General features: G+C 37.5%; 3 protein-coding genes across 4 annotated transcripts; all 3 read left to right on the top strand.

Moving 5' to 3' along the window:
* Positions 1–27177: 27177 nt before the first annotated feature.
* On the top strand, positions 27178–31225 carry LOC110872935 (WD repeat-containing protein 44). 2 transcript variants are annotated; one of them, XM_022121841.2, is made up of 7 exons: positions 27178–27272; positions 27733–28821; positions 28922–29170; positions 29255–29306; positions 29393–29472; positions 29564–29657; positions 29973–31225. In XM_022121841.2, exons 2-7 carry the CDS (start codon positions 27802–27804, stop codon positions 30434–30436), a joined length of 1959 nt encoding a protein of 652 aa, XP_021977533.1. In that variant the 5' UTR covers positions 27178–27272; positions 27733–27801; the 3' UTR covers positions 30437–31225. The 2 variants fall into 2 exon arrangements, with proteins under 2 accessions (XP_021977533.1, XP_021977532.1); XM_022121840.2 differs by having other exon boundaries at positions 27186–27382.
* Positions 31226–44545: 13320 nt separating this feature from the next.
* LOC110872934 (thylakoid lumenal 17.4 kDa protein, chloroplastic) lies at positions 44546–47556 on the top strand. Its single transcript, XM_022121839.2, has 4 exons — positions 44546–44968; positions 46352–46482; positions 46707–46953; positions 47163–47556. The coding sequence occupies exons 1-4, from the start codon at positions 44845–44847 to the stop codon at positions 47387–47389; spliced, it is 729 nt and encodes a 242-aa protein (XP_021977531.1). The 5' UTR covers positions 44546–44844; the 3' UTR covers positions 47390–47556.
* Positions 47557–47948: 392 nt separating this feature from the next.
* Positions 47949–50056, top strand: LOC110872933 (glucan endo-1,3-beta-glucosidase). The gene is made up of 4 exons (XM_022121837.2): positions 47949–48014; positions 48162–49138; positions 49238–49556; positions 49805–50056. Exons 1-4 carry the CDS (start codon positions 47963–47965, stop codon positions 49825–49827), a joined length of 1371 nt encoding a protein of 456 aa, XP_021977529.1. The 5' UTR covers positions 47949–47962; the 3' UTR covers positions 49828–50056.
* The last annotated feature ends 22033 nt before the right edge of the window (positions 50057–72089 follow it).

The following is a 72089-nucleotide window of genomic DNA, read 5'->3' as shown; positions in this document are numbered from 1 at the left end:
AACCAATCCGGGCCATATTTTCATGACCCAATGCTCTCCACTTTTCAAGAAACAATGGCCCTAGTATTATCTAACTCACTATTGGGCCTGTTTTGATGGCTTATTTCCATAGCCTTTATTTTGAGCCCATGACCTCTTTTGAGCTGATGCAATTTACAAACAAACTCAAACACAACTATACAATTTATTCAAAATAAATTCATTATATTCATCGGTGCACATTCTATGAATTTTATCAATGCGAATCTTGGTCTTGCATTTTCCGAAATCTAATCCTCATTGAACTATTACCCAACCAATCAAAAGCCTGATTAACAATCCAACACAGAATTACTTCTCACCAAAATTTTATAGTAATTCACTCGATCCTGGGATTATAACCCGTGAACTCAATCGGGTCGGGTTGAACCCGCGAACACGATCCGTTTAACACCCCTATAAAAAATCACCTCTTTTAATCAATCATGTGACATGGATCATTTTAATGAAAATACACTCATGGAAAAAGCCACTCATATCATACTCCTGTGGTTGAAGTACATAAGCATTTATCCTAAATTGGAATCTCTCTCTCTCTTTTTTTTTTTTTTTTTTTTTTGTGGAACACGAACTGTAACAGCTATCTTTCGTAAAACTTGTTTAGAAGTTGAATGACATATTTGGTGTAGGCACAATCCATAAACTTGATCCATTAGTAAGTCCTAACTTCGCTTAATAGCCTAACTGCAGTTTCTGTCCGACATCCGATGGCAATGCATTAACAAATAAGGTATAGAATTTAACGATATTACAAGCAGCAGTGAATATTTCTTGCTGTAGCAGATATTAAGTAGATCGCTAATTTTAGTCCTTAGTTTTTATGGCTAAGTCTAGCTAAAAAAACATAACTAAAAAATTTATCTTATTAATCATCTTATTTTAGATGTAGCAGCATATGGCTCATGGTTGGTCTTGCAACCTTATCTTCCTTACAACACCTTAAAGCCACCTTAATCAAAGTTCCTATTACACACATGTCCTTCTTCACATGATCCCTCCCCTACATATATATGTGTATGTGATCTGCTTTTGTATCTCCTGCAGGTCTCTCATCGTGCCATTCAGTTTACAACATATGAGGAGCTTCGTAAAATGATAATTGATTTCAGGCATAAACAAAAAAACTCCTCCGTTGCTAAAAGTTCTAATTTATTGGTATTCCGGTGAATCATTTTTCAAGCTTCAAACCTATTTAAAAGCGTATATTTGGTACCTGATTTTTTCTATAATTTTTCTTGCAGACTACAATTGATTATGCAACTTTGGGTGCTTCTTCTAAACTGGCTGCCATTCTTGCAACATATTCATTCCAATACCCTTTATCGCAACTTCTTCCGTATAACCACATGACACAATTTTCTTAACCGCGCTCTTGAACATCGTGTCCAAGTTAACTAACACAAGCTCTTCCAGCTCGGATTCCGTAAGATCACTCCAATCAGCGTCATGAAACTCGTCATTTGCATCCAACTCAACTCTATTCCGATTAGCCCCAAAGTCCGCACAAGACAACCCTAAATCCAGTTTTACAGAATCCGTATTTTCAAGACCAAAACTACACATATCACACGCGTTATCCTGCCCATGACACTCGAACTTCTCAGCAGAAAACTCATAACTAAAGCATTCCGCCTGTAAAGTCGAAACCATTTTCTGCGAACCGATTGGCGGCGATGAATCAGCTCTAAATTTTCGCTTATTCATACTCCCCTTCTCTTGAACTGTCATAACCGGCGACACATGACTCGTTTTTGCAACAACAGTAGCCATTGTTTCCAACTTCACAACAGAATAACAACCTATTATATAAAAACAATATTAATATCCGTTACACCGATTCAATTACTCAGTAAAAACATTTCTATCAGTTGCATATGAGTGCAATTAACAACTAACAAAACAAACATTTAACAGAAAACACATATATAATCAACTATTAATTCATCATAGAGTTATAACTTATAACTTACAAAGTATGAGCAATATTATTTTTATTATCAAATAATAATCAAATTCCCCTTAAAACACCAAACTTTTACATGCAAGATTAAAATTTGTGTTAGATCCAAAACTGGTAATCTTCGAAATCCAAAATAGTTGGTGAAGTTTACTAACCTCCCACCCTTGGCATTACATGCACTATACACATGAATGTTAAGCAAACTATAAAAGCGAAACAAAATCTAAATACCTGAAGATGTTTAATCAACTCCTGAAACCAAACAGAGTAAGATGCAAGAAACCCCTCGGAACTGCATACTTCAACAGTCACCCCTAATAAAGATATTCCATCCTAAGCTTTATCTGGCTACATCACACATAACCGAAGTAAATTTAAACTCATGGTTCTGAAATCGACTATAAAGTACATCAAAACGATCACACTATTATCTTCCCTTTTTTAAATTAAAATAGAGATCCGGTAACTTAAATTATAGCCAGTGTTGTAAATGTTGAGATTAATCGGCAATAAGTAGTTTACTGATTAAACCTGTTAAAACCCTAGTATGAAATTCACAAACAAACATAAATGTGTTCATTAAACCTGTTAAAACCCTAAAATCATTAAATCCCCAATCGAAAAAAACCCAATTGTAACATCGAAATTGTAATGCACGTAATCCAAACGCGCCTGAATAGAAAGCCTATTAAAAAAAATGTCTGAAAACCCTAAATTCGAAATATAAGAAAATTGATACAGATCAGAAACTTCACAAAAGATTCATATAAGAGCCATAAAAATTGATACAGATCAGAAACTTCACAAAAGATTAAACAATCGTACCTTAAACAATCGTACCATCATCATTAGTCAATATAAGAAAACCCTAATATAAGAGCCATAAAAATTGATACAGATCAGAAACGTCACAAAAGATTCATATGTTTACTAATTATATTCAGTGCAATAGGATACAAAATCGGCCCTTGAATCAAAAACATACTCACAAAAAAACCCTAAATTTTGCTACAGATTAAAGAACAGATAAATATATGTTTACTAATTATATTCAGTGCAATAGGATACAAAATCGGCCCTTGAATCAAAAACATACTCACAAAAAACCCTAAATTTTGATACAGATTAAAGAACAGATAAATATGCATACATATTAAACAATCGTACCTTAAAATAATGCTTCACAATTCGATTGACTGCCAATTCGTTGTGAACAAAAAGATAATGATTGATAAATCGATTAACAACCGAATCGATGTTAAGAAACGACAGAATACGTATGGATTTATACATCTAGGGTTTATATTCATATTTTGGGTGATGATTATGAAGAGATATGGAAATCGGATATATGGTATACTGATTTGAGGAAATCAGAGAGAAAGATGGAAACTTCAATTTTCCTTCTCACAATGAAAGTAGTGAAAATGTAATGCCGCTCGTTTACGCTCATTGCCGCTCAAAAAAATTTTTAGGGATTCAATTACATGACATGTGGCATCTAGTGTTGTAAGAATAAGACAAATGACCAAAGTTTGTTTTGTTTTATTATAATGTATAGATATAGATATAGATATAGATATGATGATAAATAAAAGAGTTATTTAATATTTTATTGTTAAATGTGTAGCTTAAAAAATATCATAAAAAGTAAGTAAACAATTAAATCTATAAACATAAGATTAGTGGCATTAACCGGAGAAGAAACAATGTACTTTATTTAAAAAATAAATAAAATTTTGGTTTATAAAAACACATACGGGTTAATTAAAGAAAAAATAAGAGTTCCTAACTGCTAAAATTGATATATCGTCATCATCATACTCAGTAAATCCCACCAATAGCAAAGCTAAGATAGGGTCTGAGTAGGGTAACATGTAGACAGTCTTACCTCTACTCAGTAGGAACAGAGAGACTGCTTCCGGTGAGACCCTACCTTGACAGAAGCTTCTAAACCAAAGTAAAAGCGTCTGGTTCGATAACTTTAGGAACTAGGTTTAATGGTTTAGTCGACGAATTATGTCTCGAAACCGGCTTTGTAAATTAAATTGTCGGAGCTTAACTTTTCTTTTCTTTTAATATGCAACTATGTGTATGTGTGTAGTATTCATGCATCATGTGATATACGAGCCGAAAAAAGAACTTGTAAAAACCTACTGGAATTGTCAACCCAAACTTCTTTTGTCTATTTGACCCGTCCAACCTATGGATTAATTTTATTATTTGGATGACAAATTAATCTACTCATAAATACTCCTATGAAACAAATTTTTTGAACTGCGGATTTAGAGCTATGATTTAATTGATTTAAGTAAAAACAGGAGGTAAGATTATTGAGGAGAAATAAGATAGGACAAAAGTGGGAGGCAAGGAGGGATTACTTTAAAACAAAGAAACATCTTTGAAAAAATGGACATGCTAAAAAATCATTTGGTCGGAATGGGGGATCACGAGATTTGGGTTAATAGGGGACATACATTTAACCGTGTTTAGCTAGTACAAAACAAGATTATATATAAAAATAATCTGCTTTTTGTTTGTGATTCTATCTTTAGCTAGTACGAAATAAGATTATATATAAAAATAATTTGATTTTAGTTTGTGAGTATATCTTTAATTAGAAAAAAAAGAAAAAAAAGATAAAAAAAGAGCATACGTGTTGGTATGAACCCACAAGTTTGATTGTTTTGTTAAACTCGTATTTTGGGGGTGTAATACATTTGAACCAAAGTTACAATAGTTCGTCGTGTAAACAATTTATTTTATTCCTTATTTTTTAACGGTCAACAAATTTTTTAAATGGGCTACTGATGAAATTCATCACATCGGCATACACTCGCCTCCGAACCGAGGAAAACCCTCACCTAGGGCTGAAGCATGTGAACACTCGCTCAAAGGCACGACAGTGCAGTGAGGTAAAACCCGCTCAATTCAAGGATCGGACTAGCGATCTCCACCTGTTCGTTAGTCTCCGATCATCACCAAATGTCGAAGAAAATAATGAGGAGGGCAGAATCGGACCTGGGTCCCTTAGAACACCAAGTCTCTCCCTTACCACTCCACCACCACCTCATTGGATCTAAACCATGTTTTTGTATTTCTAAAGGATCTTTGTAAATTATTATAACTTATGTTACATTTATTTATAAATTTATATGTATACATAATAATAAATTATAAGTGATTAAAAATTATACGTGGATGTGATAGTTTTACAAATTATTAAACTTCATGCAAAAGTAGTATATAAAATGCTTAGGGTTGATTTAATGCATTGACTATACTCGATCTTAAACTTAACTCATTTATTTATGTAGTGATAAATAACATAACAGTATTATTATATAGGATGTAATCTTGTAGACCATGGTATGAACTAACAACATATAGCCAAAATGACTTACCATGTAAACCATCTCTCCATTTGTCACATTAAGTAAAAACATTAATCACCACCTAAAAACCCGCAAGTGAAAGTGAAAGTAAAAGAAAAAAGAACTTGTTTTGTGGTCATTATGATGTTTGTTTTATAATTTAAACAAATTGATAGTGGTATTTGTTGTGGCATTATGTTGTTAATTATGATTATACACCTTTAACGAAAGAGTGAGATGTTTTTAACTGTGTTTTTAACTTGTTGCACGGATGCTTAAGGAAAAGTGTATAAGCAAACGTGTGTGTGTTAACATATACACACGAACATATAAATGAAAAGAGGGTTAATGTTGAAAAGCCTTTTTTAGAAACTCTTGGAAGAAGTTAAAGAAATTAAATATGTAAAAGGGTAAAAGAGAAAATGCAAAGAAAATTAGTTACACGTTTGGGTTTTCATTTAATACCCGCGCGCGTTGCGGCGCGGGTACTTCGCAAGTATCGAACGGATTAGTCCAAGCGTTATGTGATGTGTTAACCATATGAAAATGCACGTTTTGACGTATCTGATTAAACTTAATGTATCTTATAGTTGCATTAACGTAACGTAAATCGAATTTATATTGTACAATCATAACGTATTATACACGACCCGACTAACTCGAATTTATATCGTCAAGGCAAAAACTCTCGAGGGGGTCAAAGTGGCATTTACAAAGTTCATAAAAAGTTAAGTGGTTAAAAATTGCATTTCGTAAACTTAAGGGCTAAGAAAGAGTAAAGATAAAATTTGATAAAGTTTTGGGTAAAAAGGAAACTATAACAATGTTTGGGGCTGAAAAAGAAACTACCACAAACTTGGGGTGTCAAAAGCAAAGTCTTTGTTAAATAGAGTAGTAGTTTAGGGACTAAATTTGCCATTCTATGAAACTTTGATAGTGAACTGTGTGCACTAATCCTAGCTCTTGATTATCAGTACACAAGTGTAAATCAATGGCTAGGATTTAATTAGGATTTGATGATGAAAATACACTGGTGTAGTTTACGATCTGATGATGTAATCAATGGCCAAGATTTGTTCACTCAGTTTACAAATACACTAGTATTCACTTTAGAACCTCACCCTATACATATATATGTAGGGATGAGTTAAAATGAGAACCACCATGAGTTATGAGAACCGTGAGAACTTTTTGATCCCGCGCGAGTTGGGCAAAAATTTTTTTTGCACAAACATAGATGAAAACATTATAAATACATCTGTAAAAAAAAATTGTCGAGTCATTCGTTTTGACTGATGCAAGTTTTTTTTACGTCCTGATAAAAAAATATTTATCTTCATACAAATTTTACACCGGCGCGTAAAAAAAAACTTGCATAAGTCAAAACTAACGATTCGTCAATTTTTTTTACTTTTTTACAGATGTGTTTATAATGTTTTCATCTACATTTGTGCAAAAAAAAAAAATTGCCCAACTCGCGATGGATCAAAAAGTTCTCACGGTTCTCACAATTCGTGGTGGTTCTCATTTGAACCGATCCCTATATATATGGTGGGAGTTTTGTGTTGTGTTTGGATGAAACACCCTAATGTCAACCATAAAACACACTCAAAACCCAAAAATAACAAAGTGAAGATTACTAAAACGCCATATTTGTGAGTTTTGTGTTGTGTTTTGGATGATAAGAGTTTGATTATCGAATGACTAACATTAGTGTGTTTTATGTTGATTATCATGTTGTGTTTTATATTCATAGTTCTACGATGGTGTATTTGAAATTTTTACGGACTGTTAGGGTTTGGATATTGTGTTTTAGTGATCTTCACTCTGTTATTTGTGGGTTTTGAGTGTGTTTTATGGTTGAAATTGTGGTATTTTATGACTTTGTAGAAAAATGGACTTTATACCGGAACCTGACCCATATATATATATATATATATATATATATATATATATATATATATATATATATATATATATATATATATATATATATATATATATATATATATATATATATATATAATTGCGCTAAAATGAGAACCACCCCGAGTTGTAAGAACCGCGAGAACCACACCATCCGGGTCGCCGTTTACCATGATTTTTTTTTACAACTAGATGTGTGTATTATAAACACATCCGTAAAAAAAAATTTTAAACGCCGTGCCCGAGGGGGTAGTTTTTTACACCACAAGTTTGGTGTAAAAAAAAGAAAAAAGAAAAAAAAACACCAAACTTGTGGTGTAAAAAACTACCCCCTCGGGCGCGGCGTTTAAATTTTTTTTTTTACGGATGTGTTTATAATACACACATCTAGTTGTAAAAAAAAATCGTGGTAAACGGCGACCCGGATGGTGTGGTTCTCGCGGTTCTTACAACTCGGGGTGGTTCTCATTCTAGCGGTATATATATCTATATATATATATATATATATATATATATAAGGTGAGAGTTGACTACAAATGTAACGCCTCGCGTTTTTGTAACTTACTTTATTTAGAAAGACTATTCACATTCCTATTTTTGAAAACTTACACCCGTATCGTATTCGTATACACTTCCAGTTTTGTAATTCACGACTTTTATCATAATATGTTTTATTTAAATTACATGTCGATTAATCATACTTGTAATACCCTTAATTCTTGTACACACTTGATACACATTCCCCATTCCTGTAAACACGTACTAGTTTTACCTACAAACTACCATAATCAAGTGATTTTCACGCTTTATACATACGAATACTTGTTTATATTTCCTCAGCACTCAATCTATATCATCTTTCATATTTTATACTTAGTATCATGTGGGATATATAAGGTATGGCTGAGAATAATCACAAATCAAAGTAGAGGGGCCAATAATGTCGAAGAACTGAAAGTAGCAGGAGACCCCCGGCCGCGCGTCGCAGCTTGTTTGGGTGGTCTCTTCCGCGACCCGCGGAGCTAAATCGATCTGCACCAGCCCCTTAAACAGCTTGTTATTGGTTCGTTTTTACACACTCAACTCCCAACTAAACGACTTTAATGCCCAACTAACTTACATTTAACACTAACCTAACCCTCCACACTATAAATACATGTCCTCCATACAATCTTAATCCTTTACACACTCTCATTTCATTCTCAAACTCTCAAAATTCATCTAAATCTCCTAGTTATGGCAGATTGTATACTTTGCTCAAATTATTGAACTTTGAGCACTTTTTCTCTACTTTTCTTCATGTTTCTTGTACCAATCTACTTAGATAACCTTTAAGGATGTTATCCAAGATTCACCAAGGCGTAATCACGTGATACATCACTTGTACGAGGATCCGAAGTCAGATTTGTTTTCTGATTTATACAAACTTGTTGTAACTTCAATTTCTTCAACTTTTCTTGATCATTTCTTCTTTCACAAGGCTTGGAACACCTCTAGGAATGTTTAACAGGTTTACCATGGTAAACCAAGGTGGAACAACACCATTTTGAGGTCCAAACTTTTTGTTTTGAAGAAACTTGGTTAAACTTTTACGAAACTTAGCTTTTCTTGCTTGAATCTTGTACCTAGCAACCTCCTAAACCCATCAATGGTTGTGGAATGTTAGAGTCGATTCTTACAAGTTTAGAGCTGCAAACAACCTCTAAACTTTCTGATTTGTTAGGGTTCATTACAACCCACAAGTGTTGAAATCACATAAGTTTGCCATAGTTCATATGGTGAGACTTATGTTAGATGCAAGTGTGAACTTTGGATGCTTTGGCATTCCTAACTTGATTCCACACCTCACTTGATGTTTTTGATTGATAATCCAAGTAGCTTTCTAGTATCAAAGTGACATAACCCCGTCTAGCCTCCGACACTTAGTTAACTCTTTCCATGTCGTGGTGGTTCACCCGAGTTATAGATTACTTGGCTACTTGACATATAATAGTTAGTTCTTTTAATTCTTGTTATTCATGACCCTCCGAATCATCCTTGTGATGATTTTGTGTAGTGGTGAATCATACAATGAAGTTAAATTCTCCATGCTTGACTTACATGATAATACACGATATCTATGATTGACTTAGTTTTAGGATAATATTATAACTATATAAATGTATAAATCTATATAAACATGGTTGAATTTGTGATGATAATCGAACCATGATTATTCGTCATAAACATAGGTTATCATATCTACGCATCTAAGACTCTCGTTATTGATTCTAATGGACAATTGGGACCCATGAAACCACACATAACATAGTGTCATAAACAAGTACTTAGAACTAGATAATATTTTTGTATACATACTTTTGATACTTTAAATTCTAAGTCCCAAATCTTACCACTCTCTAAACATCATTCAATCTTACCATTTACCTTTTATTCATAAACAACTCGTCACACACGGATAATCGGTAAGCTTGTGCAATATTGTGAGTATACTCGATGCCCTTTTTACCGTTTTTACACTTTTTGGGTGCATCATGTTTACATATATAAAACACACTCAACATACATACGTTTATGCAATTATACAAACAATCCAATACATGCTTACCAATATGTTATGCTTGATTCGTGTTTTCTGGGTGATTCTTATGTGATGAACTTGTCATTAACTTAGTACGAGCCTCCACTTAACATGTATAGTGCTATATGAGTAACGCACCACCTGTGAACGTGAGGTCATGTTAAGTTTATTCATTCATTATACTTGCGGTAATCAGAGGGTTGACTTGTAAATCGCATGCCAGTTTATACGTTAATCTTGATAACTAGGTTTGCCATGTGGATCATTCATTTTTTTATACTTATATGCTAGTACTCAAACTTGTATACTCGCCAATACTTTTTGTATTGAACTATACTTTTAAACATGTTGCAGGATTATGATGATGACGATGCATGGAATTTAGTAGGATGCCTAGAAAAGCATTTTAAACTTTAATACTTGTCGTATTGTAATTCATTTCTTTCAACTTGTTGTATTTCTATTTCAAATAATGTAATTTGATTCTTTTAGAAATGAAATGAAATTTATCATTAAATACTTGTCACATTAGTGTTATTGCAATCTTGTTTTCGTCTTACTCCGATGTTTCCGCCATCGGTTGGGGTGTGACAACAAAGTTCATTTTTTCTACAAAGTGTAAATGTCACACCCCCAAAATCCACACGCGGAGTACCACCGCTTGGAGGCGTGACATGACCAAGATCAAGCCACCAATCATATTGAACAATATAAGTAAATAGTAAAATCCAATCCATCAATATAAAAGGTGTTCAAAACCAAACTTAGTTTACGTATTTCAGCGGAAGCATAAATGTAACAATCCAACATAAATGTATGTCATGGGACTCAACAGTCCATGTGCCCACAACGATCACGCCTCCCGTGCAAGCTCCATGAGTACCTATGGTCCTGCAAGGCATGTAACAGAGAGTCAACAACTAGTTGAGCAAGTTCACAGAAAGTAAGTTCGTAATAGTAGGCCCATTTCATCACCATGCATTATTAACTAAGTCAATTGTATGTTCATTTAGTGGGGGCTTACCATGTGTGTATGTACTAGACTAGTGGTAACCATAGGTGTTCGTCTTAACCCGAGAACAGGAGTACGTACGAGGTTTACGTAGGTTTTACGTAAGTGCCCTTCTTAACTCGAGGACAGTGGTACGCGGGGGTTTACGTAGGTTTTACATAAGTGCCCTTCACAACCCGAGGCAGTAGTAAGTATAAGTTTACGTAGGTTTTACGTAAGTGTCCTTCGCCACCTGAGGACAGTGGTAAGTACAAGTATACGTAGGTTTTACGTATGGGTCCTTCGCATCCGAGGACGATGGTAAGTAGTCTAGTAATAGTGAAAGTCCAAGTAATTGTTCAATCCCATTCCTTCAATCCCATTCCCTACCCTCTGGGAAATCCCATGCCTTGGTAAGAGTGTGAACTCACATTGGTTTGCTCGGTATGTTAAGTATGTGCTCACAGTTAATCAATCACGTCCTAAAGTACGCACGTGTACATAATCAGTTTGTATTCACGAAGTTCACGCATAAGCACAATCATAGTGGATATCGTATCAAAGATCACCAAGTAGCACATATCACGTATTCAAGTTCATTCAAGTTATGCTTATCATTTAACCTCAGTTAGTTAACCCAGTTAAGTCTTAACAGAAATAAATTAAGTTGTTGTGTTGTTTGACCACTCGACGAAACACCCCTTGTTTCGTCGTATTCACCCTTGGTGAAACACATCTGTTTTGTCGTACTTACTCATGACGAAACGCATCTGTTTCGTCGTAGCTACCCTCGGCGAAACACCCCCTGTTTCGCCGTGTCCGTTTCGTGGTGACCAATGTTGACAACATCTGCGTTTCTTAAAACATCAGTTACGTCGTAATGCAATCAGTTACCCAGAAACCCTAACTATCATACCCAGCCGTTTCATGCTATCATCAAGTATCATCATAAAGAAATCATGTGGTATACAGCAAATCATCGATATTCATTAAATCAATAAACACGGTTCCCATCCCTAACACCCGATCGGCAAGAACATCTAACCCATTCACATACAATCACGGTATCGAGTTCAATAACATCAGTTAATCTATTTCATTGGTTAATCATTCTATTCGGTTTGACAACAACAATCATCCCGCTTAAACATTTATCACATCGCCAAGATCACAATCATCCATCATCAAGCCCTAGTCTATACCAAACAGTTAACAGGAAATCATACTAGTCATGCATTCAAGGATTACTGAAATAACATAGTGATTTTATAAGGAATCAACTCTTAACAAACAACTAACCGAAGGTATAAGGAGTGGACAAAGAACTTGAAAGTCTCCACCGATGTTAGCACTGGTTGCCGTCACTTCAGGGAAGGGCTCTAGGGTTTTCTGGTTGCTAAAGGTGTGAAATAGGGAGTTGGTTCACGTTATAAACACGATTTAACGTACTGGGCCCGTAATGGGCCTCGGCGAATCACTGGGCCGGCGAAACAGCTTGTTTCGTCGAGACAGGTATGGCGAAACACATCTGTTTTGTCGAAAGGGTTTATGGCGAAACACATCCGTTTCGTCGGGTTGGTTCAAGTCTTAAACAACTTATAATTTTCATGTTCATGCAATCAATACTTTACTCATTTTAAACACATAGAATATCAATCAATCATCTCAACTTATAATCCCACGTACAGTTACAGATCAAACACATCAAACAACTAAACAGTTAACGTTCAATAAATGCGAGTAAGGAATCTGGGAAACTCGAGTTGTCACATTATCCCCAACTTGAAAGAAATTTAGTCCCGAAATTTAGCATGCGGTTACTGAGGAAGCTAGGTAAGTTGTATCGTTTACTAGTTTTCCTGGGGTGTCACATCATCCCCCCGTTGATTTGGAATTTCGTCCCGAAATTCTGTAGTAGCTTTAGCCTCAGTAGTAGTTGCATTGTTTACGAACAACCGGGGATACTTGAGTTTCATTTGATCTTCTCATTCCCAGGTGAACTCTGGGCCACGACGGGAGTTCCAACGAACTCGAACAAGAGGTATTCTAGTGTTCTTGAGGACCTTAACATCTCGGTCCGTGATTTCAACAGGTTCCTCGATGAAATGTAACTGTTCGTCGATAGTGAGTTCCTTCAAAGGAACTATGAGGGTCTCATCTGACAGACACTTCTTCTGAGTCGACACGTGGAAAACATTGTGAACTGCACCGAGTTCTGCTAGTAGGTTCAATCTGTAGGCCATTTTGCCTATTCTTTCCATGATTTCGAACGGCCCGACATACCGCGGATTGAGTTTGCCCCGTTTGCCAAAACGAACCACACCCTTCCAGGGTGAGACTTTAAGTAGCACTCGATCCCCAACTTGGAACTCGAGCGGTTTCATGCGCTTATCAGCGTAACTTTTCTGACAGTCACGAGCCGCCGCCATGCGTTGTCGTATCTGTGCAATCCGTTCAGTAGCATCAACTACCATTTCTGGACCTGTGATTTGACTATCCCCCACCTCTGCCCAACAGAGAGGTGACCGGCAATTACGTCCGTACAATGCCTCGAATGGAGCGGCTTGGATGCTGGTGTGGTAACTGTTATTATACGAGAACTCCACTAACGGGAGATGCTTTTCCCAGCTGTTGCCGAAGTCGATAACACATGCCCGAAGCATGTCTTCTAGAGTCTGAATAGTACGCTCAGACTGCCCATCCGTCTGAGGGTGATAAGCTGTGCTCATGTCTAACCGAGAGCCAAAAGCTTTGTGCATTGCCTGCCATAGTTCTGAAGTAAATCGTGCATCACGATCCGAAATAATGGAGGTTGGCACTCCGTGCCTTGAGACAACTTCCTTGAGATATATGTCTGCTAGAGTGGAGAACTTATCCGTTTCCTTGATAGCCAAGAAGTGTGTAGACTTTGTGAGTCGATCCACGATCACCCAAATGGTATCATTCCCACGTTGGGATCTAGGCAGGCCAGTAACAAAATCCATGGAAATTTCTTCCCATTTCCATTGTGGTATCTTTGGTTGCTGGAGTAGGCCTGATGGTTTCTGGTATTCCGATTTGACTCTCGCACAAGTCAAACATTTGTTGACGTAGGTTGCTATGTGGGCTTTCATGCAAGGCCACCAATATGTAGTTCTAAGATCGTGGTACATTTTGTCTGAACCTGGATGTGCCGAGTAGCAAGACTTATGTGCTTCGTCCATTACAAGCTCACGTAAGTTGCCATAAAGTGGGACCCAAATACGCCCCGTTACATAGTAGGCGCCGTCTTCCTTTTGTTCTAACCGTTGCTTTGAGCCGCGTAGGGCTTAAGCCCTGACGTTTTCTGATTTCAATGCTTCTACCTGAGCATCTCGTATCTGAGCAGGAAGACCATACTAAATAGTAAGCTGTAGTGCTCGCACGTGTCTAGGTATACTATCCTTTCGACTGAGGGCATCGGCCACAACATTGGCTTTGCCTGGATGGTACTTGATGGCGCATTCGTAATCATTGAGTAGCTCAACCCATCGACGTTGACGCATGTTCAATTCCTTCTGCTTAAAGATATGCTCGAGACTCCTATGATCGGTGTAGATAGTGCACTTGGTACCGTACAGGTAGTGTCGCCATATCTTGAGCGCGAACACAACAGCTCCCAGCTCTAAGTCATGTGTGGTGTAGTTCCGTTTGTGAACTTTGAGTTGGCGCGAAGCATAAGCAATAACCTTGTCACGCTGCATTAACACACATCCAAGACCCTGGATGGATGCGTCGCAATAAACCACAAAATCGTCTGTGCCCTCTGGCAGTGAGAGAATAGGTGCGCTGCAGAGTCTATCCTTTAAGTATTGAAAAGCTGTTTCTTGGGTATTACCCCAACGATAGGTAACACCTTTCTGTGTTAGTAGTGTAAGCGGCTGTGCAATTTTGGAGAAGTCTTTGATGAACCATCTGTAATAACCCGCCAAACCCAAGAATTGGCGTATTTCCGTTGGTGTACGAGGTGCAGGCCAGTTCCTGATCGAGTCTACCTTGGATGAATCAACATGAATCCCATCCCTGTTTACCACGTGGCCTAGAAAGTGGACTTCACGAAGCCAGAAGTCGCATTTTGAGAACTTGGCATATAGTTGTTCTGTTCGAAGGAGCTTCAGAATGAGTCGTAAATGCTGCTCGTGCTCCTCCTGACTCTTGGAGTAGATTAAAATGTCGTCGATGAAAACTATCACAAACTTGTCTAAATAAGGCTTGCACACTCTGTTCATTAGATCCATGAAAACTGCAGGTGCGTTCGTTAATCCGAAGGGCATGACAAGAAACTCGTAGTGGCCGTAGCGAGTTCTGAATGCGGTTTTGGAGACGTCCTCATCCCGGACTCTCAGCTGATGGTAACCTGACCTTAGATCAATCTTCGAGTAGTAGCTCGACCCTTGCAGCTGGTCGAACAAATCATCAATACGTGGAAGGGGATAGCGGTTCTTCACAGTCACCTTGTTTAGTTCACGGTAATCTATGCACATCCTGAAAGTACCGTCTTTCTTCTTCACAAATAACACTGGAGCTCCCCAAGGCGAAGAGCTAGGACGAATAAAGCCCTTATCCAAGAGCTCTTGTAGTTGTTTGGATAGTTCTTCCAATTCGGTTGGAGCTAAACGATACGGTGCACGAGCTATCGGTGCTGCTCCAGGAGCTAGTTCAATCTGGAATTCGACCTGACGGTGAGGCGGTAGCCCATGTAAATCTTCAGGAAACACCTGAGGAAAATCGCGTACAACTGGGATATCCTCTAATCTCTTCTCTTTCGTTGATGCATCAGTAACAAGTGCCAAAATGGCAGTGTGGCCCTTTCGCAAACATTTCTGAGCCTTCAGGAAGGAGATGATGCCAACCACTACAACACTCTTGTCGCCTTGTACTTCGAGAGGTTCTTTACCAGAACGGGGAATACGAACGATCTTCTCCTTGCATATGATCTCTGCTTGCTATTGGGATAGCCAATCCATCCCAATAACGATGTCGAAACTACCCAAAACTATAGGAATGAGATCGATAAAGAAAGTCTGACCAGCGAGGATAAGATTACAACCCTGAACTATGTGTGTGGCCTCTAGAATTTTACCATTAGCTAACTCTATGACATGCTTAGTGTTCAGAAGTGTGGGTGTGCGCTTGAGCATTTGACTAACTTTCAAAGACATATAACTAGTATCCGCACCCGAATCAAACAAGACAGTAACATAAAAGTCGTCGAGAAGAAACTTACCCATCACTACACTGGGATCATTCATGGCATCACCCTTCCCCAGCACAAATGCACGACCCCTAGCGCCATTGTTCCCATCATTGTTGTTTCCCCCGTTGTTTCCATTGCCTCAGTTATTGTTGTTGTTGTTGTTGTTGTTGTTGTTCTGGTTTCGGTTTAACTGGGGGCAATGTCTTTGAAGTGACCTTCAGCGCCACAATGAAAACATCCCTTGTTGCCCTGTTGCTGATTCTGCAGTGCCTGCTGCTGCTGCTGGTTCTGAGTTACAGGCCGTGGGCTCCTACAATCCTTGGCCTCATGACCCATCTTGAGACACCTCTAACAACGACCCTTGTTGCACTGGCCACTGTGGTGTCTGTTACAATTGTTGCACCTTGGGTGATTTCCTTGATATCTTTTCTGCCCGTGACTACCAGAAAACTGCTGACCGGGGCTCTGGTAGTTGTCAGTCTTCGCTGCTGCACCTGAGACTGAACTGTAGCTGAACCCTTACTGGAATCCCCCTCCCATTTTCTCTTGTTGTCACTGGGAGTAGCAGGAGTGGCAGAAGTGGTAGCGGTAGTAGTAGCGCTGATACGTTTAGGCAGTCTGTTCTGATCCACTGCCTGATCCGTGAGGCGATGAGCAAGACGCTGAATATCCTGGATATTATCAAGGTTAGCCGATGTCACATGGATCTGAATTTCTGGCGCTAGCCCCTTGAGATACAACTCAATGCGCTTGATTGGAGGGTCCACCATAGTTGGACACAAGATGGCCAGCTCGTTTGACCGTTTCGTATAAGCTTCAATTTCCGACCCTGTCATTTTCAGATGAAAGAGCTCCACTTCCAACTTGTGGATGCATCACGTGTGCAGTATTCTCGTTTGATGAGTTCCTTGAAATCATTCCAAGGGGTGGCGTTAGCAGCTGCCAGCCCTAATATCTGAACTTGCGCGTTCCACCAAGTCAGCGCAATTCCTTCTAGAGTACCAGTGGCGTACTTCACCCTGCGAGCCTCAGGGCATTCACACATTTCAAATACCGACTCGAGCTTTTCGAACCAATGGAGGAGTCCAACTACTCCTTCAGTGCCACTGAACGTGCTTGGACGACAGTCCATGAAATTCTTGAAAGTGCAAACAGGTTGCTGAACGTGTTGACCTGTTGTGTATAGGAACAGGACAAGATTAAATACAAAAGTTGTTCTAGGAGTGTAGGATCTAAAGATCCTAGTGTGAGTTACGACTTCAGTGTATACCTCCTGCTTGTGCAGCTGCAAGTGCCGCAGCAACTTGTTCGTTAATGAGAGCCGTCAACTAGGCTTGTGTCATGTTAATGCGTCCAGCCATGATCTTCATAGCAAGGTAACATAAGTAAGAGAGGTTCGCAAATAGTGTGATGACAGAAGAGAGTGAGCACACAAGTATTCTGAAGCAATAGGGGTTATGTGTATCTAAGCATACCATGAGCAAAGTTCTATGTAATCTAACAAGTAGGCAATAATACATAAACCATATTACCTAGGATGTTGAGTCTTGCACGTGGAGCGATGCGTCGTTGTGGATCGTTGAGCACTGTACAGGTTATAGTCTGGTTTTAATAAAAACGTTTTCCCCTTATTAAAACCAAGTTCTCTAAAACCAATGGCTCTGATACCAATCTGTCACACCCCCGAAATCCACACGCAGAGTACCACCGCTTGGAGGCGTGACATGACCAGGATCAAGCCACCAATCATATTGAACAATATAAGTAAATAGTAAAATCCAATCCATCAATATAAAAGGTGTTCAAAACCAAACTTAGTTTACGTATTTCAGCGGAAGCATAAATGTAACAATACAACATAAGTTTTAAGTTCACAAAATGTAAACGTATGTCATGGGACTCAACAGTCCATGTGCCCACAACGATCGCGCCTCCCGTGCAAGCTCCATGAGTACCTATGGTCCTGCAAGGCATGTAACAGAGAGTCAACAACTAGTTGAGCGAGTTCACAGAAAGTAAGTTTGTAATAGTAGGCCCATTTCATCACCATGCGTTATTAACTAAGTCAATTGTATGTTCATTTAGTGGGGGCTTCCCATGTGTGTATGAACTAGACTAGTGGTAACCATAGGTGTTCTTCTTAACCCGAGAACAGGAGTACGTACGAGGTTTACGTAGGTTTTACGTAAGTGCCCTTCTTAACTCGAGGACAGTGGTACGCGGGGGTTTACGTAGGTTTTACGTAAGTGCCCTTCACAACCCGAGGCAGTAGTAAGTATAAGTTTACGTAGGTTTTACGTAAGTGTCCTTCGCCACCTGAGGACAGTGGTAAGCACAAGTATACGTAGGTTTTACGTATGGGTCCTTCGCATCCGAAGACGATGGTAAGTAGTCTAGTAATAGTGAAAGTCCAAGTAATTGTTCAATCTCATTCCCTACCCTCCGGGAAATCCCATGCCTTGGTAAGAGTGTGAACTCACCTTGGTTTGCTCGGTATGCTAAGTATGTGCTCACAGTTAATCAATCACGTCCTAAAGTATGCACGTGTACATAATCAGTTTGTATTCACGAAGTTCACGCATAAGCACAATCATTGTGGATATCGTATCAAAGATCACCAAGTAGCACATATCACGTATTCAAGTTCATTCAAGTTATGCTTATCATTTAACCTCAGTTAGTTAACCCAGTTAAGTCTTAACAGAAATAAATTAAGTTGTTGTGCTGTTTGACCACTCGACAAAACACCCCTTGTTTCGTCGTATTCACCCTTGGCGAAACACATCTGTTTCGTCGTACTTACTCATGACGAAACACATCTGTTTCGTCGTAGCTACCCTCGGCGAAACACCCCCTGTTTCGCCGTGTCCGTTTCGTGGTGACCAATGTTGACGAAACACATCTGTGTTTCGTCGACATCTGCGTTTCGTAAAACATCAGTTACGTCGTAATGCAATCAGTTACCCAGAAACCCTAACTATCATACCCAGCCGTTTCATGCTATCATCAAGCATCATCATACAGAAATCATGCGGTATACAGCAAATCATCGATATTCATTAAATCAATAAACACGGTTCCCATCTCTAACACTCGATCGGCAAGAACATCTAACCCATTCACATACAATCACGTTATCGAGTTTAATAACATCAGTTAATCTATTTCATTGGTTAATCATTCTATTCGGTTTGACAACAACAATCATCCCGCTTAAACATTTATCACATCACCAAGATCACAATCATCCATCATCAAACCCTAGTCTATACCAAACAGTTAACAGGAAATCATACTAGTCATGCATTCAAGGATTACTGAAATAACATAGTGATTTTATAAGGAATCAACTCTTAACAAACAACTAACCGAAGGTATAAGGAGTGGACAAAGAACTTGAAAGTCTCCATCGATGTTAGCACTGGTTGCCGTCACTTCAGGGAAGGGCTCTAGGGTTTTCTGGTTGCTAAAGGTGTGAAATAGGGAGTTGGTTCACGTTATAAGCACGATTTAACGTACTGGGCCCGTAGTGGGCCTCGGCGAATCACTGAGCCGGCGAAACAGCTTGTTTCGTCGAGACAGGTATGGCGAAACACATCCGTTTCGTCGAAAGGGTTTATGGCGAAACACATCCCTTTCGTCGGGTTGGTTCAAGTCTTAAACAACTTATAATTTTCATGTTCATGCAATCAATACTTTACTCATTTTAAACACATAGGATATCAATCAATTATCTCAACTTATAATCCCACGTACAGTTACAGATCAAACACATCAAACAACTAAACAGTTAACGTGCAATAAATGCGAGTAAGGTATCTTGGAAACTCGATTTGTCACATTATCCCCAACTTGAAAGAAATTTCGTCCCGAAATTTAGCCTGAGGTTACTGAGGAAGCTAGGTAAGTTGTATCGTTTACTGGTTTTCCTGGGGTGTCACAGTAAAAAGTCATAAAACACTATAATGTCAATTATAAAACATACTCAAAACTCAAAAATAACAAAGTGAAGATTACTACGCCATGTTTGTGGGTTTTGTGTTGTGTTTTGGATGATAAGGCTTTGATTATCGAATGACTAACATTAGTGTGTTTTATGTTGATTATCATATTGTGTTTTATATTCATAATTCTACGATAGTGTGTTTGAAGTTTATATGAACTGTTAGGGTTTGGATATTGTATTTTAGTGATCTTCACTCTGTTACGATGGTGTGTTTGAAGTTTTTATGAACTGTTAAGGTTTGGATATTGTATTTTAGTGATCTTCACTCTGTTATTTGTGGGTTTTAAGTGTGTTTTATGGCTGAAATTGTGATATTTTATGACTTTGTATACTTTGTAGAAAAAATAGAATTTGTAGCCGAACCTCACCCTACATATATATATATATATATATATATATATATATTACACATGGTATTTGAGAACCACTCTTATTGCGAGAACCACGAGAAACAATATAAATACAACAAAATAAACACATCACGCCACCACCCAAAACCTAAAACACACCCCCACCCCACCACAACCCAAAAAACCTAACCCACACCCCCTCCCCAACAAAAACCTAAAAAAAAACCTACCCCACCCCCCCCCCCAAAACCTAAGAAAACTACCCCCATTCACAAAAACCTAAAAAAAAACCTAATCCCTCACCCCCTAAAAACCTAGACCCCCCTCAAGATAAATGCTAAAAACTAAACCATAAATCTAAACCCACAACTAAATGCTAAAAAAGTTTTTTTTATTAAAAATCGCTAAATTCTGTCACTTAAAAATTTTTTAACAACACTGCCGCTACACATGTGCGGCGGTACTGTTGTTCAATATTTTTTTATTAAAAATCGCTAATTTTCGTCACTAATGAACAATAGTACCATTGCACATGTGCAGCGGTACTGTTGTTCATTTTTTTAGTGACGAAATTTAGCGATTTTAATAAAAAAAATATTTTGTGTGTTTTTAACTCTTTTTAGGTATTTTTAGTTGTATTCACACTGGTTCTAGCTTTTCTCGCAATAAATGGTAGTTCCTAACGGATCCTTATCCTATATATATATATATATGTGTGTGTGTGTGTGTGTGTATATATATGTATATATAAGGAGAGGATCATGAGAAAACTACATATAAATGAGAAAACTAAAAAACTAACTAAAAAAAACCTAAAAAGCATACCAATTTTTTTACAAAAAATCGCTACTCTTTATGTATAAAAAAAAACTTTTTTCGAAAAAAAGAAAAAGAAAAGGTGTACTACACATGTGCATTATATGCTTATAGTTATCTTTTAAGTTTACTTTAGCTTTTAGAGTTAGGTTTTTTTTAGAGTTTAGGATTATGATTAGGTTTTTGGGTAGGGGAGGGGGGTTAGGTTTTTGGAGAGTGCAGGTGGGGGGGGGGGGGATGGGGGTTAGGTTTTTGGGGGGTTTAGTTTAGTATTTAGTTTTAGTTTTTTTGAGGGGTGGTGGGTTTTAGGTTTTTTTGGGGGTGGGGGTAGGGTGAGGTAGGGGGTTTAGGTTTTTAGGGGGTGTAGGTGGTGGTGGGTTAGGTGGTTTACACTTTTTCGTATTAATGCACATGTGCAGTACAACTTTTTTCAAAAAAAAAAAATTATACATAAAATATAGCGATTTTTGTTAAAAAATTCAAAAAAAAAATGGCATGTTTTTTAGGCTTTTTTAGTTAGTTTTTTAGTTTTCTAATTTAAACTAGTTTTATCATGATCCATCTCATATATCTCATATATTGAATGGTAAATTTGGATCATTGACGGACCACTGTAACATTATCATACCACCAGCAGAACCACTCGATCATAAATATATTTCATCACTTTTTTAATATTTCACAATTTAAACGTTTTATCAAAAACCCAAGATCTCTTAATCTTTCACTTATATGATTCTTGTTACATAATTTTAGGAAATGACACTTTTAATATGGTTTAATGCATTAATTGTTGGTTAAAACAAACTACCAAACCAATATCAATGGTGCATCAAGATTTTTTTAATATGGTCATGGGAGTCACAGCCCTTGCCAAACATCTCCCCTTAAGACGGCCAGTGCTCTAAACCTGAACAACAACTTGCAACTCAGCAATTGTGTTCCGAAACTATTATACTATTTTGAAGAGTATTGATAATAGTGTTTCAAACTTTACATGTTTAATGCATTGTTGTGATGTGTTTTGATGCACAAGTCTATAAAATTGCGTCAAACTCATTTAACGATGTCTCTAAACTCTATATGTTAGATGAACTCTTATAATATACCTGAAGAACAAATTCTTTAACAATATATGAACTTCTAGTAACAGTGGATCAAACTTTCCAAGTTTGACTCAATATTGCAGGGCCGGATTTGGGCCTGTGCGGGAGGTGCCACCGCACAGGGCCCAAAACATGTAGAGGCCCAAAATTGTTTAAAATATATAAATATATATACAATAGTGTAGAAAAGTATACACAAAATCACATTGTGGTTCAGTGGATGCAGCAACTTCCTAGTAAATTGGTCATGCTGGGTTCGAATCCCTTGCTCATTATTTTTCTACTTAATTCCTTAGCCTCATTTGCTGCTTCCTTGGCCTCAGCTGCTGCTGATTATTATTATTAAATAAGGGGAAAGGCCCCATTTGTTGCTTCCTTTGAACACACGAATTGTAACTTTGCAATTTTGTAGTTTTTGTTTTTCTTATTTAAATTTAGGTCTCAATAAATATGTAAGCTCTTTCAATTTTTTATTCTCGTTTAATTATTTACACAATAAACTTTACATGTTTTCATGTTTAATCTGTAGGTTTTTTATTTTTTATTTAACCATCTACAATATAAACTTAGAAGAACTCAATATCTAGCTCAGTTTATTTTATTTGTATGAAAAGGTTTGTATTGCCAAATTAGTCTTAGTTATTTTTGCTTGTATGGAGAGTATTGAAACTAATGTTAGGTATATTAATTTATTTGTAACATAAACTATGATTTATTGTTTTTAATCAATGCTAGCATTCACTCTATCAACATGGATAATTATGATACATTAAAATATAGTGAATAATCGGCATGGATTATAAATACTTGATCAAGAGCTTTACTTTCAAAAATGCTAAAAAAAGCCTCACGGTTCACTTAAGTAAGTAATTTTGTTCATTTTGCTACACTACTTTTGTTTTGTTTAGTTTACAACAATTATCGTCGTATTGTGGCCTTTTATATTTGATTGATGAGTGTATATTATAGGAATGGGGCCCAAATATTTTGTCTCGCACGGGGCCCAAAAGTTTTTTATCATTCTCGGAGACGGCCTGCAATATTGTAACGGTTTTTGTTGCACATGCATAAAATAGTATGTCAAGCCCATTACAATGATGCACACTTATAGGTTTAATTCACTTTTGAATAAGTTTTGATGTGCATGTGTATAAGGGTGGAGGGAATGGTTTCAATAAAACCAAGGGTTTTTGCGGCCACATCACCACTTACCAAAATTACCAAATTAGGTGGTATGGTTTTGCTTTACCTACCAAATTTACTCTGTGTCAATTACCGAATCTGATACCATTACCAAATGAGTTTGATTTCCTTTGTAGCCTTCTGTATAGAAGATTAGGTGTTTAGACCTCCTTGCTAATTCAAAAGTCAAATAAGCATGCATGGCACATGCCGCCTAGGACAAAATTGGTTTTATCGAAACCATTCCCTCCGCTCTAAATGTGTAAAACCTATAGGGTCAGCTTATGACCACTTTAAAATATATATCTTTATTCTCATGCCCTCTCGACTATGAAAGTCAATATAACTAAGAGTCGAAAATGAATGTGATATGAATGAACATGCATACTAACCATGATATGGATATGATGGCATGAAAGGATATGAACCACATTAATATAGACTCAAGCATGGAAGGCTAACGGGTCAAAAGGAGGCAAGGAAGCAAGCACGAACACGAACACTCGAGGTACGTGATTCCCGACTTTAACTCCATTTATGTTAATGAATGTATATGTATATATATAAATATATGCAAGATGTATGGGAATCACGGAAGGATGAGTACATAATAATGGAATCAAGGTATGAAATGTATTAACAGATCTACCGTAATATAACTATATTTAAATCCAAATAATGGGAAAAACAGGAAGTCGATGGCCAAAATGGCGTCAACCAGCATTGTGGTAGTTCATATGACAAGTTAATGAGTCAAGGTTTTGGCTTAAAGATCCAGCTAACTCATTCGAGATATTCGAATGAGTCAGAATTTTGGCTTAAAGAGCCAACTGACTCTTTTGAAAGATTCAAATGAGTCAAGGTTTTGGCTTAAAGAGCCAGTTGACTCTATAGAGATAATCAAACGAGTCATCTATATGTATGTAGGTGTGTACGTGTAAAATATGCATGTATGCGTGCGGATAGAATGGTATGTATGCACGTATTTGGATTCAATATATATGTATGGATGTATTGTAAGCAAGGTACGTATGGCTTTAATGGTATGATAGTAGATGAAAACCATGTATGGGTATGGGTAGACACGAATACGTGTTTAGGTTGTATGTGGGGGTGGATGTTTATGGCTAGGTTTTGTAGTTGGAATGCATTAGGATGTAAGAGGTATGTAAAAGTTTGGATTAGATGATATGTATGCATGTTTGGAATTATGAGTATACGAATGAGCGAAACTTGTATGTATGTTTATGTGACCTATGAGTATTCATGACGCTAATCCGGATTGTTTTTGAGAATGAAACGAAGCACAAGTATGTTACAATTGGCTCATTGAATGGTAGACACCAAGATGGAAATGTTTGAATTCCGAAGAAGAACAAAATGGAACGTACATGAGAATAGGACGCGACGTGAACATTTATTATGTATGTTTCGATTATGTATAACGTCACCAAATACTAATGATGTGAATGTATGTGGTGATTGTAGGTCGCACAAGGTTACGGATCATCATCATGAAGTGTGAGCGGTTGAAGATCGAGTCAAAGAACGTGGATTGTACCGGAGTGAGGTCACGTAGTTTAGTAAACCTACGATATGTTTTTATGCCAATCCCCCGGTTTGATTTGTAAAGTCTCTATTCCTTGGTAATCAAAGCCGAAAGATCTATGAATTAGCGCATGCTTAACTTTCTTAATTGAGAGCAAAGAATATATTTATTGTAAAAAAAGTCAGTTTAAAATAGACCTTCAAGTATGTCAGAATGTTTATAACAAAAAGAAATTTTAAGGTTTGTATTTTCCGCTGCGTATTTTAGTTAAAACGTGTTAAAGTCTTACAAGTTGGTATGAGAGCTCTGGTTTAAGAGAAACCAAGTACAAGAAAGTAAGTACTTGGACTCAAACCTCTATATGTACTAATCCATTTTTCATTTATTCGATGAGGAAAAAAAACACTTAAATGATATTATAGAGATATTGAAGGGTTGCAATCAAAGATCACAACATAGTAGTCTCGAAAGGGTATGCAATGATTCTAGTGGAAATATGTATGATGTGTACGAAACTTTATCAATCCTGAAATAGTTTAAACGACGAATATACCATGTTTTTTGTGTCATATGTTTGCTTAGTGCAATTTTATGTCTACATTGAATCCGTTGAAATCGTGACACACAATGCAACTCCAATGACCGTTTTGTTATATTTTTGACGTAATACTTACATTCTTGGAAAAGTATGATCTTGATGCACATTTCACGATTTAAGGTGGTCTAATGATTATAGATAAAAAAAATGTGGTCCTGATGATATACACAAATGATCAAGTGGTTATTTTTATTGATTTCTCCTATCTAAAATAAGAGAGAACAATGTATGTTTAATAAGAGAGTTCAAACCGAGCTAACATTAACTCATATGCAATTCGATAATAACTAGAATTAAGCATCCCCGAGTTGCGGCGGGGGCCTAAACTATGCCAAATAACGCCAATGCCACATTGTTGGTAGCGACTACCAACACTGAAGTTGCGGCGTGTTAATGCGAAGAAATAAGACTGAAACATATAACATATAAAAAATAACTATGTCGATTTAGGACACACGCGTTGCGACGAACTTGTTAAATGGGAAAATAGACGTAAAAACGTTGAACCATATACGCACGTCGCGCCATGTTAACTCGCAAAATAACGTAGAAAAGAATAACTATGTCAATGTAGGATCCACCCATTGCGGCGAACTTACCAAAGGGGATAAATAGACACGTTGCGACATGTCTGTCAAATGTGAAAAATAGACCAAAAACGTTGAACCACACATGGACGTTGCGACGTATTAACTCGCAAAATTTAGAATGAAACGTAAAATGAAAAACTTGGGAAAGATAAAAAAATATGGGGGACCAAAGTTGTAAACAAAAAAGTTTTGGGTAAAATTACAAAAGATGAAAAGTTTTGGGTTAAAAGTAAACAAATTAAAAGTGTTAAAATATAAAAAGATGAAAACTTTTAAGTTAAAAGTGAAAAATTACATTTTTTTTTTTGAAAAACACCCCATGCTTGGGGTACAACAACACAATGTAACAACGTGTTGCTAATTTATATTATGTAAATATAAGTTGAGCTGGCTCCACTCATCATGCCCGATTAGAGTTAGAAGCTTAACTCGTGTTGAACTCGAGCCAACTCGTGACTGTGTGAGTTGTCTCTTTTCTCATATTACTTAGATTCCTCAGATTTTATGAGTTACCGTTCATAAAACCCTTACATAACAAGTTAACAAAGATCCCGAATCATAAAACTATTAAATAACACTATACACACTATCTATATACAAGGAAATAAAAATTTATATCACTCAACGAACAAATTACCTTATAGTGTATTATTTAAACAGACCTAAAAAACTACTCGTATTAATCTTAGAAATTTATACAACCAAGCTAAATCTAACAAAGTCGTTTACGACTAACATACATACACAATCACAAACGAGCTACGAACAACGAGCTATTTACTAATTTCCCATTAAAAAAAAGGAGACATTCCCTAATCTAAAAACAAATAAAAATGGTAAAAAAAAAAGTGAAGAAGTAAAAGGATGGGCTATGGAGAAAGAAAGAAAGGAAGAGATAGCTAGGAAGGTTTAATTGTCCCCTAATAACCAAACCCAAAAAACTGAAAAAGACACAAAAGTAATGGAACAGAGACAATGGAGAAAGACTGGTAACATTTATTTTACACTTCTCGTTTCTCGCTCCATCCCTCATTTCATCTTCATCTTCATCTTCTTCCCCCATTTCATTCCCCAATTTCATCCCCATTTTCATATTCAGGTAATAACATTTTCAATTCATCGAAACCCCAACATCATATCTTCCTTGATTTTAACGTTATTGGTTTCAAATCTTATGTAATCCCTGTCGTCATCTTTTTTACCAATTGGGTTTTCAGTTTTACGTTAGTTTCCATCGTCGACCACCTTCCGTTTATCAATGCGGATGAGCGTTGGATCTGGTGGATCCACAACATCCAGTTTCAATTATTAAATTATTATATCTTTTTCCTTATTATTTTAATCTTAATTCTTTGAATAAATTAGCTGTTGGAATATATATCATTGCCTTTACTGATCTGGGTTGCTGTGATATCTCATAAAAATTTCAACTTTTTAATTATTTGGTAGGTGTGTTGTGCATTGTCTGAGCCTTATAATGCTTCATTCTTTCATGGGTTGAGCTTTGAAGATTAAACAATGATGGCGAGCTTATACGAGGAAGAAGAGTATCGGTTTTTCGATGCTCGGGATAGCATTGGGTCAGTGGATTCAGTTTCTGAAGCAGATGATGATTTGGTGGTTAATGGTTTCCAATATGATGTTTGGTCTGTGGCTCCTAAAAGTGTTCACCAGAGGAAGAATACTTTTCTTAAGTTTATGGGATTAAAGTCTGAAGATCAAGTTGTCGAAAATGAAGACGACGACGATGATGATGATAAGGAGGATGACAGGGTGTCGCGTACGAGTCGTACGAGTGGAGCTGTGTTGAGAAGTGATGTGAAAGAAGAGGATGTTGCTTCAACGAGTTGCTGTAATTCGTGTTCGTTGAGGGTTCGAGATTCGAATGGCGAAGAGGATGGAGGGAAGTTATCAGAAGTGGTACAACCTCCATTGGTGCAGAAGGTTGTAGATAGACATGTTAAGGTTGCTGATACCATGTCTAGAACAGTGAGCAAAGTGAAGGGTCAGCTGTTGGATAGGTTACGGTCAATGGCGTGTAATGCTGTTCAGAAACGGGTTAAGCCTCGTTGTATTGAATCGGCTCAGGCTCACTGGGCGAAGGTTCAAAGGGTTAAAGTTCATCAAAGTAAGAAGCGGTTGAAAGAGCTTTCGGCTGTGTTTATCGGTCAGGATATCCAGGCTCACCAAGGTTCGATTTTGACTATGAAGTTTAGTCTTGACGGGCGTTATTTGGCTAGTGGTGGTGAAGATGCGGTTGTTCGTGTTTGGCAAGTTGTTGAAGATGATAGATCGAATGAAACAGACATCCCAGATGTCGACCCGTCTTGTTTATACTTTACTGTGAATAATCTTGCTGAATTGGCACCATTAATGGCTGAAAAACAGAAGATTAGCATGCTGAAAAGCTTGAAAAAGACTAAAAATTCAGCTTGTGTTATCTTCCCCCCTAAAGTGTTTAGAATATTGGAGAAACCCGTTCACGAGTTCCGTGGACACAAAGGCGACGTCCTTGACCTCTCATGGTCAAAAGATAACGTAAGTAAATTAAATTGTATACTTATCATACAAAATGTACCATAATTCTTCACATTTAGTGGCTGAAATTGATCATGTGTTGCTGTTTTTCTTGGTGCAGTTTCTTCTGTCATCGTCGGTTGATGAAACCGTTCGGCTATGGAAAGTTGGCAACGACTCTTGTCTCAAAACATTCCCGCATAGCAATTACGTGACGTGTGTTCAGTTCCAGCCCGCGAACGAAAATTATTTCATAAGCGGTTCAATTGACGGAAAAGTTAGAATCTGGTCCGTTTCGGGTTGCCAAGTCGTCGACTGGATAGACATAAGAGAAATAGTCACTGCTGTGGCCTACAGTCCAGATGGAAAGGTTTGATTTTTGTTCATCTGTGTTCATCATTTTAATGTTAAACACACACGGGTTATTTAAAAAACCTAACATTCCTTATTTCAGGGTGGCGTAATCGGATCCATGACAGGCTGTTGCAGTTTCTTTAGCATCTCCGGTAACATTCTTGTTCGTCATCACCGTATAACGTTCGTTGGTCAAAGATTGCCTCGTTTCATTCGACTCGTTTCTTTTATGTTTCAGAAAACCGGTTCCAGCTAGAAGCTTCGGTTTCATTAAATAGTAAAAAGAAGTCACCTTGCAAGAGGATAATCGGATTTCAGGTATCTTCTTTGTTTCAAAACTACCCAGATCTTACCATATTTTACAAATCTTTATCTGATTTTGTATTTGCTTTTTTTATGTAAACTGTAGTTTTGTCCACAAGATTCAAGCAAAGTTATGGTCACTTCTGCTGATTCCCATGTCAGAATTCTCCATGGCCCCAATGTGATTGGAAAATTTAGAGGTACAATTAGTGCTGTGAAACTGACAAATCAGAGTACCATACTGTAACCAAAATTTGGAAACATGAGACCCCAAAACCAGACCAAATACAAAACTGGTTTGGTCCCAAACCAGGCTGTAAACCAGACTCAGACTTCCTGTTAATGGTTCAACCTTAATCATTCACCTAAACAGCGTATGGTTCTGGTTTGGTATCATGGTTTTCGGTTTGGTGCCGAGTTTCGTACATGCATAAATAATGTCAGTTCATTGTCTATGAAATCATAACTGTTTTCAACCAACGTCGTTCTAAATTCTTGAAACTCATGAACTCCAGGTCAAAGAAATGCTGGAAACCCGTTTTGCGCATCGTTTACATCAGACGGGAGGCATATAGTGTCGGCTAATGAGGATTCTAACGTATATGTCTGGGACTGTGATAATCAAAACAAGTCTTCCGTTTTTAAACAAAAGACGGTAAGATCTTACGAGTGGTTCTATGCCGGTGCATCAGTAGCGTTACCATGGTCGGGCGGAAGTGCACACACAAACCCGCTGGCACCATGTTACTTTTCTCTAGGTCAAGACTTTTTTCTAGAATCGGGTTCGAAAGGTTCTGCAACTTGGCCTGAAGAAAAGCTTCCATCTTCCGGTCCGTTATGTAAATCGAGATACAAATTCTTTAGATCGTCTAGCCAGAGCTCGTATGACAGTCACAAGTGGGGTATGGTGATTGTTACAGCAGGCTGGGACGGACGGATCAGATCGTTTCTAAACTATGGGCTACCGGCAACCGTCTGAACTCAAAAAAGTGTTTATGGAATGAGCAAACCAGGACCATCAGTTTAATCATTTGGTACAGTGGAAACAGCCAAGCCTGCCGTATTTGATTGGGATCCTCTGAATTACTTATTCAAGAAAAATTACATCTTCGGGCCCGGGTGGATATGGAGTTCTCCTTGCCAATGGGGCCTGTTAAAGATGTCGCGTTTCAGAAGAGTGGGGCCGCCTGCATCCGTTAAAACGAGAAGCTGGTGGTTGTGACTTTTTAAGAGGTGGGTGGTACGGAGGTATCTTGGCAATTGGCAGCAATGAATGATTGAGAACCAAGTGGGGTAACAACCTAAATGATTAAATGGGTAGCATATGACAGATGTGTTTTATGTGGCTATGGCTTTACTTTTGGTCCAAAGAAGCAAAAGATCAGAGGGGCAATGTTGTCTTTTTATTTACTAACAAAGCTGCAAGAGGAGGATGTTTGGCATTCTGTAGTTTAATGCCTCCTTTTTATTGCAACAATGAGGAAGATAATGAAGAGTAGGTGCAATGTACAGAAGTAGTAGTAGTAGATCATCATCAGTTTATATGGTTTTTTATCCAACTGTATTTATAATTTTGGCTCAATTTGATTATTTGGACATCCTCAAAAACCCTAGACTGTGTGTACACATTGTTTGCAGGATTCAAATTATATCCGATTGCAATGTTGTAAAAATTGCTACGCTGGCGGTGGAGGACAGACCAACGAGAATCGGATTAAAATTTTTATATGTGTTTTTTCAAACTTATATACACACATATTGATATGAATATAGTACTTCAAAGTTCACATATTAACATAGGTAGTGTTCGTGTTGCAGAACAGAATTGGAATTTAAATTCCATTCCTATTGTTATTCGTCTTAACAAAAGAATGAATTGAATTGAATCTAAATCATTGATTCATCTCCAGCCTTTTAGATACAAGATAGTTGTCCATTGACAAAGACAAAGGCAAAGCTTAACACCTTGGGAGAGGAAGGCCTTAGGATCAAATTGCACAAAAAGCATGGAATAAAAGAAATTTGTCGTTAAAAAATACATAATTCTATTAATAATAATAATTATACCAAGCAAACACATAATAGGATATCAAGGAATTCTTTAAAATCTAATCCCAAGTCCATTAAATTTCATGAAACCAACACTACCTTAGTTCATATATTAGGTCGGAACTCCAGTTAAGGGACCGGTTTGGTCCGATTAATCCCGATTTTTACTACAACACCGTCTGATTGCTTGATAACAACATGATTCAAACATTCAATAACCAACAGATCAAACAGGTATCCACATATACAAATTTACACATGTATAACATAAACAATAGGAAGGATCAATCCAACTCGAACAATTCAGTCAACAAAAAACATACTTTTACACAAGGAGAGCCTCAACGGAGGTGAAATTGTGTGCTGATGCAGGGAGATTTCATAGAACGAGGGGGTGATCTTTAGCTTCTTCGTTTTCGTTCTCATCGGAGGTGGTAACGTTGACGCATGAGAATCGATCGAGAGATGCGAAGAACGCCGACGCCACGTCGCTGCCCACCCAATTAGCAAGTCCTTCGAGCTTTTCGTAGGATAATTCTTGAATTCTCCATTTTTTATGATCTGCGATCTAGTTCGATTCAATTTGGTTAGGGTTTCTGAGCAACAAGGGAAGATGGTTGGGGTTTTTGTTTGAATCATTCAAGACTCCGTTGGTGGTTATGGAAAGTTTTGAATTAATTGAATCAATGATCAAGGGCATGTTTGGTTAAGCTTTTTGAAATAGCTTATTAGTTTATTGGTTTTTTGGAAAAGTCAGAATGGATACACTCTCATTGTCAAACATCATTTTAGAGCTTATGACTTTTCAATAAGCCAATAAGTTGTTTCAAGAAGCTTAGCTAAACATGCCCAAAATTACTTGGTTATCCTTTTAAATTAATTTAAATTGCTTTTTAAAACAACTTAGAAACAATTTATTACTTTTTGAAAAAGTTAATAAACTACAATGAAATGACTTATTGATTTTTTTCTCTCACGTAAATGTCATATCAAACATCTTTTAACTTTTTAAAAAGTCAATAAGCTAATAATTCACTAAAATAAGCAATCCCAAACACCCCCTGAGTAACAAACCACATAACTGGTTATTTATTATTATAATCAAGATCGAACTTATAGAAGTGTAAGTATTTTTGGCTGTTTTAATATTTACAATCGAAATTGATTCGTTAAGATGCTGATAATTACGGTTTCAAAGTTAAATTGCATTGAAGTATGGAATTGGGTTGGAATTTAAACAATTACAAAAACAATACCTAAGACCACACGGTGTGGACATGGATCAACAACGTTTATATCTTTCCACGCCGCATACACCATACCACACCCGGCGTTGAGTTATGGGCTTGGAGAATTCCACCGGCTTTGAGTTAATAAGTGTGTAAATGTGTCATCTTTTCATTGGGTCGTGGAAGTAGCAGTTTTACCCAACGGCTAATAAAAATAAAAATAAAATCAATTTTTTTCAATCTTTTTATATATAAATACAATCATTATACCTTCTCAAAAAATCTGAACTTTTCATATAACTCTCAACACCGGTGCTCACAAAAATCTCAACTTTTATCTTATTACAATGTCGATTATTCCATGGATCCTAGAAGAGGACATCACGTTATGCGAATCGTGGGTCACGATGGTTAACAGCCAAGGGCCTTTGTTACACACGTCTTCCTTTTGGAAACGAGTTTATTAAGAATTTTGTACACATAGGGGGTGAGGCCATCCGATCCAACTATGCACTTTATTCACGTTTTCAGATAATTCATATTGATTGTATGAGATTTGAAGGGATTCTCAACGACGTGGACAACGAAAATGGTGAGCTAAACGAAGTCGACATCATCCAAGTCGCTCTCGTTGAGTTCCATAACGTGTACGGGCGTAACTTTAATTTTTTAATGTTATGTAATGTCTTTAATTTTTAAGGTATATGATAATTAGTATTAATTGGTTTTTATTTAAATTTAATAGGTTTTATATATTTTTTAAATATAAATTAATAATAAAAAGTGTGTGCCCCGTGTTAACGTCACATTTTCACGCCTTTCCCACACCTCCTTTTTTTCCACCACGCCAAGCGCACGCTGATGTGGCCTCCACATGTTGAATAATGTTTAAGTTTCAAGCCCATCCACACCGTGTGGTCTAAGGGTGGAAGGGGTAGGGTAGTACACAAGCCTTGTTCAATCCTGTACTGTCATGTCATTTCTAACCCTAAGTACCCTAGAGATGGGGTAAAACACCGGCGACGACTACCCACCCGTACCCAACAACTTTTTATTTTATATTTTTAGTTTGATTAAATTCAACAATTAAGTTTAACTAAAATTTATAACTAAAATTTAAATTTCATTAAATAACAATAACAATTTAAATTAAAGAAACAAATAAAATTAAATAAATAAAAAAACATAATTAAAATAAAAATAGAAAAAAACCTAGATATAAAACAAACTACTCCTCGTCTTCCTCGTCGAGGTACAGTAGATCTTGAGCTGCAAGATGGACCACAAGATCATTTCTAAGTCAAAAATGTGCATTTCGATCCATTAACTCGCGAAGAACATCACTGTCAAAAACAGGTAGGACGACAGGATCAGGAATGTGGACCGGTGAGAGCACACTTCCGTCGTCCTTTAAAATCATGTTGTGTGCAGTATCATACATGTATACGTCACACTAATAATATTTTTTACAGTCATAGCACGCATGGGTCTCATAAGTATGCCTCATATTCCCTTTAGCACACCAAAAGCACGCTCCACATCTTTTCTTGTCCTTCTTTCAATTTCTTGAACTTCTTTTCATTCAGATCGAATATGGAAACGTTTTCACAAACGTTGACCGAGTAGGATAGATCTCATCGGTTAGATAGTATCCACGTTTGTATGTATATCCATTCAATTGAAATAGACACTTAGGTGCGGTTCCATTCCGTTGAGCGAGAAATATTGGAGATGTTCGGAGAACATTGACGTCGTTGAGGAACTGGGCAGACCACAATACACATGCCAAAACCATAAATCTTGTGACGCGACTACTTCGACTATGATCGTTGGGTATTGATCACCTCTCATATATTGGGCTTGTAACGGTTTAGGACACATGCTCCAAACAAGATGTGTACAATCGATGCTACCTAATATCCCAGGAATGTGGCGTTTTTCTTCGTGTTTTTTGTACAAAATCGCTACATCGTGGTTTGTCGGCCTATGTAAGAACTTATCACTGTACATTTGGTTCACGGTGTTACAAAACAATTGTAGGCATTCTTGCGAAGTCCTTTTGAACATCTGTAAATACTCGTCACCCTCGTTCGGGTGTATTACCGCTTGCGAGTTGTTTCACGGCAAATGTAAGTTTTTTTATTGCCGTAAAACTCTTTTTCAACCTACCATCATATCCTTCTTGAAACCAAGGATATTGTGCTTCCACATCACCAACAATTTTTAAGAACAACCATTTTGACATACGAAACCGGTAGCGGAATGTATCGTGATCGCACTTTGGTTCATCAATAAAATAATCATTCAAAAGATTTTCATTACCTTTAACGCGATCACATTTTGAGGATTTTTTAGGAATGCTCGACGACTTTGTCATGTCTTCGCTCCGGCTTCCTCAATGATATATTTGAAAAACTTTAAGCTACTATCGTTTGACAAAAAAATCGTCTTCGAAATCATCAAGCGGTAATAATATACCGAGATCATTGTTTGAGAAATTAGCCTTTGAGAATTGAGATTGAAAAGGTGAAGGTTTAAGTAAGAACAGTGTAGGTTTGAATAAAAATGGTATAAGGTTTGTGTAAAATGGTGAATGAGGGGAGGGGTTATTTGTAATGTTTAAAAACAATCATCATCATCATACTCAGTAAATCTCACCAATAGCAAAACTAAGGTAGAGTCTCAGGAGGGTAAGATGTAGACAGTCTTACCTCTACCTCATAGGACTAGAGATGCTGCTTCCAGTGAGACCCTCGGCTCCATATTAGTTTTGCATCAAGCCTTGGACATAAGGCGCATAACTTTTGGCAAAAATGCAGATTAGTGCATGTACCCTCTAGTCTTTCGCCTATCAACGCCATTATATGATGCATGATTAACCGTCCCCCACTTTTAACTTTATTTTCACGAAATTAGTAAAATAACTTATAAATTAGTGCAATTTCACTTTTGCCCCCGAGGGCCCACACATATATACATTATATGTGCACACCGCAAGCGGAGCGTGAATGTTTAAAAACAATAATAATAATTATTATTATTTTAAAAAACAATAATATTTTTTAATAATAATTATTAAAAACAATAATATTTATTTTTTAAAACCTTCAACGATCGAATTGTTGACCATTTAACCTCCAATGGTCCACTTTTATTTCTTCTTTCTTGCCGCAAACTCCCGCAAATCCCAAGTCGCATGCCAACCTTCATGTGTGGCGACGCTGTTAAATAGCTGAATAGATATAAATAATATTTTACCTTGAATAGATATAACTAGGAATATTTAACCTAGTTAAATAGTTGTCGTCTATTAACAAGGATAAGAGAGTTATGATTAGGGGCGTAAACGAGCCGAGCGGCTCGCGAGCTACTGGAGAAAAAGCTCGAAACGAGCCAAGCCTTATCGAGCCCGAGCCGAACTTGAGCCTAAAATAAAGCTCGTTTATTTTTCGAGCCCGAGCTCAAGCCTTGCATGTGAAGTTCGTTAGGCTCGTCAAGCCTTATTGAGCCTTAGTGTAAACGAGCCAAGTCGAGCCGAGCTTATTTAAACTTGTTTACAAGCCAACCTCGAACCTAAAAATAAGCTTATTTAGTAAACGAGCCCGAGCCCGAGCTTCACTTATCGAGCTCGTGAGCCTAAAAAATCTATTATTTATATTATTTTTATTTAATATATTAATTATTAGATAATAAACGAGTCGAGCTAAACTCGAGCTTGAGAAAATACCAACGGACCGAGCTCGAGCTTTGAAAAAAAGCTCGAATCGAGCCGAGCTCGAGCTTGGTCGAGCTCGGGCTCGGCTTGGCTCGTTTGCACCCTTTACTTATTACCAAACTAGATAACAACCAAAACATAAGGGGTAAATTTAACATATGGGAAAGATTGATGAATAAAACAAGAGAAGAGAGAGAGAAGAGTGCAGTGTGTGTGTCGTGAATCATAGAGGGAAAGAGGGAGAAACACTAAAAGGTTAAATTTTGCATGCTAATTTCTCATCATCTAGTAATGACAAACCCAAGGTATGTTGTGAAATCTCATTTGGTGGGTTGATAATGAATGTTCATGTTCATATTCCGATTTTGTTCATGAAGATTTGAATGTGCAGATTTTGATAATGAACATTCATGTTCATCTGTTAAGTTTGAATGTTCATGTTCATGATCAGATTTTGTTCTTGAAGATGTGTTAAGTTTGAATGTTCATGAATTTTTTGAAGATGATGAAAATGAATGTTCATGTTCATGTTCATGTGTTAAGTTTGAATGTTCATGTTCAGATTTCGTTCTTGAAGATTTATTCTTAAAGATGTGTGAAGTTTGAATCTTCATGATTTTTTTTTAAGATGATGATGATAATGAATGTTTATGTTCATATTCAATGTTCTTGTTCATATTAAGATATGTTCAGATTTTGTTTGAGTGTTCATGTTCATATTCTTGAATGTTCTTGAATATTTTGAAAATGTTCATATTCATGAACTTGAATATGGGTTGATATTGTTGTGCAGATTACATAGAAATTAGATTTAGGTTTTATTTATATATTTTAGAATGGTGAGATTAGTAAAATACCCCTTGACTTAACAGTGAAATTAACAGATTCTTAATGGAGGGACTTAAATCGTAGCGCTCTTTTACAAGTAAGGGACGCATCAAGCAAAAATTTCACTTTAGGGACACGAATCGACATCGGCCCCTTTCCTCGGGGACGCAAATTGCAGTTTACTCCAAGAAAAACATTCCAATCCCATATGTTATGGTAGGGATGGAGAATCGATTTATCATCTCCTAATCTCTTGCCCAGTTGCGGCCTAGATTTGGTATTACATATCGGTTTGGTGCAAAGTAACTGCTGTTTTTGCTTTTAACGAATGTGATCTTCTAGAGATTCACAAGGCCATACTTTGGAACAAAACTAAGAAAACACTTATACAAGCCATTTCGTTGACGTGTTGTTGGTGCATTTGAAGAGCCCACAATCATAAGGTTCAACACAACAGGCCGGTTTCCCATCAATAATATTTGAGGAAATTAAGTCCATGACGTTTCTATGTATTAATAGCACTCCAATATATCATCTAGATTGGAACAAGGTATTGTTATAAAATGTAGTTGAAAAACAAATGATGGTAACGAAATGTGATATGTAACTATGAAAGCACGTCTAAACTGGACTATAATCCTTGAAATTAGGCACACCAAGCCATAAGGAAAACTCAGCTGACCGTTATGCGTAATGTTTGGACAGCCTAAAACACGTTGACAAAATTCCTACCCTTTAAATGATATCCAAAGAACCCATTGATAATCTAGATCTCCGGATCAAATAAGCCATCAACCAAAGACATGCAATCCAAGTAGACAATTTAACTCTCGACAAAGGGATACTTGTATCGTTTGGATACATATGCGGACCATGGCCTTATATGACATGAGACAAGGTGCAAGTCTGCAAGACGACTGCAGTGGTGCCAATCGAGAGTATTAAATATTGCACCACATTAGCAAAACTAGGCACATGCGAGCGACATTAACTGGATTGGAGCAACAAGGACATGCCTTGGATGACATATTTATAGACTATAAACACCATTAATGTCAACTATTGTTGCAATATATGTTGTAAGAAACTTGGTGTCGAAGTGGGTGGGTGGGTGGGTGGATAGGGGGTGATTAGGTTGTTTTAAATTTATAATCAATTGTTTTGATTATTTATAGTAGGCAACCGTAGATATATGGCCCCTTTCTACATTTTTGTCTATCCTACAATGGGCATACAATACATTTGATCAACTCAGGTATCGCAGCCGCACAGTATTCACTTAAGCCTTACGACGCCCCTAAAATAGGTTTCATAGAAAACTTATCGAAGTGCACTACAATAGATTTAAGTTTGTATTTATTTGTTTTAGGGGTTATAAACCCATGTATATACCAATAACAAGTAGACATTTGACGCAAACATTAACTCTCTTACTTTGTGTTTTCTACCTACTTGTTATCAAATAGCTAATTTGATGTTAAATCAGGTCACGAAACGTTTCTCATGATAAAAATAACAGTGGCTCCATATTGTCTGAATGTTTCATCATCAAACATTTTATAACATAATAGTTACATGTTAAAATGGTTGGCATTAGAAGAGCATCCCAAAGAGGGGTGTTTTGCGGTGTTTTTTAGGGAAAAGAGTGGGATGGGAGAGAGAGGTAAGGCATGGAGGAGAGAGGAAAGACGGGTGTTCTAGTGTATGAACGGTCTCAAACGAGTTTAGTGAGTGGGGAAGAGAGAACGTTTGAGGCTGTTCATTAGAAGAGATAATGGTTGTGAGAGGAGCAAGTGAGGCAGGAGAGTGGTGTCACATCTACTGGTAATTGGGGTGTTCTTATTGGTATTGTTTACTTTGTATTTGTTACTTTTCTTAGAAACTTATTTTTGGAGTTAGCCAACTAAGTTTAGATTAGAAACTGAAATCAGACTGTAGCTGGAACACGGCTATATAAAGAACTGTTGTGTATGTATGAACATGTATTCATAGAATGAAAATGGATTTAGATTGAGCCATGTAATATACGGGACCTAATGATAGTTATTTGAGTTCAGGTGTGCAAACACGAAATGTTGTATCATTTTATATAAGAATCTTGTTAGCCCAAATCAGTACTGTGTTGAGTTGCGATGACTCATAACAGCTAACAACAATCTGATGATCTTACAAGTAAATTTTGTCTGCAAAATAACAGTGCAATATGCATCCAACCTGGCTTCTACTCTAGGCAACAAAATCATGCAAAGATTCTGAAGTTTATGCCTTATGACCTCTATTACTGGTACTATTACTCATGTCAGTTAAAGGAACTAACGAATGTAGTGTGTGGTGTTCTTGCTGATTTGACTCTGACTACCCACTTCACCAGTCATTGCTGCTGATCAGGTTCAAACTAATCGATATTCATCATCTTAAGGACTAAACAATGTACTGTTTTTACTTTCTATAATCATAGTAACAGAATCGGGTTCAGTGGTGTTTGGATGTGTGCTTTGAAAGTGACTATGTGGTTGAATACAATATCACATAATCGGCTGTAACTTACTAGAACGGGTTTGGAGAACGAGCAATGCTAACTTTTTGTGATTATTTTCCTAATCATCACCTATTTGACACCGGTCAGTAATGCATGCACCTATTTAGAGGATGATAACTAGTTCCAAAACTCAAAATAAAACACCCTCTTGGCCTCTTAGACATTTAACACATACTCAACTTGCAGAGGTTGCCTCCTTTGTCCACAGACCCTGACCGATGTGCACGTGCATTTGTTGGATAAAACAAACCTTAAAGGGAAGTCTTTAGCAGCTGCAGTTATGTCTGATGCAAAATTTGATGGTACTGATATGTTTGAGGCTGTTATGTCCTAAGCATATGCCATTAAAGCTAGCATCGGATATAACTAACGCCTTTCACCCCTTTTCTTCCAGATAACAACAAAACCACAAAAGCTTATTCATTTGTCAACCTTTTTTGTGACTATGAGAACCCGTTAGGGAAAACTCATAGCTTCACCAATACCCTGTTAACCAGTAGAACAGGATTCCCGAAACCTAATCTAGAGGGGAATCAAACGCTTCCATCTTAGCTCATTACGTAAATCTAGATACAAATTCTTAGGTCGAGTGTAGTGGGGCGCCATGTAGGGTTTTTTTGGGCTATAGCGCCCCATAGCGCCGGCACACGACGACAGGCGGCGTTATGGGGCCAAATCTTGGATGCAGCGCTATGTCCATAACGGCGTGAAGGATTTGCAAATTTTTACCCCCACTCACACACATATATATACATACATATGTATGTATAATTGAAGGGGTTATTAATTAATTGAATAATGATGAGGTAGGGGCTTTATGAGTTATGACTACGGGCTCTAGTGATATAACGCCCCATAACGCCCACAAAGGGGCTTTATGACTACACATGGCCTTAAAATCTTATAACCAACGCTCGTATAATCATCACAGCAGGCTGGGATGGACGGATCCGATCATTTCTAAACTATGTGCTACCGTCTGAAATCAATAAAATGTTCATGCAATATACATAACAGGACCATCAGTTTGATCATGTACATAAGTAGTTATAACTTTGGCTCAATTTCATTATTTAAACATCCTTAAAAACCCTAGACTGTGTGTAAGTAAGTAAGATCAAATTGAAATAGTTTAACAACACAAACAACAAATTCACATACGCATAAGATGAACAAAATTCACAAACAATAACATGACAGCAACTCGAAACATTCAATCAACAAAAGCCAGAAACACATACTTTATGTTTTTCAAGCGAAATGAGATGAATTACACGGGGAGAGCATCAACGGAGGTGGTAGTGTGTGCGGAACTATCTGATGCAGGGAGATTTGATAAAATGAGGGGGTGATCTTTAGCTTCTTCTTCGTTTTCGTTCTCGTCATCGGAATCGGAGGTGGTAACGTTGACGCAGGAGAAGCGATCGAGAGATGCAAAGAACGCCGACGCCACGTTGCTGCCCACCCAAGTAGCGATTCCTTCCAGCTTTTCGTAGGATATGATGCTTGAATTCTCCATGATCTGGTCCGATTAGGGTTTCAGAGGAAGAAGATGAAGGAAGAGGGATATTTATTGGGGATTATATGTGCCACGTTGAAGTTTTGATTTGTCCACACAGCTAATTATGATTTTGACTGTTTTAATATTCAAATTTTGTTATTTTATATTATTTAATATTCAAATTGACTGATAACAAAGGCTTGTCTCAATGGTAATTTGCAAAGTGAGCTAGTCCCACCTTGAAAAATAAGCCTTAATATTTGTTCAAATACCACTCTAGATATTGCCTATACTAATTATCCTTTAACACCAAATTACTAACCACCAAAACCTTGAATATTATGGAGAGAGTCTATATGGATGGAGTGTGAACTCAAAACATAAGGCTTTCCAGATGTAACATATGGCAATATGGCTTTGAAGTTGAAGAATAGGTATATAGTAAGGGGCTGTTTGTTTACCTCTTAATGAGCCTTTTAGGGGGGCGTTTGGTTCGCGGAATGATTTGGAATTGGAATTGGAATTTGTATAGTAATTAGAATTTGAAGGAATTGGATTTGGAATTTAAACATTCCAATTGGAATTGGAAATTGTTGGAATTGGAATCTTAATTCCATTTTTGTTGTGTTTGGTTGTCAAATGAATTGGAATCCATCACCCCGGCACCCACAACCACCTGTTCGGGTCGAAGTGGTTCGATTCGAAACGGTTCGCGTGGAAAGGGTTCGGATCGAAACAGTTCGCATCGAAATGGTTCGATTTGAAACGGATCAATTCGAAACAGTACGGGTCGAAACGGTACGGGTTCAAAAGTTTCAAGTCGAAACGGTTCGCGTCGAAACGGTTCGATTCGAAACGGTACCGGTTGAAACGAAAACGGTACGGGTCAAAACGGTTCGGATCGAAACCAGTACGGGTCGAAACGGTACGAGTTGAAACGGTGCGGGTCGAAACGGTTAAAGATTCCAATGAATTTACTTTAAATCCTTCACATATAGGAAGGATTTTGAATTTCTTTAGTTAAAAGAATTTGAAGGAATTCATGTCTAATTCCAATTCCATTGTCAACCAAACACATAAAGATTGGAATTGTGATTCCAATACCATCAAATTCCGTGAACCAAATATCTTAATAGATGGAATTCAGATTCCAATTCTTTTAAATTCCATTGAATTCTTGCGGACCAAACGCCCCCTTAATGGTTCAGACCTCATACTGGTTTAACACTTAATGGTTCAGACTGTTTGTTTCGCAAGCTAATGTCTGAATGGTTCAGACATTTGCCTCTGAACGGTTAAGCGTTATACTGGCTCTTAATCGTTCAGACCTCTTACTGGTTCAGCACTTAACCATTCAGAAGTTGTCAAACAGCCCCTAAGACTGACATAACAAGTTAGACATCACACGATAAGACGCAAAGACCTAAGATGTTAGACACAAACACGCCCTGTTTAGAAACATGTCAACACGAAATGATATGTTTAGGAACACGATAAATATTACATATTTAGTAACCTGTTTAGCAAAACAAAAATTGGCAAAAGTTCATAAAAGTCTTAACTAATACATGATCCTTAACATATTAATCCTTAGCAAATTTAGAACAAAAATTCATAAAAAGTCAAATCATAACATCCATTACATATATAAACAAGTCACTAACATATTAACAGGTCGTCAAATCTTTAACATGTTTAGACACAAAATCTTTGAAGTCCGAACACGAAACATGATAAGAACGTGTCGTTTCGTTTCGTGTCGTGTTGTGTTATTTGGCATGTGTCCGAAATTGTAAGCCAGTACAAAGATGGTGCATAGTGTAGTTGAAAACCCTAAGTAATGAAACGTGACATGTAAGTATATCTAAAGTAGGTTAAGTGCTACACTATAAGGCACCCCATACGGATGATATACTAGTGTTCGGACAAATGCCAAACCTAGGAATGATTCTTAAAAAACCCAATGATAAGCAGATTTCAATATGCGGATATACAAGAGACCATATACATGTAATACACCTAGACTGGGCCTTGCTCCTAGGTAAGCTTTATTTTTATAATCACCTTCTCAAATCTTTGTTTCTTTATAAAATATTACCTGAACAAGTGTAAAGAATAGATGTAAACACTCGAACACAAAAATTCCAATGGGATTTGTACCACAATGTACATAGGAATACTAAACGAACCCAAGTCTGACTAGAAACCCGAAAGATTAAGGAAAGGTATTCGAGTAAATGAAATTCATCATCATCATCATACTCAGTAAATTCCATCAATAGCAAAGCTAAGGTAGGGTCTGAGAAGGGTAAGATGTAGACAGCCTTACCTCTACCCCGTAGGAATAGAGAGGCTGCTTTCAGTGAGACCCCCAGCTCGATAGTAGTTTTGCATCAAGCCTTGGACACAAGGCACATAACACTCAACAATCGGGACAAAGGCCGATTAGTGCATGTACCCTTTTGTCTTTCGGCTATCAACGCCACCACATGATGCATGATTAACCATCCCCCATTTTAACATTATTTTCACGAAATTAGTAAAATAACGTTAAAATTAGTGCACTTTCACTTTTGCCCCCCGAGCGTCCACACATATATACATTATATGTGCATACCGCAAGCGGGGCTACTTTCGAGTAAATGAAATTAGTTTTACAAATTTTCATATGTAATGAGACAACCAATATTAGGTGATATAACTTAGTTATATGAAAGTACTTGGTAGAAAAATATATACATGAGTTTTTCATAATACATACATGTTTACCGAATCATACCTCTAAACATTTTTTATTATCTTTTTATGTTTCTATGTCATTGTGTACTTAGTAGAAAAATACGTTAATTCATTGACTTTGATGTTGGTTTTATATTTTTGATTTTTTGGACAAGGAATTTATATTAAAAAAATGATAATGAATGCAATTTGAAATCCCAACTAGTGAACTCAATACTTGTGCTAGTAATCACTGAACTTACAATGGCGTATGCTTTAACATATCTAGGTTAATCACCGGTAAAAGTCCATAACATACAACTGAAAATAAACGTCACTAAAAAGTAAAAATGTAAAGCTTGGATCCATAGCACTAAAGTAACGATGCATACACACATTGTGAAATACGTATGAAAGTGAATCAGAACTCCTCTATCACAAAACACTCAAGACGATTACAACATAATGCTTATGTTAAGTTGAGACTTGATACAACGATAAAGCAAAAATACTATGTTTGAAGAGAAGATGAATAGAAATTGTTGTTTATGAAGCAAAAAGTTTGAGTTATTTTATTTTAGTGGTTTTAATCACTTTAGTTCAAAATCAAAAAATTTAACGCTACACACATTTTATAAGCTTTTGAATACAAATTTTTAACACCGTTAGAATTTGTAACTGTCGTTAAACATATATTATTATATTAATTTTGTAAGAAAGGAAATGAGGTGCCACGTCATAAATAGATATCCAGAAGATCCCGGACGGATGGATATTAGCTCGCGTGAAAGCATTTGAAGGTTCAGAAATGGCGACCCTTTCCTTACCTCTTCCGCATAAGCTTTCTTCTTCCGGACTTTCCTCCGCCGTCCAACGCCGCCGTCTCTCCGTTCCTTTTCACATTCATCCGTCCATCCGCCTCACCTGTTCCGGTTTGTTTTTCTCTTTATTCTACCCTCAATTTGGCGTTCACTATAAGGTCCCCGTAGGTGTAGTTAGCTAAATCGGATTGTTAATTGATTCTATTCTGTCAATTCCCGGTGTTAGTTGATACTTGAGTATTTAACATTGTATACAAATTCATTGATGGTGCTGTTATTTGTAACACAAACTATGTAGATTTTGTAATTTGAGAGATCTAGGTTTGACTGTAGCTTTCTGGTATTTGTAACACAAACTGGTACATTCATGCTCAAGGAAGATGAATTTAGAATGAGTCATGTAATATGAGGGACCTAATGAAACTTGTTTGAGTTCAGGAGGTGTGCAGACATTATATGTTGTTTAATGTGTAAACATGACTGAATGCTTGATACCTTTTTTACACTTTCTAAGTTGACCTTTTCATTTGCAGTTTGCACAAACCAACTTTTAATCACTTCATCACATAAAAAATGGGCCATTTTACTAGGGGAAACGGTTCGAAATATTTTCTAGATTATTTGTAGTTTTAATTAGTGATTATCATCTGAGTTGTGATGACTCTCGCCAAGAATCAACAAGTTAGTGATCTTACGATGTATGTAGTTAATATCCCGATATATCAACCGATATATCAGTGATATATCGCTTATCGGTCCCCTGCCGAGATATCGGTACAAAATATCGGTCAGAATATCGGTACCGATAATATCAGCGATATTGACCGATATTTGACCGATATTGGACCGAGATTTGACCAATATATCACCGATTTTCCTGATATTAGTACCTTTCTTCTTAGTTTTACTATCTGTCTTTTTTCTTATTGTTGCTATTAGTGTTTTAAGTCCTAATTGTTAGTTGTTATTGTTAAATGTTAGTGTTTTAAGTCTTTAGTAAGTTCCTACTTACTACAATGTTAATGTTTTGCAAGTTGCAAAAGGTTAATTTGTTAATTGTAGGAGAGTATACTGAATTGTTAGTGTTAAAGTGCTATATATATAAATTTAGCATGACATTAAAATTACCGATATCCTACCGCGATAACCGATATCTCAAATATCGGTCCTTGACGGATATCCGATATTTTACCGCATTAACTTCTTAGCTTACGATGAAGAAGAGTTTCAAGCAAGAAAATATTGCAATTTGTATCCAGTCTGGATTCTACTTTATGCAACAGCATCATGCTAAGATTCTAAGGTTTATGGCTTAAGACCTCTAGTACTGGTACATTCATGTTTGCCATTCAGGATTTTTATAAAACTGAAAAGATTTATATAGATCATTTAACGAGAAACATGCTCGTGAATGCTTGTAATATTTCTTGTGTTTGGCCAATGTTGAAGGTTGACAAATTAATAATTAATCTATGGGTTCGTTTCTGGTGGCAGCTAATACAAATAATTCTGTCTCCACTTCTAAAGAAAACACATGTCAGTTCAAGGAACTAAGGAATGTGGCGTGTGGCGTTCTTGCTGCCTTAGCTCTGACTATCACTTCACCAGTAATTGCTGCTAATCAGGTTCAAATGTATCTACCTTTATCATCTTAAAGACTAAACAATGTCTTCTGTTTTTACTTTCTATGCTCCCAGAGTGTTTTGGATGTGTTTTTGTGCCAAGTGTCCTTTAGGAGGATGATCAGGAAGATAATTAGTTCGAAAACTCAAATTAAAAGTTTAAAACACCCTCTGGCCTCTCGACTTTTAACACGCTTCTTATTCCTAATCCCCTACTCAACTTGCAGAGATTGCCTCCTTTGTCTACAGACCCCGACCGATGTGCACGTGCATTTGTTGGAAACACAATAGGTCAAGCTAATGGTGTATATGATAAAGCAATCGATCTCCGTTTTTGTGATTACACGAATGACAAAACAAACCTTAAAGGGAAGTCTTTAGCAGCAGCACTTATGTCTGGTGCCAAATTTGATGGTGCTGATATGTCTGAGGTTATTATGTCCAAAGCGTATGCTGTTGGAGCTAGCTTTATAGGTAACCAACACCCGTCACTCGTTTTCTTCCACATAATAATATAACCACAGTAACTTATTCATTTGTGAACCTTTTTTCTTTTGGTCCCGTTAGGGATAACCCACGGGCCCCCACCAATACGATGCTAACTGATGAGACCGATGGGGCCGGTTAAATGGCACCTTATTACTGGTCAACCTTTTCTCAATATGCATATTGTGGTTATGCAGGTACTGACTTTACAAATGCGGTTCTTGATCGAGTCAACTTCGGAAAGGCTAACCTTCAAGGAGCTTCGTTTAAAAACACTGTGCTATCGGGTTCCACATTTGAAGATGCTCAGCTGCAAGACGTAGTGTTCGAGGACACGATTATCGGGTATATCGACCTTCAAAAATTGTGTGTAAATAAAACTATCAGTGACGATTCAAGAGCTGAACTCGGGTGTCGAAATTAGAAGATTTATGGCATTATATAATCCTTGGTGTATTTGTTAAATAAGTTGGGGGTGAATTTTTGTTGTATATTGTTGGAGATAGACATACATGTGGAACTCCTTGGTTAAAAAAATGGAGAGCAGTTTTTTTATTAATTATGAAAGAAATATAAAAATTGTTTTCATTATGTTCCACCACAAATGCTTAGAATATAACTTCAATCCGGTTCAAACTTAGAAAACCGGATTAGAAAACCTCAATTCGAATTCGAATTTGATTCAGTTAGAATTTTTTTTTTTTTTTTTTTTAATCCGGTTCGAATGTTTAACTCCCTACTTTGTTATCAAGATGATCCATATAAAAGGTTAAAAACATAAACCCATTGAGGAAGAAATTTGTGTAAAGATTTAAAGATGAGGGTAAAGCATAGATACCATAGTTGGAGATAAAGTTTGATTTAAGAAATGAAAAGATGTTTGCATAGTAATAAACTTTGCAGATATACAAAAGAAAAGCATCTACTTTAAAGTTATAAATAAATCAATCCAACCACACCCTTCATTCATCTTTTCATTTTTATTTATCTGCCCAAAATGGAGAAAACCTTTATTTATACACTTGTTCTCGTATCATTTCTCATCCAAGGTATGTTATGTACTCATTTTATTCATAGTAACATATTAATTTTTATGTATTTATTTGATATCATATAATAAATATATCATTTTCCTCTTTGCCTTTTCTTTTTTTATCTTACTTAATTATTTGCTTTATAATGTATTTTTTTTCCAGGAGTAGTCGAAGGAAACATTGGCGTAAACTATGGCACAGTGGCCGATAATTTACCACCGCCTTCACAAGTGGCGCGTTTCCTCCTTGATAACACCATTATCAACCGTGTCAAGCTCTACGACACCAACCAAGAAATCCTAAAAGCCTTTGCTCACATGGGAATCGAAATCACTGTCGCGGTCCCAAACAATTTAATCCCACATCTAGCAAGCCTCAAGTTCTCCCAACAATGGGTCAAAACAAACATCGTACCTCACGTTCCCGCCACCAACATAGTCCGTATTCTCGTTGGAAACGAAGTCATTTCCACCACCGATCACTCGATAGCCTCTCGCCTCGTTCTAGCATTGCAGACCCTCCACGTGGCTCTAGTTGGAGAGGATCTTGACCGTAGAATTAAGGTTTCGACACCACATTCGTTAGGTATCCTCTCATCCTCAAGCCCACCATCGTCCGGGAGATTCAAACAAGAGAATGTAGCTTTGATCAAACAATTGCTCGGGTTTTTACAAGCAACGGGTTCACCGTTCATGATTAATCCATACCCATTCTTCGGATACTCGGGTGACACACTCGATTACGCCATGTTTAGGCCCAACTCAGGGGTGTTCGATGAAATGTCTGATCACAAATACACAAACATGTTGGATGCTCAACTAGATGCCACTTATTCAGCTATGAAGCAGCTCGGTTTTGAAGATGTTGAGCTCGTTATCGCGGAGACTGGGTGGCCGTCAAAAGGCGATCCGGGCCAGGCCCACGTTGACACAGAGAGTGCTAGTGAATTCAATGGAAAACTGATCAAACATGTTATGTCAGGTCTAGGCACACCACTCATGCCCAATAAAACCTTTGAAACATACATTTTTGCTCTCTTTAATGAAAATCTAAAGCCCGGCCCGACTTCCGAGAGAAACTTCGGGCTTTTCAAACCCGATATGACACCCGTCTATCACGTTGACATCTTTAGACACAATGTAACGTTTTCGAATGCGCTTATAACTTTTATGATTTGATATGTCACTTAAAGTAACATAATTTTTGCTAATGTTTTTATATGGACTTTATTATGATAGGGCGGATCAACTTCGCCAACAAATTGGAACCCAGACAGAGGGGTACCAGTGAGGTCACCAGTACCCAAAACCAATGGAGGAAAAACATGGTGTATTCCAAAAACCGGAGCTAGTGAAAAGATTTTGCAAGCGAATATCGACTACGTATGTGGGCTTGGACTTGACTGCCAGCCCATACTCGAGGGTGGGAGATGCTTTTATCCCAACTCGGTCCATGCCCATGCGGCCTATGCCATGAATGCGTATTACCAAGCCACCGGACGACATGAGTATGATTGTGACTTTCGTGGAACCGGATTCATAACTCCGAGCAATCCAAGTATGAATCTTTGACTACAAATTCTTTTTGAATAACCATCATCATCTAACCTTGCACCTGTAAATATTTGAACACGCAACACTTTTCTGTATATAAACATCATACCACTAGACCAGACCAATGATCTTTAACTACATAGTTATGTTAATAACAATACTTTTAAATAATTTATGATACAAACAAAAACCTCTTTTTCTTTAATACTAGATGGTTACTATTTTTTTTGTTTTAAAAATTGATTTTGTCAGGTTATGGAAGATGCAAATATTAGAGCAAAGTACAAGGAGGAAGGTTTACATGTTGTATTCTATAATATGTCGAACTTTAACATCGCACTCGTAAAGGTTTGTTGTGCACGTTACGGTATCTGCCTCGTTATATTAATAATTAAGATATTTCTATGTAAGTTAATAATTTTGTATATAAACTGTATATTTGTCGCATGAGTTCATATTGTTTTTAATGAATACCTTAGGGATATGTCACTTGTGTCGTGTTAACAAGTTTAGTATTGATGAATATGCACACAACTTATATTATTATTATTCCAATCGAAGTATCAAACATACCAACCTAATTCAGTTACACAAAACCATATTACTTATCTATCTACTATAATAAAACTATAATAAAAGAAACCAAGTTTTAGACACGTGTCATAGGAGGTATCCTCAAAATTATACTTATTTTATATTAACTAAATACATAAATAATAAATTAATGTTAAATCTTATCATGCTTTAATAAAAGAGTTAATTACTGTTTTCGTCCCTGTGGTTTGTCAAAAATCACTATTTCAGTCCATTTGTTTAAAAATTGCGATTCCAGTCCCTGCTGTTTCACTTTCGTAACCATTTCAGTCCCTGTGGTTTCACTTTCGTAACCATTTCAATCCATTATTCTGTTAAGTACAGGGACTGAAATGGTTACGAGGTGGACTGAAATGGTTACAAAAGTGAAACTACAGGGACTGAAATCGCAATTTTTAAACTAATGGACTGAAATAGTGATTTTTGACAAACCACAGGGACGAAAACAGTAATTAACTCTTAATAAAATATTATCCTCAAATCTAAATTGTTAATCTATCTACTATAATAAAAGAAACCAAGTTTTAGACACGTGTCATTCATAGAAGGTATCTTTAAAGTTATACTTATTTTATATTAACTAAATACATAAATAATAAATTAATATTAAATCTTATCATGCTTTAATAAAATATTATCCTCCAATCTTAATTGTTAATTTAATGTATTTTTAAAACAAATACCTCTCTTTCCTACTTATCTTATATTAAATATATAAATAATAAATTAATATTAAATGTTATCCTAATTTATTAAAAATATAACTTTTTTATTAATTGGTATACAAAATTATATTTATTCAACTCGTGTAAAACGCGAGGTTTTTAAAAATATAACTTTTTTTATTATTTACTATACAAAGTTACATTTATATAACACGTGTAATACACGAAGTTTTTAAAGATATAACTTTTTATCATTTGCTATGTAAAATTAGATTTATTCAACACGTGTAATATACATGGTTTTTAAGGATACAATTTTTTTATTATTTGGTAGATTTTTCAATCTGACTATACACGGGTTTATTAAAGATACGACGTTTTTAGTATTTAATATAATACACATGGTTTTTAAAGATATAACTATTTTTTATTATTTGATATATAAAATTACATTTATTTAACCCGTACAATATACGAGGTTCATTAAGATATAACTTTTTATTATTTAATATATAAAATTACATTTATTTAACCCGTGTAATACACGGGGTTCTAACCTAGTGGATATATATATATATATATCAAACGAGTTAAATAGGTTGAGAAGTCAAACCGAGGTCGCAGGTTGTAAAAGAGGTGTAAACAAGTTTGTCTTATAGAAGGGTCATAATAAAGTCATAAATATGTCATGAACAGGATGGTTGGGTTAACCACATAAATTGTTTATTTGTTTAATTATCTGAATTCTGTTTTAAAACAGGTTGACTAGTTTAATTCTATTATAACACGAACAAACGCCGTTTATTAAACGTGTCAGACAAGTCAAGTCAATTTTAAAAGATGACATGTTTATTGAACGGGTTACGCTCACCAATCAAAACGTAACTACTTTTATGGAGTGTCGGAAAATCCGTCTCATTTAAGTTGTTTATATTTCATTGTTGTAAGACTACATTACACAAATGATTTATGTGTTATGGTCATATTTAGGACACACACATTTTGTTGTTAGATGGAAGTATTATCGGAAGTTGATTTAGTAATTTTGTTTCTGGTTTTGCAAGTATGAGTGATATCGGAAAGTATCAGTGATGTATTAACTTTTTTTGCAGTCATATACTACTTGATTTATTTTGTTATTAGCTCTCTATGTTTTGCAAATTTATATCTATATATGTTATTTATATCTATTCTTATGTATACTAGCTTAGAACCCTGTGTGTTACACGAGTTGAATAAACGTAATTTTATATATTAAGTAATAAAAACTTTTATATCTTAAAAAAACCGTGTATTGCACGAGTTAATTAAAACTGTGTATTAAACAATTTGAATAACAATAGATCTTAGTTAGCATTAAAACATAAGGATTAAGATTAGTGATATTCATATATTAATTATTAAAATAATTAAAATAAAATATCAGTATAATTTTGAGGTTAAAGGAGATAATGTCACGTATCATTAATTGGAATCGTGTCCGATCAAAAACAATCTATGGACTAGATTGGCGCGGTGGCTATTTTTCGTAAATAACATCAATTTTATTACGTGGACGCGCTTCATTAAGGGTAAAAGCGTCTTTTGACTACTCCAAACAAAACGCCATCTCATGAAAATAAAACGCCAAACAAAAATCACACACCATTCTAACTAAAAACGCCATTAGATATAAAACACCAAACTTAATTATAATAAAATCCCGCCTAAAAACCGCCAAAAAAATCCTATATATACAACAACTCAGACCTTCAATTAAAAACACACACATAACCCTAAACGCCATATTTAATATATACCATTCGTCTGATAAACACCAAAAAAACCCAAACATCAAATATCTTTTAACCCAGAACGTTTATTAGAAATTCAGTTTAGTTGTCTGTAAACTTTCGCTCAATGTAATGGACAAAATCATTAAGTAAAATATTGTCCATTTTATTGAGTAAAATCTTATTGACTTATCCTCAACTTCCATCCAATTTATAACGCCAAAACATACAAAAACATTACTGAGGTTTGTTGTCAATAAAGTTTAGTTGTATGGGGTGGACAACATTGTCAGTTATCTTTCTTAACCGAGGATTAACAATGTTGTCCATCACCATACAGCAACACTTTATTGATTTTAGCATAATCAAATTTAGAGTTTTAAGATGGTTTATTTAGTGGCGTTCTTTTTCTCGGTAAAACGCCAAAAAAGATAACATTTTGGCTGAAAGGGTGTAAACTCAATAACATTTTGCTGCATGAGATGGACAAATATTATAGAAAAGAGGCTGATTTCAAACTTTGTGCTTCCACACGGCGACAAAAAAACTACTTCAAAAAACAAAAATAAAAAAAATCATACGAAAGTCGAAACAGCCAGTGAAGATAAAGTTAAAACTTAAACATAAGCTTTAAATATGAAGAAATAATGTTGTTTAAGTGTTGAAATAATTGTTGATTTATTGTTGGTTTGTAGAAATGATGTTGGTCATCATTTAATCTTGCTAGATCATGATTAAAAACATGATCTAGCAAGATGAGAAAGTAAGAATGATGTAGGATGATGGAATCATCCACACATAAACTATGAACTTGAATGAATGGGTGATTTCTTGAAAAATAAAGAACAAAGTATGTTATAATCATGTAGATCTAAAGATCCATGAGTGGTCTTTCAAAAGAACCAAGTTAAAAATATGAGTTTCACTAAAACTTGGATCTTACATAAACTAATCACATTCTTGGTAAATAAACAAGTGTAGAAACACTTGTGTAATAAGACAGGTTCACAAAGAAATATTTTTAGAAAATATGGTGGAAGTTATAAACACTTAAAGTTTTTAAAGAACTAATCACATTTTAAAAGGTAACAAGACTTACTAAGTATGCTACTAAGTTACTACATATTTTTATAAATTTTCAAGTTCATAAGTTTATAGTTTATGCTTGTTTTTGACAAGTTTGGTAAGTAGAAGTTGTGTATTGTGGATTGGTGATTTTTGAATGATTTGTACAAAAGAAAATGATATGCTTATAAGCATGGACACCTCCATTTACAAAGGAAACTCTGACGAAATTTTCTAAAAATCCCAACACTTAGAAAATTATTTTTCAAACAAGCGTTATGAGTGTATTTTATAACTTGCTTTTTCGAATATATAAACTTCGCCATGATTTTTGTAACAAAACACCAAGTATCGGAGGTTGACTTTCATAAATAAAATTTGATAAATATATACATATATTTAAAATATATATTGTATACTAAAACTCTTGTGTGAATATTTGTTTATTTTACCGTTATATTATTTTAGGGTAAAATAATATATAACTTAACAAAGTGCGTTGACGTTTAAATTGTGTGATATGTGATAAAAGTAATGGGTAGATAAACCATACGTGTTGCGCATGAGAAATTGATTGTTATTTGTACCTTATTAGGACGTGCTTGATTTCCTGATTATTAGAGTAACTAATCTAACCGAGCAAACCGATGTGAGTTCACACTTTTCTACAAAGCATGGTAAATTCCCGGTGGGAATGGGAATGGGTTCAGGAATAGGGATTCCTCGTCCTTGGGACGTACTTAGACTTACTTGACTAGAACTCTATCAGCGAAGTCCCTCCTTTTATATCGACTTAATCGCCGAGGCTATGGCGAGCGGGTCATTAGTTAATAGCGCTATTAGGTTTAACAAACCTCACACCGTGCCAGTCGGACGGGCGTGTACTAATAAACGTTTTCGAACTATGGGGTAACCCCCACGACTGGATAGCTGATTAAGATTAAACTACGTTTTTGGAAACAACTCTAAAATGGACAACCAACCGTGAACTCACTCAACTTTGTTGTTGACTCGTTGTTACATACTTTGCAGGTCGCTAGATGCTATGGGGCTTGCACATGGAGGTGGTCGTTGTGGGATGCGAACTGTTATGTCCCGTACTCAATAAATAAACTTTATGAACTTATGATACTTATGTTTTGAGTCTTTAAACTTATGAACTACGAACTTATGTTATGGTTTAACGTCTTATGCTTCCGCTGTTTAAATTGAACTTGGTTAACTTCCTTTTGGTCACCAATTGTATTGTAGTTGGTTTTATTTACTTAAATACGTTGTTCAATATGATTGGTGGCTCGATCCTGGTCATGTCACGCCTCCAAGCGGTGATACTCCGCATGGTGGAATTTGGGGGTGTGACAGATTGGTATCAGAGCCATTGGTTATAGTGAACTTGGTTTTAAAAAGGGAAAAGCTTTTTGGTAAAACCAAACTATAACCTGTACAGTGCTCAATGATCCACAACGACGCTTCGCTCCACGTGCAAGACTCGACACCATAGGTGGTATGATTTATGTTATGTTGTCGGTTAGATAGTTCACACTGTGCATTAAATAATGTGATAATTGCTATTTGAACCTTGTGTGCTTACCCTCTACTGTCGTCCCACACTTACGCACTTTCGCGACACTTTCCTCACTTACGTTGCTTCATTGTGAAGATCATGAACGAACGCGGAGGACGTATCAACCTAACTCAAGCCCAGCTGACAGCTTTGATCAATGAACGAGTTGCTGAGGCACTCGCAGCTGTTCCCGTAGGAGGTCAGCATGCTCAGCCTCCTGTGTGCACTTTCAAAACATTCATGGATTGCCGACCTAGTACTTTCAGCGGCATAGAGGGAGCTGTAGGTCTCCTACACTGGTTCGAGAAGCTCGAATCTGTCTTCGAAATGTGTGAATGCCCTGAAGATCGTAGGGTGAAATATGCTACGGGAACACTCGAAGGTGCTGCACTAACTTGGTGGAAAGCACAGGTTCAACTGCTTGGGCTGGCGGTTGCTAATGCCACCCAATGGAGTGACTTCAAAGAGTTGATCAAAGAAGAGTACTGCAGTCGTGACGACATCCACAAGCTGGAGGTGGAATTTTTCAATTTGAAGATGACGGGGTCTGAGATCGAGGCATACACGAAGAGGTCAAACGAGCTGGCCATCTTGTGTCATACAATGGTGGACCCTCCCATAAAACGTATTGAGTTGTACCTCAAGGGTCTTGTACCAGAGATTCAGAGTCACGTAACCTCAGCTAATCTTGGCACCATTCAACAAATCATCTAGTTGGTTCATCGTCTCACCGATCAGGCAGTTGAGCAGAACAGGCTGCCCAAACGCATTAGCGCTACTACTTCTGATGCTCCCAATGATAATAAGCGCAAGTGGAATGGAAATTTGGGCAAAGGTTCTACTTCAGTTCAGCCCCAGCAGCGAAAGACAGATGAGTACAGGAGCCCCAGTCAGCAGTCTTCTGGAAATCAAGGTCAGGGTGGGTACAAGGGAAATCACCCCAAATGTAATCGTTGTAACTTGCACCACAGCGGGCCATGTAGTAAAGGCAACTGTCATCGATGCAACAAGCCTGGTCACATTGCAAGGGATTGCAGGAGTCAGCGTCCAGCAAATCAGAACCGGCAGCATCAGCAAGCCCCATCAAATCAACGCCAGCAGCAGCAACAACAAGGTAACAACAAAGGGTGCTTTCAATGTGGTGCTGAGGGCCATTTCAAGAAAGACTGCCCCCAGCTAAATCAGAACCAGAACAACAACAATCAGGGGAATGGGAACGACAATGGGGGAAACAACAATGGTAATGGGCAAGGGGTCGCGCGTTCGTGATTGGTCAGGGTGATGCAAGGAACGATCCCAGCGTTGTGATGGGTAAGTTTCTTCTGGATGATTTCTTTGTTGCTGTTTTATTTGATTCGGATGCCGATACTAGCTACGTGTCCTTAAAAGTTAGTCAGATGCTTAAGCGTACTCCAACACTTTTGAACACCAAGCACATCGTAGAGTTAGCGAATGGTGGAAGTGTAGAGGCTACACATGTAGTTAAGGGTTGCAAGCTTGTCCTTGCCGATCAGACCTTTTCTATCGACCTCATTCCTATCATTCTGGGTAGTTTTGACGTTGTCAATGGGATGGATTGGTTATCTCAACACCAAGCGGAGATTATTTGCAAGGAGAAAATCGTCCGTATCCCTGGTTCTGGTAAAGAACCCCTCGTGATTCGTGGCGACAAGAGTGGTGCTGTTGTAGGCATCATCTATTTCCTTAAGGCCCAGAAGTGTTTGCGAAATGGCCACACCGCTATTCTAGCCCTTGTTTCTGATTCATCAGCGGAAGAAAGGAAGATCAAAGACATTCCTATTGTGCGCGACTTTCCTGAGGAGTTACCTGGTCTTCCGCCTCGTCGCCAAGTTGAATTTCAAATCAAGCTAGCTCCTGGAGCAGCGCCCATAGCTCGAGCACCATATCGTCTAGCTCCATCAGAACTCGAAGAACTGTCTACGCAACTACAAGAACTCTTGGAAAAGAGTTTCATACATCCTAGCTCTTCGCCATGGGGAGCTCCAGTGTTATTCGTGAAAAAGAAAGACGGTACCTTCAGGATGTGTATTGACTACCGAGAACTCAACAAGGTGACCGTGAAGAATCGTTATCCTCTTCCACGTATTGATGACTTATTCGACCAGTTGCAAGGGTCGAGTTTCTATTCCAAGGTTGACCTAAGGTCAGGCTACCATCAACTGAGAGTCCGAGACGTGGATGTCCCTAAAACAACATTCAGAACTCGTTACAGTCATTACGAGTTTCTAGTTATGCCTTTCGGATTAACGAATGCACCTGCGGTCTTCATGGATCTCATGAACCGAGTGTGCAAACCTTACCTGGATAAATTTGTCATAGTCTTCATCGACGACATCCTGATCTATTCTAAGAGTCAGAAGGAACACGAGCAACACCCGAGGCTTATTCTGGAACTTCTTCGAAAAGAGCAGTTGTATGCCAAGTTTTCGAAATGTGACTTCTGGCTTCGCGAAGTCCACTTTCTAGGCCATGTGGTGAACAAGGATGGAATTCATGTTGATCCATCCAAGGTTGACTCGATCAAGAACTGGCCTGCACCCCGTACACCAACAGAAATCCGCCAATTCTTGGGTTTGGCGTGTTACTACAGAAGGTTCATCAAGGATTTCTCAAAGATTGCGCAACCTCTCACTTCACTGACTCAGAAGGGTGTCACCTATCGCTGGGGTGATGCACAGGAGTCTGCATTTCAGCACTTAAAAGATAGACTTTGTAGCGCGCCTATCCTCTCATTGCCCGAAGGCATAGATGATTTTGTGGTTTACTGCGACGCTTCCATCCAAGGACTTGGTTGCGTGTTGATGCAACGTGACAAGGTTATTGCCTACGCATCGCGCCAACTTAAGGTTCACGAAAGGAACTACACTACGCACGACTTGGAATTGGGAGCAGTTGTTTTCGCACTTAAGATATTGAGACATTACCTGTACGGTACCAAGTGCACCATTTACGCCGATCACGGGAGTCTCGAGCATATCTTCAAGAAAAAGGAGTTAAACATGCGTCAACGCCGATGGGTCGAGCTCTTGAACGATTATGAATGCGCTATCAAATACCACCCGGGCAAGGCCAATGTTGTGGCCGACGCCCTCAGCCGAAAGGATACTATACCTAAGCATGTACGTGCGTTACAGCTTACCATCCAATCTAACCTTCCCGCTCAGATACGAGATGCTCAGGTTGAAGCATTGAAAGCAGAGAACATCAGGGCTGAGTCCCTACGAGGATCGAGGCAATGGCTAGAACAAAGGGAAAACGACGCCTACTATGTTAACGAACGCATCTGGGTTCCACTGTATGGAGAGTTACGCGAGCTTGTGATGGATGAAGCACATAAGTCTCGTTATTCAGTACATCCTGGTTCGGATAAGATGTACCACGATCTAAAGACTACATACTGGTGGCCTGGTATGAAAGCCAGCATAGCAACCTACGTCAGTAAATGTTTGACTTATGCTAGGGTCAAGGTCGAATACCAGAAACCATCAGGCCCACTCCAACAACCAGAGATACCTAAATGGAAATGGGAGCAAATTTCCATGGATTTCGTTACTGGCCTGCCCAGATCTCAACGCAGAAACGATACCATTTAGGTGATCGTGGATCGACTGACCAAGTCTGCACATTTTCTGGCTATCAAGGAAACAGATAAGTTTTCTACTCTAGCAGACATTTACCTAAAGGAAGTGGTATCAAGGCACGGAGTGCCAACCTCCATCATTTCTGATCGTGACGCGCGTTTTACTTCGGAACTGTGGCAAGCCATGCACAAGTCTTTTGGCTCACGTTTAGATATGAGCATCGCTTATCACCCACAAACGGATGGGCAATCTGAACGCACCATCCAGACCCTTGAAGACATGCTTAGGGCATGTGTAATCGATTTTGGTAATGGCTGGGAAAAGCACCTTCCGCTAGTGGAGTTTTTCGTATAACAACAGCTACCACACCAGCATCCAGGCCGCTCCGTTTGAGGCATTGTATGGACGGAAGTGCCGATCACCTCTTTGTTGGGCAGAAGTTGGTGACAGTCAAATCACTGGCCCAGAACTCGTAGTAGATACAACCGAGAAGATTGCTCAGATACGACAACGCATGGCGGCAGCTCATGACCGTCAGAAAAGCTATGCTGATAAGCGAAGGAAACCACTTGAGTTCCAGGTTGGGGATCGAGTGCTACTCAAAGTCTCACCTTGGAAAGCTGTAGTTCGTTTTGGCAAACGAGGCAAGCTCAATCCGCGTTATGTCGGACCGTTCGAAATCATTGAGAAAATTGGCAAGGTTGCTTACAGGCTGAATCTACCTAAAGAACTCAGTGGAGTTCACAACGTATTCCACGTGTCAAATCTGAAGAAGTGTCTGTCAGACGAGACCCTCATAGTTCCTCTCAAGGAGCTCACTATCGACGACCAGCTACGATTCGTCGAGGAACCAGTAGAGATTACTGATCGAGATGTTAAGATTCTCAAGCATGCCAGAATACCTCTTGTCCGAGTCCGTTGGGATTCCCGTCGTGGCCCAGAGTATACCTGGGAACGAGAAGACCAAATGAAACTCAAGTATCCCTAGCTATTTAAGAAAAATGCAACCACTACTGAGGCTGAAGCTACTGCAGAATTTCGGGATGAAATTCCAAACCAACGGGGGGATGATGTGACACCCCAGGAAAACCAGGAAACCAACGCAACTCAACTAGCTTCCTCAGTAACCATGAGCTAAATTTCAGGACGAAATTTTCTTAACAGGGGGAGAATGTGACAACCCTCATAATTCCATGTATCCATACAATCTATTAATGATAATTAAAGTGCTTGATGACTGTGCTGAATCATTTAACTGCTTTCTGATTTCTATGTTATACTTACATGTGCTTGTTAACATACTAGTAGTGTATGGAAAAGTTACTAAATAGTCCGGTATGCTTTCCTCAGTGTTAAAAAATAAAAATGTCACTAAAAATATTATAAAAGACACTTTACGGATTAATTAAGCACTTTAACGGAACAGTATCAAACCGAACAACCGGACATTACCCGGAACACCAAAATAATGCTAGAAGCATTGTTTTTATTTTTCTAAGCTAGTTAGGGTCCCCGAACACCCTAACACACAATATATTGCATAGCACACATAAACCACTTACTATTCCACTTACCTTCTAACTAGATTAGTTAACCACCATTGCTACCCAACTAAACCAACCCTCCCCCCCACCCCCCCCCCCCAAAACTAGTTGAGAAGTGGGTAACACCCACTTCATTTCCTTGATTTATTTATGAGGTTTGTAGTGTACTTTAGGGGACACTAAGACCACTAGGTAATAACATGTTGGAAGACTTCTATTTAAACCACAAGTCCATCACCATTCATCATCCTCTAACTCAAACAACACACTCACTCTCTCCTCCCTTCTTGATCTCGGCCGCCCCCTAGTAGCACCACCACCACCATCACTTGATCATTTGCAAGCACTCTAAGGCCATACATAGGTGATAGAAGGCATACAACGAAGCTCGGTGTGTTCGGAAGTTGAAGGACCTTTCTTATCTTCTTTTATCCACCACTTTTCTTCACTTGAACTCTCCTAGCTTTGAGCTAGTGGTAAGTCTCTTAGATCTACTCATTTTACATTCTATGGAGGTGGTTAAAGTATGAAACATAATGGTAAATGTGAAGAACATCAAGAACACTAGAGAACATAAAGTTAAAACTTAAACATAAGATTTAAATATGAAGAAATAATGTTGTTTAAGTGTTGAAATAGTTGTTGATTTATTGTTGGTTTGTAGAAATGATGTTGGTCATCATTTAATCTTGCTAGATCATGATTAAAAACATGATCTAGCAAGATGAGAAAGTAAGAATGATGTAGGATGATGGAATCATCCACACATAAACTATGAACTTGAATGAATGGGTGATTTCTTGAAAAGTAAAGAACAGAGTAGGTTATAATCATGTAGATCTAAAGATCCATGAGTGGTCTTTCAAAAGAACCAAGTTAAAAATATGAGTTTCACTAAAACTTGGATCTTACATAAACTAATCACATTCTTGGTAAATAAACAAGTGTAGAAACACTTGTGTAATAAGAAAGGTTCACAAAGAGATATTTTTAGAAAATATGGTGGAAGTTGTAAACACTTAAAGTCTTTAAAAATAAAGTTTTTAAAGAACTAATCACATTTTAAAAGGTAACAAGACTTACTAAGTATGCTAGTAAGTTACTACATATTTTATAAATTTTCAAGTTCATAAGTTTATAGTTTATGCTTGTTTTTGACAAGTTTGGTAAGTAGAAGTTGTGTATTGTGGATTGGTGATTTTTGAATGATTTGTACAAAAGAAAATGATATGCTTATAAGCATGGACACCTCCATTTACAAAGGAAACTCTAGCGAAATTTTCAAAAAATCCCAACACTTAGAAAATTATTTTTCAAACAAGCGTTATAAGTGTATTTTATAACTTGCTTTTCGAATATAAACTTCGCCATGATTTTTGTAACAAAACACCAAGTACCGGAGGTTGACTTTCATAATTAAAATTTGATAAATATATACATATATTTAAAATATATATTGTATATTAAAATTCTTGTGTGAATATTTGTTTGTTTTACCGTTATATTATTGTAGGGTAAAATAATATATAACTTAAAAAAGTGCGTTGACGTTTAAATTGTGTGATATGTGATAAAAGTAATGGGTAGATAAACCATACGTGTTGCGCATGAGAAATTGATAGAAATCTGTACCTTATTAGGACGTGCTTGATTTCCTGATTATTAGAGTAACTAATCTAACCGAGCAAACCGAGGTGAGTTCACACTTTTCTACAAAGCATGGTAAATTACCGGTGGGAATGGGAATGGGTTCAGGAATAGGGATTCCTCGTCCCTTGGGACGCGTTCAGGAATGTAAATTCCTCGTCCTTGGGACGTACTTAAACTTACTAGACTAGAACTCTATCAGCGAAGTCCCTCCCTTTATATCGACTTAATCGCCGAGGCTATGGCGAGCGGGTCATTAGTTAATAGCGCTATTAGGTTTAACAAACCTCACACCGTGCCAGTCGGACGGGCGTGTACTAATGGACTATGGCACGTCGGTGATGATAGACACCGACGCTAGGGCACAAGAAATTTTCGTTAGTAGTCGATATGATAAACGAGTCTGGTAGTTTAAATAATGGGGTAGCCCCCACAGCCGGAGTGCCGGGCTGGATAGCCAGGGAAGTTGGACATGGGATGGTTAACTAATAAACGTTTTCGAACTATGGGGTAACCCCCACGGCTGGATAGCTGATTAAGATTAAACTACGTTTTTGGAAACAACTCTAAAATAGACAACCAACCGTGAACTCACTCAACTTTGTTGTTGACTCGTTGTTACATGCTTTGCAGGTCACTAGATGCTATGGGGCTTGCACATGGAGGTGGTCGTTGTGGGATGCGAACTGTTATGTCCCGTACTCAATAAATAAACTTTATGAACTTATGAAACTTGTGTTTTGAGTCTTTAAACTTATGAACTACGAACTTATGTTATGGTTTAACGTCTTATGCTTCCGCTGTTTAAATTGAACTTGGTTAACTTCTTTTTGGTCACCAATTGTATTGTGGTTGGTTTTATTTACTTAAATACGTTGTTCAATATGATTGATGGCTCGATCCTGGTCATGTCACGCCTCCAAGCGGTGATACTCTGCATGGTGGAATTTGCGGGTGTGACAAAAGCAAACTTGAAAATGTAACTAGAAACAGTAACTACAAATCAGTAATACTGAAGATAGGGAAAATTTATTATATTAGAATCTAAAATGTCAAACTTGAAAGATGGGACGTGTTATAGACTTCAGAGATAAAGCTTATCAAAAACAATAATTACAAACAGTAACTGAAAAGACGAATACTTTATTATAATAATGCACCACCTAACTTAGGCGCCAAAAAGACATCGTATAAAATGATACCTCTCAGCAACTTCCATTTGATCAAACAAAAAAAAAAGGCCAATACTACTAAATACTACTCACTGTAAAACGCCAAAAAATAAAAAAAATCAAAGATGGCTAATATGCTTTCTTGGATATTCAGTATTGTTCTTCGTGAAGTTTCACTGAATAAATTGTTAGCAGGGGGAGTAACTCAGTAAGATTTTGCTGCATGAGATGGACAAAAATTCAAGAAAAAGATACTGATGCCAGTCATATGGCATTTTGTATTTTTTGTTCTTAAAGAAGGCTTGGATGAGGAGAAGAGATCAATGACACTGAAGAGTGGGATGATTATAAAGATGAAGATCAAGATGAAGAAAAAGCGAAAAACCCACCCACACGTCATAGATCTATGTCCCCAAATATCCACAAAAAGCCACTTCAACAGACGAGTAGACAAAATGATGTGAGTAAAATGCAACATATAAATTACATCAAATGAGCCATAAAACTAACCCTTTTTAAGTACTAATGTTGGAAAAAGTGTACTTTTGTCTTCCTTTTGTATTTTCAGGGTTAAAAGAGCTTAAATGAACAAAAGAAGCAAAAATGCAGCCAAATCCAACATAAATACAAAGAAAAGGAAGAAACGTGGCATGCCCGACTCCTCGACAGCATCTCCCAAAGCAAAAACAAGAAGAAAGCTGAACATGGGGTTGTGCCCAGCTGAGCATGGGGCTGTGCCCAGCTGAACACGGGGCTGTGTCCAGCGGACACGGGGCGTGTCCAGCTCAACACAGGGCCGTGCTCAGCGAGCACGGGGCAGTGTCCAGGATGGTCAGCCCTGGCACAAAAGACAAAGTGGTAGAAGCTTCTATTGCCCACCACGGGGCCGTGCCCAGCGGACACGGGGGCGTGGTCAGAGTGCTGCAGGTGCATTTATTGTAATTGCGAATTACAATTAATGAAGAAAGAGAGTGTCAGACGGGCACGGGGCCGTGTCCAGCGGACACGGGGCCGTGCCCAGGCTTCTGTTCAGCCTATAAATAGGAGTGCTTGGCTTCATTTCAACTCATCCCTTGGCACACCACCTCTCTCACACTTCATCCACCACCCACCACCACCATAACACCATCATCCACCACCATCATCCATTGTCCATCATAGAGTGTGTGAGTCGTCTTGGGATCCAAGATTGATCGTAAGAGTTCTTGACAATCAAGGCCATGTTTGCCTAAGTCTCTTACATCACTTGGTGAAGACAAGTGTTTAGTATAATACTTTTTATTTTTAATCTTTTGCACTTTTTATTTGGTTTTGTATTAATGACTTTAATAACTAGTTACTTATGTTGAAGGTGATCTTTCCTTATCGTTTGTCCGTGGTGTCTTGGCATTATTTTACTGTCTATATAAAATAAAAGATTTTCACCATTCATATCTCCACGGTCTATATGGAGGTATGTTGGCTACCTGGTCGGGGGTTAAGGGAACGGTTTGGTAAGGGTCTTGCCCTTGTTCAGCGTTTAGAGGTCCTGCTTGGGACCTGGGTCAAATTTAGTAGGATCTCCTTCAATGCCCATAGGTATTGGATGGCGGGGATCCAAACTCTTTGACCCCCTCATAAGTTAACTACTATTAATACTATAACCCGGCTATTTAGGACTGTATCCCTGCTGACTCAGACTACTTAGCCAAGGGTAACGTCACCGCCAAAAGCGGGGCCTACCACAATTTGCATTAATAACTTAATTCATTATCTTTCAATAATCCGACCCTTTAGGATTGTATCCTTGCTGACTCAAACTACTGGGTTGAGGGTAACGTCGCCTTCAAAAGAGAGGCCTACTACAATAACTAAGATAATCTCTTAAACAAGTGCAAAAGTGCGAAAATAATCAAAGGTTATACTAATACACGTGTCGGATCCAAGTGATTCATCTTGTCTATCTGTTTTTACTTTATTTTTATTTTCAGCATTTAGTTAGTTTTTATTTTTCTTAGTTTAAAACATTTTTCTCACTTTTTGATTTGATTAGACGTTGAGGATAAACCGGTATTAAAAGCTCTTGTGTCCTTGGACGACCTCGGTATCTTACCAACACTATACTACGTCCACGATGGGTGCACTTGCCCATATGTGTGTTTAGTGTTAGTGAATATCGTGTTTTATAAATTTAAAACTTGGCTAAAAGTGTAAAAAGGGCTTAAATACTCATCAAAATAATATTACACTACACACGCATCAAGTTTTTGGCGCCGTTGCCGGGGACACAAGGATTTTAAGAAAGCTTAAAATCGACGGCCTAATCAGTTTTTCAAAACCTTTTTAAAACGCGCGCATTTTTCTGCATTTTAGTTTAGTTTTGCATTTACAGTAGCCTGAACACGGGGCCGTGCTCACTGAACACGCCCCCGTGCTGCATATTTTTAGAGTAGATACCCAGATACAGAGTCTGACCACGGGGCCGTGTTCACTCAACACGCCCCCGTGCTCAACGTGACCAGTAACTTTAATTAAAACGCCCAGATACAGACCCTGAACACGGGGCCGTGTTCACCCAACACGGGGCCGTGTCCAGCTTCTGTTTCCGTCTTATTTTTGTTTTCTGGTCCCGAGACTCAGTTGTGATCTGTTGAGTGATTCTTATGGATCAATACTCAAGAGGTTACAACTACACCTATGATGAGGATGATTATAGGGGTAATTATTGCACTAATTGTCGTAACGCACGCTCAGTTCAATATAATACTTCATATCAACCATTCAATTCATACAACCATTATGAGGAGCCCAGGTACGAGCCATCAACTTCATACACATCCTATGAAGACCAATGGTATGAACCTCCTCCCTCATACTCATATTTTGATGAACCAAGGTATGAGCCTTCATACTCATACTTTGAAGATTCAAGATATGAGCCACCACCTTCATATTCTTATTATGAGGAACCATGGCGTGAACAACCCACCTCATATGAGTACTATGAAGAACAAAGTTTCGACCCTTATCCATCATATACTTACAATGAAGAACAATGGTGTGAACCATCTACTTCATATGAGTACTATGAGGAGCCAAGGATCGAACAACCGGATTCAAGCTTTGAGGATCCCAATTCTTTTTCTCTCACCGAAGTGACCAATAGGATATTAGAACACATTAAAACTATCGAACGTTGCATAAAAGAATCTCGCGCAAGGGAAGAAGAGTCCCGCGCAAGAGAAGAATTAAATTGTAATAATAACGTAGAGATAGTTGAAAATGTAAAAATGGAAGAACAAGAAAGTGAAAAACCGACACATGAGTTAAACAACGAAAGGGGTGAGGTCGATAACGTTAAATTACAAGAAGAGTCTAATTTAGAAGAAGTTAATCTCTTGTCACCTACTTTCGAAAACCATTGTTTAGTAACCCCTCATGCTAAGTTTTTAAAAGAGCTAAACACTAATACTAAAATTGAAGAAATGGTAAGTGTTAAGTTAACTAATGATCAAACCTCGCTAATAAAAGAAGATCCTTTTGAAATTAACATTACACCGGTTCCATGTTTCTTTCAAAATTCATTTATTAGCAATATCACCATCGATAAAGATCTTTATGTTAACATAATGCCTAACTACATTTTTGAAAAGTTAAGTATTAGTGATTTCGCTCCACTTCAAATACCCATTTTTCTATCCGATTGGAAAGTGCTAAAATCAATCGGTGTAGTCGAAGATGTTTTGGTTCAAACAAATCAAATGGTAATCCCAACCGACTTTGTCATCCTCGATGACGCTCCTCTAGTGTTGGGAAGACCTTTTGTAAAAACTCATGAAGCTTTGAAAAACCGGAAATTCAACAATCTACCTCTTCAATTAGGGGCATTCAAAAGGAGCATAGATCTTGAGCGCTCAATGAAATATCCTTTTGGCAATAATGACCCCCTAATTGAAGATGAGCCTGAACCACCCGATAAGGAGGGTCTAGCCAAGGACCCGTATAAACGTGGCGCACCACGGAGGCATTCCGCGGAACTATCCTTAGTTTTAGATTAGTTTAACTTTTATGCTTTCTAGTTTAGTTTTAATTTGCAGGAATAAAACACACTCGGGATGGTGAAGGATACTAAGGGAAGCTTGAACCAACACCCCATGCGCAAAATCAGAGCCTCTCGACAATTTTTCTTCATTACTGCAAGTTCAGCACGGGGCCGTGCTCACCCAACACGCCCCCGTGCCCAAAAATCTGCAAAAATGCCCAGTTCAGGTACCTGGACACGGGGCCGTGCTCACTGAACACGCCCCCGTGCCCAGCCTTCTGTTTACTTTTGGTACTGGCAGTCTGGACACAGGGCCGTGCTCAGCCAACACCACCCCGTGTTCAGCTACCCAGTACCATAAAATCTTGTTTTTAACCCACTTTTACACATTTTAATCAACCGAAAAAATTTATTTTTGGGACACATTGAGGACAATGTGTAATTTAAGTGTGGGGGGGGATGCTAAAACCTTGAATTTTGCAAGTCCTAATAACAAGCCTTACACAAAACTCTATTGGAACCGCTAATCACCCCAAATTTTTTTTCAAAAACTTTTCAATTTTTCTACTTGTCTTGGTTTAATTTGGGAATAACAAGTTCTAAAAAGGTTATATTTTTATAAATTTACAACCGATAGCGTCGTGATAAAAAGAACCAAATAAGAAGATTATGAAACGGCATGACAATCTTAGTTAAAATTTGATTATATATACTTGATCACATAGAAACCCATTCCCACAAAAGTGAGTTTTGAGCCTTTATTGAGCATACAAATATACATCTTTAAACTAAATGCTCATTTTTCGTTTCTTGTGTGAATAGCCGCTTGGTTCTTACGACTCTAGAACTTGCCACGACGATACATTCCCGGTCCTTACCAACTTAAACCCGAGTAAGTAAATGATGGAGGCATTAGGACTAACCCCTTTTTATTTCTACACCATTAATTTTCCTTTTTTTTTACCACCTACCCAAAAATCCCCCTAGTTAACCCCTTTGAGCCTAAACCTTTTCGTTTCTTTCCCCAAAACAAACACCCTTTACCCACCAAAACCTTTTTTATTTTAAACCCTTTATTTTAGTAACAAAGCTCGGTTTTCTTGTGACACAAAAAAAAAAAAGAAAAAAAAAAGAGATGAAGTTAGCAATAAACAAACAAGCTCATCAAAAGAAACCTTGTTTGAAAAATGCTTCATTAAAAAAAAGTGAAAAAAAAGAAGAAAAAAAAAACAAGGTATTTTACGAAAACCGACGCTTTTTACGATTTTCGCCCTTTTTACTAACCACTAACCCAACCACCCACCTTTAACCCAAGCCTAACCCTTCACCCCAAAAGTCCTCTTGATATTTACAAAGGTAAAAAGTTAAAAAGGAGGAGGATTGATTGCTTGGCAAGCCTATGGAAGGCGTAAGTTCCATGCCGCTCTCGAGTGATTCACTAAAAATATACACCTTCGGCCGAGTGTTGAGTGATCTCCCGTGAGGTATGTGAACTTGTATATAAATGAAATTTTAAAAAGGCATGTTATGCCCGAATAAGTAATTTCTCTTATGAAACGTTCTAAATAAATCACAACGAATAGGATTGTAAATAGTATAAAAATAAAACCCAATAAAGATCTTGGATTCCCGACACTCAAGACAAGCCCAAAACCTTCTCTTCTACCCATTCCATTTGGGAGTGTAAGCCACATATTAAAGAGTTTTGCTTGAGGACAAGCAAAGATTCAAGTGTGGGGGTATTTGATGTGAGTAAAATGCAACATATAAATTACATCAAATGAGCCATAAAACTAACCCTTTTTAAGTACTAATGTTGGAAAAAGTGTACTTTTGTCTTCCTTTTGTATTTTCAGGGTTAAAAGAGCTTAAATGAACAAAAGAAGCAAAAATGCAGCCAAATCCAACATAAATACAAAGAAAAGGAAGAAACGTGGCATGCCCGACTCCTCGACAGCATCTCCCAAAGCAAAAACAAGAAGAAAGCTGAGCATGGGGTTGTGCCCAGCTGAGCATGGGGCTGTGCCCAGCTGAACACGGGGCTGTGTCCAGCGGACACGGGGCGTGTCCAGCTCAACACAGGGCCGTGCTCAGCGAGCACGGGGCAGTGTCCAGGATGGTCAGCCCTGGCACAAAAGACAAAGTGGTAGAAGCTTCTATTGCCCACCACGGGGCCGTGCCCAGCGGACACGGGGGCGTGGTCAGAGTGCTGCAGGTGCATTTATTGTAATTGCGAATTACAATTAATGAAGAGAGAGAGTGTCAGACGGGCACGGGGCCGTGTCCAGCGGACCCGGGGCCGTGCCCAGGCTTCTGTTCAGCCTATAAATAGGAGTGCTTGGCTTCATTTCAACTCATCCCTTGGCACACCACCTCTCTCACACTTCATCCACCACCCACCACCACCATAACACTGTCACAACCCCCGACCCCTATCTCGGGAGCGGGCGGCCGTGAGCCAGTTTCGGTGGTATCGTGTTTTGTCTAATTTGGCAGCGGAATTTTTTTCATCAGGACCGTAGTTAGGAAATATTTTATCAGAGTAAAACCACCGTATTTTCATAATATTAAACACATGGGATAAAACCCAAGTTTGCAGTACACACATTTTCATAGGAGTAATTCCTATTTTATTTAATAAAAACATCTATTTTATTTTAGGTAACTTTATTGCCACTTTTCCAAGCCTTCAGTGCTCTCCAGCTGGCTTCTATTGGCTTTACACTAAGTTACCTGAAACACGTGTTTAAAAACATTTTATCAGCAGGAAATACTGGTGAGTGAATCCCAGTTTAACCAAATTTAACTAAAAACCAATTTGCAGTATTGAGGGCACATCCGCAATTACATTTGTATCCAAGACATCACAATTAACATCAGTGGTACGGTCATACTCAACTTATGGGACGTTACCACGCCAGTAACCAATTTTGTATACAAAACCCCAACATAACCACTATAATTGTATTCTTCACAAATACTCAATAACTGTCATTTGCATGGAAAGGTATTTAAGGTTTTGTAAAAACAGTTAACAAAAAGGAGATTACTCACATTGCTATTATAGGGCTTTCCTTTGTGATTCCCTGGTTATAATCTAATTAAATAAACAATGCACACGCGTTAGTATAATAACCCATTTTAACATTAGTAATACCCTCCCCGAGACGGCATTCCAACGACTACGTCGGGCAGAACCACGACAGCCGTTACGGAACCCTAGATCAATCGGGCAGAGTATCTAATACGTATCCAGGGGTTATGATACTTACAACGAGGCAGAGCTTCGCTAATTAGGGGTATAATACCCGAGTATAATAACTCTACTATCAGAATTTGAGATTGAGAATCGAAGAATGAACGAATTCTAGTTGAACCTGATGGCTCCTTTATATAGTGCTGATACTGGACTCTCTCGCGGCCCGCGTCAAATGAGAGCAGGTCTTACGCGGCCTGCGTTGACCCAAAGTCAACATATAGCTATGCTGAGTTGATGTGTAGGCTTGACGGGTGTTATGCCACGTGGCGGCCCAGGGCTGCGCCACCTTTCTAACATCTCGCGGCCCGCGTTAACTAATCGAGGATCTTTACGCGGCCCGCCTAAACTTATATTTTCTTGTTTTTACTTATTTTTAATAATATATTGTATTTCGGGCTCGGTTTTCACATACGGGGTGTATCTTAGGAAGTGTAGGGTGTCAGAAAAATATTCGGGAGGGTTGTTATATTTTGGGTACAACTCCTGGATTATTTAATAAAATATATAGTGCACCCACATTAAGTATAGTAACCCAATTCTACTTTATCCCTACGTCACGAGACAGAACCCCAACGAATTTAGGCAGAGCCTTGACATACGTTACGGGGCCCTACGTCAGTCGGACAGGATATCAGTGATCATAGGCTACAATACTTAAAACAGGGCAGGGCTTTATTATTATTATTATAGGGTGAATATTTTAAAAGAAAAGAAAGAGTATAAAAGAAAGACAAATGGGGCGACAGAAAGGAGGTATTGTAAAGGGATTTGAGCAGTTTTAAAAGCTTAGGAGTGTTTCTATTTATAGTTGTCATTTACTTGAAGGCTACTCCTTCTATCGCCACGTACACATACAATTTAATGTTTAGCTTTGATTTTTTTTTCTTTTATTATTATTCTATTCAAATCATACGTAAACTTTAATTTCATTTTGAGTATTTATTATTTTATTAATTTATGTATTATAATTAATTCAGCTGCTTCACTTATTTGGCGCGTATAATTTCTAAAATATGACGTTTTATAAAATAATAAATATGCCATTAGAACGAGAATAATTTTATCTACATTTTGAACCAAGTTTTATTAAAAACAGAGTAGGTTCAAAATTAGTTATTAAACGGTTCCTACGTTTGCCCAAAATATCTCGTATTTCCATTGGTCAATTTACCCATGATGCATCCTTTTAATAACATAAGTTTTTATATTTTATATAAATAAGAATTTTGGGAATGTTACATCCTCCCCACCTTGTTTTAAATCTCGTCCTCGAGATTCCCTGAAATATAGATGAATATTTTTTTGATAGTTTAGTTTCTAGGTATATTCTGGTCCTTGTTTTGAATTCCACTTTACTTTGACCAGAACTATTCTCTATGCTGGATGATCTTTTAATGGATTTAAATTCTTCATTTACCTTTATAACTTTGAAGAGGTACAACTAAAGATTTATCAGTTAGGTATGTATTCCTGTCATTTCAAATAAATTTAAGGGTTCCGAATGGTCAATCTTAGTAGAGTTATAGGGGAAGAAAGTTCTTGTAAGTATATCTAGTTGTGGTTACTCTTATCTTCTCAAGAGCTCTTAATAAAGGTAAAACGACTCTCTATAAGTTTTTAGATGTTTTGTGT

Source organism: Helianthus annuus, chromosome 8 (genome assembly GCF_002127325.2).
Source record: "Helianthus annuus cultivar XRQ/B chromosome 8, HanXRQr2.0-SUNRISE, whole genome shotgun sequence".
Classification (NCBI taxonomy): domain Eukaryota; kingdom Viridiplantae; phylum Streptophyta; class Magnoliopsida; order Asterales; family Asteraceae; genus Helianthus; species Helianthus annuus.
The sequence above is the reverse complement of the archived record's forward strand: the minus strand, read 5'-3'. Positions and strand labels throughout refer to the sequence as shown.

Bases quoted from the DNA above. Each gene is read 5' to 3' on its own strand.
- LOC110872935 (XM_022121841.2), top strand. From the start codon at position 27,802: ATGATGGCGAGCTTATACGAGGAAGAAGAGTATCGGTTTTTCGATGCT. The intron at 28,822-28,921 runs GTAAGTAAATTA...TTCTTGGTGCAG, and splicing joins TCTCATGGTCAAAAGATAAC to TTTCTTCTGTCATCGTCGGT. The intron at 29,658-29,972 runs GTACAATTAGTG...CATGAACTCCAG, and splicing joins TGTGATTGGAAAATTTAGAG to GTCAAAGAAATGCTGGAAAC.
- LOC110872934 (XM_022121839.2), top strand. From the start codon at position 44,845: ATGGCGACCCTTTCCTTACCTCTTCCGCATAAGCTTTCTTCTTCCGGA. The intron at 46,483-46,706 runs GTTCAAATGTAT...CTCAACTTGCAG, and splicing joins CAGTAATTGCTGCTAATCAG to AGATTGCCTCCTTTGTCTAC. The intron at 46,954-47,162 runs GTAACCAACACC...GTGGTTATGCAG, and splicing joins TGTTGGAGCTAGCTTTATAG to GTACTGACTTTACAAATGCG.
- LOC110872933 (XM_022121837.2), top strand. From the start codon at position 47,963: ATGGAGAAAACCTTTATTTATACACTTGTTCTCGTATCATTTCTCATC. The intron at 49,139-49,237 runs GTAACGTTTTCG...TTATTATGATAG, and splicing joins TTGACATCTTTAGACACAAT to GGCGGATCAACTTCGCCAAC. The intron at 49,557-49,804 runs GTATGAATCTTT...TGATTTTGTCAG, and splicing joins CATAACTCCGAGCAATCCAA to GTTATGGAAGATGCAAATAT.